Here is a 72,089-nt window from a genome sequence, read left to right as displayed (position 1 = left end):
CTTTAAGCCTTAGTCTTAAGAACTCTTATTGCAGTCTACTTTCTGATTGAGTTGGATTATCAGTAGTGTGGATCTGGTTGATCCCGTCCTCTCATGCATATGTATGAGTGCATGTGTTTTGTAATGGGTAGTGTTGTTCGATGTGTGCAGCCGCTGCCAGAGGTCCTACCAATTTGACTATGGGACATTTTGGAGGAAGGGCTCTGTGTGCACTGCCCAACATGATGTATGCGCCTGAAAGAATTGAGTGTGTGGTGTCTGGTTAGGGTCCACATTAGCCTTTGAATGTGTTGAGTGGTTGTTTTTTCTACGTGAATTATACTGTCATCTTTTGAAAGAACCTTTGTGCCATCTTACTGTTGACAACGTTCCTTTGCACACCACATTATTGCAAAAGGAATTCCTAGAAATGCTACCTTGACTATAAAGCTCTACCTAAATCGATTTCTATGTGTTCGACAGTGATTTTACGGGTTAAAAATCAAGAAAGGTTTTGCTAAATTATATATATTTTTTTAAATCTAAAAGCATTTTGATCCTGGTCTAAGCCAGTTGCATTTGGTCTCTGTATACTTTTTGATAAACTATGATTTTTCAAAGTGAAAACTCATCGTTTTATCTATTTTACTTTTTTTTTCGTTTCCACTTCATATATTGTTATTATTTTGTGGCAGCTCTTCATAATTCATGCGTTGAACGTATTTGGTTCATGTGTTGAATGCAATTGGTTTAAATGTATCAGTGTGTTGGCTTCGGGTATTTTCCAGTGATCTCTGGTGGGATTTTACACATCAGATTTATAAATCATTCTGAATACCAATCACATTAAGTATTCTATTCAGTGCTACCTAAGAGATGCCCTTGCATGCATATGCTTCTGAATTATTTATGTTTTCTGCATTCTGTAACTCATTTGAGCTACATGTTTCCCTTCTCTAAACCTTCATAGCTCATGGGAACTGAAGAATTCCATCAGTTTGAACTAGTATTGCTCTATTTACCTAAATGTGTGATCTCCTTCCCTAAATAAGGGCATTCTTTGAAAGGTGTCCAAGACCAACCTCACACCTGGTTAAAATCATTTAAATAGGTGTGTTTGATTAGCCCACCTTTAATCTCTAAAAACCTCGACAATCATTGACCCTGTCATCTACAACAATATTGCTAGCTCTGCTATGATCTTTCACTGACACATCAATACTGATTTTTTTTTTACTGTGTAAGTCACACAGCCCTGTTGCCATCTTCTTCCAAGAACCTTTATCTGAATGGGGGTCTCGAATATTAGAGGTCGACATGAATCATTGATACCCTCTCCCTGTTAAATCTTTTAGATGTTCAGTTCTGGATCGATGCACAAAATAATCAGGCGCTCTCATTGTCTTGTTTTCCGCACTTGTGCTGTGAGAAGCGCGCGGCAATTTGCTTCCATCGCATACTTTAAACACACAGCACGGCTACATTTGCATTTGGCCAATTATGTTAAATCATCATATAATTTGGACAAAGTAATAGTTTTGCAAGGAAATGATGAGGTACACGAAGCACGTAGCCGTTTTCTTTCCAGCTGCTTTCCAAAAATGAGCACGTCTTCCGCTATCTTTCATCGTGTTCTGCTATTATTGAAAGAACAAGTACTGGGAGAAAATGCCATTTTCAGAATTATCTTAATCTGTGGAGAAAAGCTAAATTTGCTAATGCAGTTCCGTGGTGAGAGCATGCCCTTTCAAGATTATCATTCTGTAAGGTCCACATGAGAATAATGAAACTTTTTGGTGAGGGATTAATTCCCTAAATAATCTTTCAAAATTAAGTTGTTGAATTGTACAGATGAATTTGACAATCTTGAGATACGCTAGCTGCTAACAGTGCATGTGTTATGTCACTGTAATAGTGAAACAATGTATACAACAGTTAAAATGTTGAAAGAAATAAAGGTGATTTATCTGCAGATGTCACGCTCCAAGAAGCACCATAAAAGCAATGTTTACCATAGTAAACCGTACAGGGACCAAAGGGACAAAATAAGACATGTACATATACCACGCTCAGACAAGTAATGACACAATAAAAGTCAATGTGAAGTCGCCTGCGTGGCATGTAGCGCTATATAAAACTCTTAAACAAATCAATAAATAAATGCATGCAAAAAGAAGGAAATCTGGTGTCACAAATTGGAAGTTTGCAAATGTGGGAGCTGAACCCCAAAAACCACCTGAACCCCAATATTCGGCATTTCCACATTCCTTCTGCCCTGTTTCTTGTTGCTGTAATTGGTCAGAAGCGCTTTGAGACCTGTCGATGAGTTGGCGCGATATAAAATCCAGATACAAAATACAAATACAAATATTCTTAGCACCCCAATTCTTACCCAATTAATTTGACTCAGAAGGTGAGAGACTACACTCATGGAAAATACATACAATTAAGCAAAGTAAAACAAAATAAACGAGGAACACTAATGGCTGAGTTCTAGATCAAAAATAAGGCAAACATAGAATTCTTATAGAAATTTTAGTAAATGCAGTACAGAGAAAAATGCATGAAAATGCCATGAAGGTTGTATTACAGAAATACTCATACTAACACGTCTTTAGTGGAACTTCCAGCAGAAGTCCTTAAATATGATACTTTGGATACATGATGGAAGCTTCCTTCTCAGCACACACTTCCTAACATAATAGTTCAATTGTAAATCATTAACGTAAGTAAGTTGGTGTTAAGCAAAAAGAATAGGAGAGATGGTTTGTAGCAGGACATTGATTAGGAGGAGGAAATGAGCAGGAACATCATGAACAGAACACATATAACTGCATCCATCTTAAAACAAATGACTTCTCATATGAACATGTGGCATAACTACTTCACAATTAATTAAATTTCTAAAAGACTCAGTAAATTTGTGCAACATCATTAATTCATCTATTACAACTCTATGCATTATTAAAACCTACAAACTTCACAAATAATTTTCACTCAACATTCCTCATCTGCACATTTAAAAAAAAATTGCTTCTATAGAAATATGGCATAACAAAGTGTAACAAAATAATCTGGAAAATAAATTACTCATATCAAATCCAGTACATCCTATAATTCCAAAAATGCGCACCACAAAGACACATAAGTGAAGCTATCTAACACCTTGGTATTTCCTGCCTTCCTTTAGAATAATTTAATGCAAGTGTCTCTACAATCCACTACCGATCCTTTGCGCCCACCTCCATCAGCAAAGTGATTCACATTTCATATCAATGCTCCATGTCTTTTCCCTTTACTTTCAATTCCCCCAGGATTCAGGCTGCCTTCATATAGAGCTAAATTAGATCCAGTGCTGAGGAAGTTTATAATTTTTTTAGGTGAATTTACAAGTATATGGTACAGGGCGTCCTCCAGTTCGGAATAACAAGAAATTACACAAATAAAATGTCCTTAATGCTTTATAATGAAAGCAACACACACTCTTATCCGAACCTTTTAATTCGGGCACTTCATTATTTTATTGTAGACATTTATTCTGTACAACTAGGGATTACACTTCATATGACCAGCTGGACCCTCTCCACAGTGGTCGCTCCCATCGCGCTGTGCCTCCTAACAGACGCTTTGCTCCCTGCTGCCAGATTACCCTGATTGAGCGCCTCGAAGTGCACGTAGCGCTTGGTGTAGCGCTTGGTATCGTTATTATAAATTATATGCCTGCTGCCTGCTTGCCCTATTAGAGCGTTTGTATCGCACCTGATCTCATTTGATTGCCTGCATAATTGGTGTGCATTAGCCTTGCATTGCGGGGAAGGTGAAAAGCGCCTGCACAGTATTTTGGTTATTTTAATTGTTGGTGTCCCTTGTCTCGCACTCCGGCTGTGCCCCAGTTTCGTTTCTGGTACGGGGCTGCCATTTTGTGGAGTGTCTGTTTACCTTCTGGGAGCCCGTGTCTCCTCCCAGCTCCCGCCTCCCAGCTGCCCCTCCCACGCTCTGCCCCCCTCCACTCTCCACTTAAGCTAGATGCCCATACGCGCAGCGTCCACGCGCTGCGGCCTCGCAGAAGGTGCGCCAAAGGTAAGCCCGTCTACGCCCGTCCGCGCCTTGACCGCGCCCAGCGCCAGACCCCCTGGCCCTCGTACCACCCACCCCTCCCGCATTACATACGACGCCACCACCCTCTTAGCCCTAAACCCCAGCCGTCTCCCCAACTGCGTCCAAGCCGCTCCTGGACACATCCATGGACCCTTCTCTTGCAACTCCTGCAAGTTCGACGGCACCAAGAACAACTCCTCATCCACGAACACAAAACAGTTATCTGACACCAACCACCTAAAATGCATCCTGCTCAACACCCGCTCGGTCCACAGGCACGCCATCGACCTCTGGAATCTACTAGACACCATCTCTCCGGACGTCGCTTTCCTAACAGAAACATGGATGAATGCCTCATCAGCCCCAGACATCACCATTGCCATCCCGGAAGGCTACAAGATCATCCGTAAGGACCGCACCGACCAAACAGGAGGAGGCATCGCTATCGTCCATAAGAATTCCATCCGCATCTCAACCAGCTCAGACGTCAACCTCGCTAGCGCCGAACACCTTCACTTCCAGATCCACACCGACCCCAAGACCACACTCAGAGGCACCCTCCTCTACCGGCCTCCAGGACCCCGTGCACAATTCAGTGACAACATCACTGACTTTATCACCCCACACGCCCTCCCCTCCGAGGAATACATTCTTTTGGGAGACCTCAACTTTCACCTGGAAAAGAACAATGACAGCAACGCCACCACCCTTCTGGACAATCTCGCCAACCTCGGACTCAAACAACTTGTCACTACCCCCACCCACATTGCAGGTCACACACTCGACCCTATCTTCACCTCCAGCAAACATGTCTCCTTCAGTCACACCACAGCTCTCCTTTGGACGGACCACAGCTGTGTTCACTTTTTCTACAATAAGACCACAACCCACAACCATCCTCAACCTACTCTGCGAAGAAACTGGAACAAAATCACCATCGACCAGATCTCCTCATCGCTTCTTCAAAACCCCCCTGCCCACTCCTCAAACCCCGACCAAGCAGCCATTAACCTCACCCAATGGCTATCCAACAGCGCCGACATCCTAGCACCGTTGAAAAAACGTCAAATCAAACTAGGCAGCAAAAACGCCTCCTGGTTCAACGATGATCTTAAGAAATCTAAGAAACTCTGTCGCTCCCTCGAGAAGGCCTGGAAAAAAGACCCAAACACCAGCATCAGGGACGCCTTCAAAAGCGCCACCCGCATACACCACCAACTAATCCGGTCTGCCAAGAAAGCCGCATTCAAAGACCGTCTAGATAACAACGCCCACAACAGCAAGGAATTATTCAACATCATCAAAGAATTTACCAACCCCTCAGCCAACTCCAACGACATCACCCCCTCTCAAGCCCTCTGCAACTCCCTAGCTTCATTCTTCCACAACAAAATCGCAGACATCCACAACAGCTTCGACAACCGACCCGGAGACCAACCCACCCAACCCTCTGCAGGACCTTCACCCCCCTTGAACATCCTTAATGACTGGAACCCAATCTCCACTGAGGACACCATCCGCCTGATGAACTCCATCCACTCAGGATCCCCCACAGACCCATGCCCTCACCACATCTTCAACAAAGCAGACTCCATCATAGCACCACACCTCCGAGACGTCATCAACTTCTCCCTCAACTCTGCCACCTTCCCGGAAAGCTGGAAACACGCCGAACTCAGCGCCCTTCTGAAAAAACCCACAGCTGACCCCACCGAACTCAAAAACTACCGCCCCATCTCGCTCCTTCCATTCCCGGCCAAAGTCATCGAGAAAGCTGTCAACAACCAGCTCGCCGCCTTCCTCGAAACCAACAAATCCCTCGACTCCTCACAGTCTGGCTTCCGAGCCAAACACAGCACAGAGACCGCCCTCATCGCAGCAATAGACGACATTCGAACTCTACTGGACAATGGAGACACAGTCGCCCTCATCCTCCTCGACCTCTCCGCAGCCTTCGACACAGTCTGTCATAGCACCCTATTACAGCGCCTCAGAAACATCGGAATCCAAGGAAAAGCACTGGAATGGATCACCTCGTTCCTCACCGGAAGAACCCAAAGAGTCCGCCTCCCACCATTCAAGTCAGAAGCCACTGAAGTCATCTGCGGCGTGCCACAAGGATCTTCACTCAGCCCCACCCTCTTCAACGTATACATGAGCCCCCTCGCGGCCATCGCACGCCAACACAACCTCAACATCATCTCCTACGCTGATGACACTCAACTGATCCTATCACTCACCAAAGACCCTAACACTGCCAAAACCAACCTACATGAAGAAATGAAAGAAGTAGCCGAGTGGATGAAGCACAGCCGTCTAAAACTGAACTCAGACAAAACAGAAGTCCTTATCCTAGGTACCTCCCCCTCCGCCTGGGATGACTCTTGGTGGCCAGAGGCCCTTGGAAAAGCACCCATTCCGATGGACCACGCACGGAACCTAGGCGTCATCTTGGACTCCTCACTCTCTATGAACAGACAAGTCAACGCCGTTTCATCATCTTGCTTCAATATTCTTCGCATGCTCAAAAAAACATTTCACTGGATCCCCACCGAAACTAGAAAAACAGTCACCCACGCACTGGTCACGAGCCGCCTGGACTACGGAAACGCCCTATACGCCGGTACCACCTCAAAACTCCAGAAAAAACTCCAACGCATCCAGAACGCTTCAGCAAGACTCATACTAGACATCCCGTGTAAAGACCACATCTCTGATCACCTGAAAAACCTCCACTGGCTCCCCGTTAATAAGAGGATTACTTTCCGCCTCCTAACCCACGCACACAAAGCCCTTTACGAACTTGGACCCGAATGCCTCAACACACGACTTTCCTTCTACACCCCCTCCCGCCAGCTACGATCCTCCAACCAAGCCTTTGCTACTGTACCTCGCATCAACAAAACCACCATGGGAGGAAGATCCTTCTCCTACCTGGCAGCTAAAACCTGGAACTCACTTCCCACTCACCTTCGCCTCACTCAGAACCACCTAGCATTCAGAAAGCAACTTAAAACTTGGATATTCGACAAGTAATTCCCCACCCTTCTTCAAGCGCCTTGAGACCCTCTGGGTATGTAGCGCGCTATATAAATCATTTGACTTGACTTGGCTTGACATGTGCAAGGTATCTAAAGCAGTGGACAAAGACCACCACTGCACACCCTTACCAAGGAAGAGCTATTGCAACAACATGGCGTACCCTGGAAAATGCTATGTGACTCTGAGATTTCAGGTTTGTAAGCCTCACCAACAATATATGAGGAAAATAACATACTCGGGGCAAGACTGTATTAACTTATTGCATATTCTTTCTTCCATATAGACAGAAATGTTCCCTAGCCAAGAATGCCACTAAATAGCCAGCAAGTCAGTAATGCTGCAGCATCGTACTACATTTATCATTCTACGAAGTTTGCTGTTCTGTTTTTAGAAATTGCACAATATTTAAGTTTAAACAAAAACAAAATGCACTGTTTTATCCCTCAGTCATGTGCCATGTAACAGTGATTGTTTGTAGTTAATCATTAAGAGCAAAAAACAAAGGGCCATATTGCAGCTAAAGTGGCGATAATGGGCTTCATAATATGCCCTTGTGAATTCCCATAGAAGCCCTGGTAACACCAGAACCTGGGCTTCTATGGGCTTCTTTGGGAATTCACAAGGGCATATTATCAAGCCAATTATTGCCGCTTTAGCTGCAGTTTCCTGCTGATAAAAGCGGCGATAATGTATCGCCCTTTCTTGATAATATGGCCCAAAATTCTAATAATTGATAAAAATAAAAAATAAATTAATTTGGGTACCAGATATGTTCAAATACCAGGTACGATGTATCAAAAGAGAACACTGACAGCAGGTGCCAGATTAAACTATAATTATTATAATAATTTCCAAAACATTTCTTTTTTTCTCCTCATTTTACCAAAGTATCAATCTATTGCAAATCATCTTAATAGGTCATTGAGCTGCATGTATCACCTCCTTTCCACAGAGTCTAACTACATGTTTTTATCACATCTAGTTTTCCCTTATTCAACTAGACAGCAAAGGCACTCTCTCTGCATAGGGCACAATATATCTCAATAATATTTTGTGTAAGGAAAAGACCCATGCACATTTTCAAATAGATTCTTCTCATTTCAGGTTACAGTAAGTTAACAAGTATGTCAGACAACGATTCCATTCACATATAAGATGAGTAGATATTACTTGCCAGGCTTACCACAATGGCACGTACCTGAACAAGTCACAAACATCCACCTGTTCTACAATTTTTCAGATATTCTCAAATGTTCCTATGTGAATCCATTATGACCCCGACAACCATGGAGAAGGGTGTGGCTCACCAGCACTGACACTTCCTGCCCCACTATTTGCCATTTACTTCATTTCAATGCCTCATCAGGGGTAGTAAGCGCTATATAGATGCAATTACATTTGCAATTATGTTTCTGGGATGCCATTTAATGCAAGTTCTATTATTGATGATGAGCTTGATCTCCTATAATTTACTGAATCTTGGCTAAGGGATACTCTGTCCCTGACTTTGCTCCCACTATCCCGGCATGCAATGGAATCATATTACAAGACCATGTTTTAGCTTCATTAAAATTAATTTTCACTCTAATATGGTAACTGAAATGTTGGCGGTCAATTTAGCAGACTCATCTAAAGCATTCACCTCCATGTTTGTTGACCCTTGAGGTTCTGCTGTTAACATTAAGAAATCCTTTAAGACAAATGTTAGAAACGGTGTCTTTGGTTGGCAGTAGTTTGCGCACTGTCCAAGCAGCATCCCTCACTCTAGTCTGGGCAAGTAGGCTACACTCTCAGAATAACCCGTGCTCACCCCCTAAGTAGCTTGGCAAGAGCAGTCAGGCTTATCTTAGAGCAATGTGTGAAGTATTTGTACGCACACACACACACAGTAACACAGTGAAAACACCACAAATGTACTTCACACCAGTTTAGAACAATAGTCAATATTTATGTATGTATGTATGTATGGCACACTTGTAAAGCGCAGCTGTCACCCAACGGGTATCCTGGCGCTGTGATCTTTCAAGGCCTGAACACAAAAAACATTACTTTAACAACCAACTACAGTGTCCTTGGGAAAAGGTGAGTTTTTAGTCCCTTTTTGAAAGAAGAAAGGTCTCCCAAGCTTGGAAGAGACTGTGGCAGCGCATTCCATAACCTGGATGCCGTGTAGCCTTAAAGAGCGGCCACCCATCCGTATCCTCCGGATCTTGGGAACTGCCACTAAATAAGCTAAACAAAATGGCTGATCAGGATTATTTCAAGGGAAATCAAGACACACACAGCCAATATGTACTGTGTGGCCAACAGTTATATATTACAAACGAATTTATTTTCATTTATATCAATTTTCATTAGTTCATCAAAAACATGACATCAAAGGAAATTTCTGTCAAAACAGTCAGTTCAAAAACGTACAGTTATGTGTACAATATATACAAATATACAAACATTTAAGGTAAATACTCAAGATTTCACAACACCAACAAAAAACTTCAAACAAATTACATTACAAACTGATTGCGACATGGACAACCTTTACACAAAGAACAATATTTACAAGTGGGAAGAAACCCGTCCTTTGACTAGAATACCAGTGGACAGGCGGATCTAAAGGTGGAATGGGCTTGCCTGCCTGTCTCACAGCACCTGTGATTTCCCTTGAAATAATCCTGATCAGCCATTTTGTTCTGTTTATCAATTGCTGAGATCCAGGCTGGTCAGTTGTAGGATCCAATACCTTCATTTGTATACAACTAAAAAAGCTGAGGCAGAGCGAAGAGATCTGGTAGGGGTGTACCAGGAGAACAACTCCTGCAAAGAAATCGGCCCCAGACCTTGAAGAGAACGAAAAACCAAGCACAGAGCTTTGAATTCAACACGCTGGGAAAATAGGCAGCCAATGGAGATCCTTGAGTGCAGCTGAAGAAGAATCAAGGTGACGGCGAGAGAGTGCCAATTTTGCAGCAAAATTCTGAACCCGCTGCAGTTTGCACAACAAGGTGGCGGGGGCCCCCAGAAGCAGTGCGTTGCAGTAATCAAGTCTGCTTAAGATGATGCTCCGCACCACTTCTGGTCTAGCATGGGTCGGGAGCAGTGGGAGGATCTTCCGCAAGGTGCACAACAGCACCATACAGGTGGACACTGTTTTATTTACAAAACCATCCAGTTGTAGATTGGGTTCCATCGTCACTCCCAGATTTCGAACAGAGTCAGCCGCCAATACCGTGCCCTGAAAGGATAGGGGCCAGAAGTCTTGCGGAAGAAGACGAGGGATACGATCTGCTGAGCAGTGGAGTACCTCGGTTTTAGAGCTGTTGAACTGTAAGGAATTATTACCCAGCCATTCCGCCGTGGTGACCATACAATGATGGAAGGTCTCCTGTGACACTGCTTTCTTACCTTCAAAGGAGAAGATAAGTTGTGTGTTGTCGGCGTAGTTGGTGACTGCAATGCCAAAAGATTTAATAAGCTTGATCAGGGGTCGGAGGTAGAGATTAAAAAGGATAGGACTGACGGCCGAGCCCTGGGGTACGCCCTGCTCAACCCTTTTGATGGTAGACTTAAAGGGAGGCAGGGCAACTACGTGATGTCTGTTGGCAAGGTACGAAACCAGCCAATCCAGGGCCAGGCCAGACACCACAGCCTCCTCCAGTCTCCTGATCAAGATGCCATGGCTGACCGTATCGAACGCTGCCAACATGTCGAGCAGCACTAAAAATGCGGCTCGACCTTGGTCGGCACGCGAACGAAGGTCATTCAAAACAGTCACCAAGGCTGATTCAGTTCCGTGGGCTGGTCTAAAACCAAACTGTGCCGCATCCAGACAATCATTAGTCTCCAAGAAACTGGACAGATGTTTTGTGACCATTTTTTCCAAGATTTTAATCGGAAATGGGAGCAATGATATAGGTCTGTAATTTGCTGGACACAGGGGGTCCAGCGATTCATTCTTCAGCAGCGGAGAAACTACCGCAAGCTTCCAGTTATCCGGGACCAGGGCAGAGCCAAGGGACTGACAGCAAATTGCGTGAAGAGGAGGAAAAAGCTCATCCCTGAACAGCTTCCAAAATTTGTGCGGAAGCACATCGAGGGGAGAGCCTGAGGCTACAGATCTTTAACAATTTTAAACAAGGCCTGGGCTTTATTTGAGTAACACAAGACCCAAACAACAAAAATTCAATGCACACAAATCCAAATATGATTTTTCAAAGATTAGCTGCAGTTATAGCGCTTAGAAAGACAAATAACATCTAGCTGGACGGCGTTGAATCTCAAAGTTCAAGGCCGGCTGCAATGAAGAGCGGGCCAGTTATGGAGTTGCACAGAACCCGTTTACACTACCTTCAAAACTATGACAAAACAAAGGCTTGTAAGGTGCCGGGGAGGTGAAGCATTGCTGGGGTAGGTGTAGCGTCTGTTCCTTACTGTTGGTGCAGGTCATTGGTGCATTGGTACTCTGGACATTGCAAGTCACACTTGAAGTTGATGTGTTGTTTTCTTCTTTTGACACAGAAATCTCATTCACAAGGGCCCAGGATCTGGATTTGGCACCACTTGGTAGAGTATCAAGTTACAGAGCACCACTTGGCAGAAAAGCCCAGATGCTGCAGGTGAAGTCCGTGATGGCTCTGCGACTTCCAACAGGAGGCAAACTCAACTCAAGCCCTTGGAGAAACTTTTAAAGGAGGTTGTAGAAAGCAAGGTCCAGTGTTTTCATTCTCGGAACAGAAGCAGCAGCAGCAGGCCAGCACAACAAAGCAAACAGCAAAGTGTCAGTCCCTCCTGACAACAACACAGCTCTTCTTCCCGGCAGAATGTCCTCAATCCCGAAGTGGTCCAAATATATGGTACTGTACTTATACCCATTTCATCCTTTAAAGTAGACAAATATCAAAGAAAGTTTCTGTGTAGTGCACAAGATCCTGGCATTTCTCCAGCCACACTACAGATGGGTAGAGACTGCTTTGTGAGGGGACAGGCACAAAGCAGTGCAAGTGTCAACTCCCCCCACCACTCTAGCTCAGGAAGACCCATCAGCCTGTTGATGGGCTATCAGGCTAAGCTGGGCACACCTCAGCTCTCTTTGTGTGAGACAGTCTAGAATGAATTCACAAAGCCTATCTGCCACTCAACTCAGACATGTATTCTAGGGACAGGCAGAAGGACAAAATGGTTAAGCAAGAAAAGGCCAACTTTCTAAAAGTGGCAATTTCAGACCTGCAAGTTAAAAGCCAACTTCACTAAAATGTGTTTTTAAATTGTGAGTCCAAAGACACCAAACTCCAATTTTCTATCAGCTCCCAATTGGAAGATACAAAATACTACAAGGTAGCTCCAAGGTTAACCTATGAGAGCGATAGGCCTTGCTTTTGTGACAAGTGAGTTTAGTATTTTCTTACTAACAGAACATGCAAAACTTAAAGCCACATGTCCTACCTTTTAAATACACTGCACCCTGCCCGTGGAGCTACCTAGGGTCTACCTCAGGGGTGTTTTACATGTACTAAAAGGGAAGGTTTGGGCTTGGCAATTAGGCATACTTGCCAGGTTGACATGGCAGTTAAAAACTGCACACAGAGGCTCTGCACTGGGAGGCCTGAAACACATTTGAAGGGCTACTTATGTGGGTGGCACAATCAGTGCTGCAGGCATACTAATAAGATTTGATTTATGGGCCCTAGGCGCACAGAGTGCACTGTACTACAGACTTATTAGTAAATAAATAGGCCAATCATGGAGAAGCAAAATACCATTACATTTTAGGCATAGAGCACATGCACTGAAAGTCAGCACGCATCAAAAACAGGAGGTCAGAGGTAAGAGGCAGGGGAAACCACGCCAAACCATGCCAGGTCTAACAACAGGGATCACTCATCGCATCTGTTGTTAGTGGATCCTACATATTTATCAGGGCACACGCTCAACCTTATATTTTCATCTACGAATATTCTACTGCTCTTCAAGCAGCCATTTCTCTTTCTTTGACTACGTCAGTCTAACTTTTCTGATCAAGAAGGATTAGGTCTAATCCTCCAACCCACAACTTACTGTGCAGCTACATAGCAGCTAATTTCACCATGGAATTAGCAAAATCAAGCTTTGATGATCCTCCTACTCACATGTTAAAATGATCCGAATACATTCAGTACTGGGCTCTGTCAGGGGTCAATGTCCTGGCATGACACTCTTTACTATCTCAATTTCAGGTTACTCATGTGCATCTGAACCATGGTATCTACAGGAGCCCACTGTACTGCAAATGATACAGAAGACGCCTGAGCCCTACCAGTGCAAATCTATAACAAGGAGATAACAAACACTCACTATCAACACATAGAGTAGCAATAAAAAGGCAGTACAGGATACCCAGACCCCCTACTGACAATATGGTATCTTCAAGGCTTCCAATCTTCTCAGAGATGTTTTTGCTATTGTGCAATATTTCATGGATCCTGAGTGTAATCAACACAACCCTGGCCTTCTCATATCCTGTCTGAGCAGCAGGGTCGGACTAGGACAAAAACTAGGCCCGGGCCCAAAAATAAAAGTGGCCACCATTAGTGAACCAAATAGTTTTAAAAAAGTGATAATATCAGGGAAATCAACTGGAAAAACCACCCCACCTGGCCATAAAACTGGCCCACAATTGGGAAACAAACCTGACCCACATACTGATCTGTCAGACCAGCCCTTTGGTCACTGACTGATAGCCCTATAGGTCAGTCTGACCCTGCCGAACAATTCTCTTAATTTATCTACCTCACAATTGACTTTGTTAGGTGATATTTACATGCTATTAATTGTACATCTTCTAATGCAGGGCTGGACTGGCCGTAACGGGCACCGGGCGTTTCCCCGGTGGGCCGCCAGGGTGGGTGGGGCCGGTTCTGGGCCCCTGGGGGGCCCCGGGGGGGGGGGGTGTTTTTGTTACCATGTGCCTGCAATATCGGCCCCAGGTAACAAAATCGGCCGAAAACCGGCTCTTGCAAACCCCCTCAGCTCCCCCAAGGGCGCCGGCCCAACAGTTTGCCAGGGCTGGTTTTGATCCCCAGTCCGGCCCTGTTCTCATGACATCAGTATGCCTTAGGAGTGGACTCCTACAGCGCTGCACCGTAAGCAACTTCAAGGAGCCTTTCTGTATATTTGGTCACCACTAGTCTGCTGGTATTTTAATCTAGATCTCCTCCTGACTCTTGGCTCATATCTCTGTTAAAAGCTAATAATTCCATAGCCAGCCACCATCTCGCCTATTAAACCTGTTCCTTCAAAGCTTTCATTGCCCTCATTGTCTTGTAGACAGCATTCAAGTGCAAAAAAGTGGAAAACATTTTGAACCCATCCTGTAAATCGAAGTAATCTACTGTGGAGTCTGTGTGTTGTAGCAGACAAGTAGTGTAAACTGTCTAACAAGGGTTCATTTGAAAGGCAACTGAACAACACGTTTAAATTAATCAGTAATCCCCATGTAGATTATTGCACTCCTGTCGTGAATGCAGAGTAGGATGGATAGGTGGATGGATGGACAGATTTTACCTTACCAGCTAATCAAATACTTTCCCATGCTACTAGGAGTGGAAATGTGCTTAATGAAAGTGATACATAAAATCATATCATAAGTAATTAATTTAATTAAGTGTTTAAGTCCGAGTTGGAGTTGTCGGCAGGTAGTAGTTTTCAATATTCAGTGAGTTCTGGCAGCCTACACTATGGCATCTGACCTAAACTGTAAGCTAATATTACAGTAGAGTAGTGGTGTACTATTCTTACTACCGTTGAGAAGCCATGTGGTCAGTGCTTAATTTAAGCTAGTGCTTTCCAGTGCTCAGCACCAGCTCTTAATTGGTTTCTGGTGCTCGGCACCGGAACCTAAATGCCAACACCATACTAAGAATAGTCCATCATATGGTGGTGCTGCTCATCTAATTTAGAGATAAGCAGAACAATGGTAGTTTAGGACAACAATATGCATTAAAATTACTAATACCTGCCTCCACAGCCGTTCCTTTAGGTTTGGGGACCTGAAATAATCTGAACTGTCGCAGTTACATGCGAGAGAGATGGTTAGTAGTTGTTTTGGCAGCATGAGAAGGGCAATGGGTGGTGCAAGCTGCAGTGGCCTCCTGTTCAGAGACCAGGCACTTAATATTTTACAAATTAAGCACTGCATGTGGTAACTATACTATAATAAGGAACATAAGAATGGCCTGGTGAATGGGTTTTGGAGTGGCCCAGACAGTGGCCCAGACAGAAAATGTCTGGTTTCGACCAGGACAGTGTCATCAGCAGTGCCAGGAAAGGCAATTGTGTCAGCAATAGTGGCTGGGTGGTGTGGCTAAAGGAGAATGTAATTGCATGATTGGGGAGGTAGAGAAGAGTATTTATTATATTTTGTTTTTCAGAACTTTGAGGCATGGCTAGTAATCTCTGTGGCAGTTGGGATAGAGTGAATAGGTGTTTTTTTAGGGGTGGTATTTCTAGGGGAAATAAGTGGTTGCTTGGTGTAGCTGATCTGTAAAATGATTGCAGGTGTGGTCGCAAGCCCTTTGGTCCTGATTGACAAAGGTTAATTTAGACTTTTGTGTAAGTTTACGATTGTTTGCTATTCACAAAGGGATTATGAGTAGTATATTTATGAGTACTCAGTCACCGCACATAAAAAGATGATTTTTTTTTATGTGTGGAGATTCCGAAGTGGTAAAGATACGACTCATAAATCCCTTTGTGAATAGCAAACAATCGTTAACTTACAGGAACGTGTAGGTTTTCCTTTGTGAATCAGGCCCTTTGTGTCTCAAAAATGACCAATACATCACAGCTATCTTCCAATAAATTTCTGATGTGGGATGGTTACTGTGATGGCCATTTTAAGTTTGGTAGAATTGTGTAACACTTCATTATCAGCATTCAGTACACTTGACACACAGCTTGAGTGTAAGTCAGAACTCAACAATTCTACAGTACCTGTGAGTGATCACTCTTCTAGTTGTGGGAATGGGTTTCTCAAAATTAGCTGGCTTCACTACGCTTCCCAGCATTTTGCTCTTAATAGACAATGCATAACAATAAACAGAAGCACAGTGAAGCTGATCTGCAAAGAGAGAATTGGAGTAATGTTCACAAGTTCCTTTCCACAATGTAACAATTGCACCATTAATGAGAACAGCCTCAGGTTCACTTCAGTGCTTATCACTAATGCACAGAAAATGTATATTCCGAAGTGTTTTCCACCATATATATATGAGGATGAAGACAGTCTAACAAAAATCCCTAGTTAGAAGAATCATGTATCACGCCATCCTGTCAGTTTTGCAATTTCTAGGACAAGTTAAACTCAAACTGGTCTTTTATTTACTTCAAGCAACCAATAAAAGGAATTATAAAGATGCCCTTAAATGGGTGTATGCAGGAATTGCTAGAACATATCCGCCCAGAGCCTCTATTAAGAAACTGATCTCTCCCTCTTAGAACAAGGATTCTCTCAACTGAACTCTTCTTCTGAGCGCAGTATCATCAATTTCATCAAATGCCTTTCTCTGCTGCATTTCTCCTCTTCTACAGCCGGGGTCCGGGAAGGTAACAGCAGTGGGGAAGTGTATGGTGGGATTCCGAGGGACGATGCAGAGGGAACATTTAAAAAATAATTAATTTTCCCAGGGCATCGTCCCTCAAAATCCTCCCTTACACAGCCTCACCGCCCCACTGCTGTTACCTGCACGGACCACGAATGCTCTTCTACCTGAGCTGCCCTATTATTTGCTTCCCAGACTTTGATTAACACACATTAAGAACGTGGGTTATTGATTCTGAACAATGTAGGTCCTTTGCAAGTCACAATTCTGCAATGCTCCCCCTACTGAGAACTAAGGGCCTAATTTATGAGAAATTACGCATCGCTGCGTGAAAGCAGCGATGCGTCACTTCTCAGTGCGCACTCCTTGCGACATTCCTGATGCGTCATATTTAATGTATGACGCATCATGTCACAAGGAGTTCCAGATACATCAGTATTTCTGACGTATCTGTAAGCGCAAAAGTGACACATTGCTGGAGTGTGTCACAAAAGTGACACAACTCCAGCAATGCGTCCTTTCACATGGGGCAAGCCCCATGTGAAAGGGCCTGCGTCAGTCTTACGCCTGCTGTGAGGCAGGCACAAGATTTTGACGCTACGGTGTCCTAAAAGTGACTCAGTGAAATCTCATAGATTTCACTGCGTCACTTCTACGACCCTTCCTTGCATCAATACGCCCCCCTTGCATACATTATACCTAGTGCAGGTATAATGTGGCACAGGGGTTTACAAAGTGACGCCTCTACCTAAATGCGTCACTTTGTAAATATGGCGCAACATACTCCACTGGTGCGTCACAAAAAGTGACGCACCGGCGGCGTAAAAGTGACGCACAGCCTCATAAATGAGGCCATAAGCATCATGTTGTAGCACTTGACTCTCGCATGGTAGTGAGGAAGAGCATTCCAAGGACTACTCGGGTGGGGGGGATGGGCGTGTTTTAGTGCCCCAGTCCACAGTCCAGTACATTATCATGCACACACAGCTCAATACCACATATTAGTTCACATATACACTCGTAGGTTCACATTAAGACAGATACTGGCTTTTAGCAGTGGCGTAACAAAACATGAGAGGCCCCCCTGCAAGATATGTCGAAGGGGTCCCTCATACTCACATCAGTAGGGGGTAAGGGGCCCCCTCCAGTATGGGTAAGCACGGGGCCCCCTGCAGCCTTTGTTATGACCCCGGCTTTTAGCTAAGATTAAAACCAGAGTGCAGTAACCCAAGCAACGTCTTTTTTTTAACCAGGGCTGCGATTAGTGCAAAATCGCAGTAAGTGCAACATGCAGTGCAAACATTCTTTCATGGCCACGACTAAGGCTAGTGCAAAGCCTCAGTAAGTACAAAGTGCAGTGCAGGCATAACATCCCAAAGTTCTAAGCAATTATTGAACCATGTCAAGGTATATAACTAAGGAAAGTTTGCAATGCAGTGCAGATGTTCTTACATCACCACACCGTACTGCTCTTGCAAAATCGCAGTAAGTGCAATGTGCAGGGCAAACATGACATTCCAAGGTTCTCAGCAGGTATTAGATCATGTCAAGATGTATATCTAAAGAAAGTTCGAAGAGGGCCACAGACTGGACTGCCATCCCGTTCCGTGAGCTCACTAGGTGCCTAAACTGGTTCAGGGATGAGAGGTCATAAGCCACTGTTAAAGTGCACCAGTAACCTTGAGAAGATTGAACATTAAAGGCTACATTCCCTCAGTATCCCTCCTACTAGAACTAAAAACAGCAATTTTTGCAAGCTACATAGATATATCGCACGTGTAGACATAAGTCACTGCCTCTTTGCAAGTTCTTATGCTTTGCTGCAGAAATATTGGCCTTAAATAAGAGCGCCGTTGGGACAGCAATGCTGGGCAACAGAGTAACAGGCCATCCAGAGGTTCCAAGATGTGTAGACGTAGTCTGCGCTGTTCTTGCTATCCTGCCGTTTTCGAGTGCGTTCTGTATTTCCATTTTGGGAGCATAAAGAATTTATTGAATGGAAAGTTCCTTAGGGCTTGCCTCCCCATAGCAGCTTTCAGAGAGAGCTGACAAACAGCGTCCTCGTGGGACCTGTAGAGGCCCAGAGCGTCCGGGATGTGCCTGGTTTTGTTCATATCTTTTTCTTTGGAAAGGCACTTTCCTTGCTTCTTTAATATGCGCTTCAGTGAGGCAATGTCAGAGCGCGGTCTTTTAATTTAGCTGTAACAAAGATTGTCAATACAGCCTTTCAGTGACTTTTAATAATACATGCACTGATTCACATCTAACTTTGTAATTGTCAACAATACATTCCCATGACCTTCAATAAGATATGTAATGATTCACTGTTAACTTTTGTCGATACAATATTTCCATTACCGTCAATAAGACATGTAATGACTCACTGTTACCTTTGTCAATGAAGGATTTTGATAGACTGTGCGTAAGTCTTTTTTTTAACTTTTATACATGTCTCAGAGCTGCCTTAGGACCCATCAGTAGGTGTCCTTGCACCCTGCAGCCTTTGGGCCGAAAAGTACCAACTCCAAGAGGGCTTGATAATAACATTTTTCCTGGGTCACCAATTCAACCCAAGGGTAGACTTAGGGTGCCACGGTAGAACATATTTGATAGCATTCTTCTTGGGGGTGTTGCAGCCCCCTTAAATCTTGTCAAGCTGTTGGTGGTGACCCTGCCCTCTCTGGGACACCACTTGAACACAAAATGCAATTCCTTCAAATCCCCAAAGGATTCTAGGGTGCTCCTTTTGTCTAGGGCATGAATGGTTGATGACCAGCTTTGCACCACAACAATGGCTTTTAACACTTTTTGGGGTCTGTGTGCCACTGCCCCTGCTGTGGGGCACCTGAAACTGCCTTCGAACAGGCCACATAGGTGGCCAAGCCTGCACGCCCATAGCTGGTTCCCTGTCCGGCCCTCAGATGTTGATGCGGGAGCCTGCGGTCATCCTTCTCCCACCCACACAGGACCAACAGCTGCTTTGGCCCACCACTGACCAGCTCACAGGCCTCTCCTCTTTATCCCTGCAGCTCCCTGTGCCAGTGAATGCTGCTGCTGAGGGCATGGCCTCTCGGGAGCGGACAGAGGTTGGAGCACAATGGCTCTTATGTCTTTTATTACTTGGCTGAATTACTGCTCCTTTGTGTGATGGCCCCTATTGTAATTCACGTAATTTTGCGATTCTGCATCACAGTTGTAACATGAAATTCCCCAAATTTCCCCATTAAACAGCTTTGCATAATTATCTGCATGTTGCTGAAAAATTTCTTCCGAAATGCACCCTTCACTATAAAAAATGTACAGCAAACAAATGTGAAAAACAGAACGTGAGCGACTTTTGTTTGTGGTGTTTTTGTTAAATGCATGCTTGTGACAAAACACTGACAGGAGGACGCTTTTTGCACCATCATGTAGTTCAAAATGACAGTCATGCATTTTGAGTTCCAATGCAGAATTTAACGTGATGATGCTGAATTTTCAGTTACACCAAGCAATTTACACACATTTTCCACACCTTAATGAACAAGGGACACCACTTGAGCCAACCTGGCCATTTTTTCCATTTAAGTCCCTCAGGAGTTGGGGCTCTTGGGGAAATTTCACAGTTAATGCATCAGGATCCAATGTGTATCCGGTATGGGGAGATTCCCACGAGGCACCACTCTGTCTATCCCATGTGGACATTTTGGATGATTTCTGGTCTTGTTTAGTCCTGAGGGCAACCTCTAACCAATAGGAGTGGTTTCTTTTGGCCTCTTGGCATCTAAATGTTTAAATCCTGAGGGAGCATGATGTATTTTTGCTCTCCAGGCCTGCACTCTTCAGATCCCATGGCATTCATGGCCACTTGAAGGATGCCTGTGATATAGCAGAAGAGAGGGGACATCCCTCTAATTTGGGTTATCCAGCTGCAGGCCCAGTCCTCAGAATTTACAGGGGAATCCTTCTCCTCCAGTGCCTCCCGGTAGGTCCATCCCTATACTCAGTGCTTGATTTGATCCAGTGGTTACTGGTGGGCTCATTGGCACTTATATTTGGGGTTTGGCACCCATTGTTCCTCATCAGATATTGACTGAGAGCTAGAAAGGGAAAACCCCACAAGTGGGAAAAAATGAGAAAGAGGGGAAAAAGTCACAAAGGGAGAAAGCAAGGACCGACAAGAGTGAGGTTAAGGGGCAGGGAGTGCCTGATAGTGGATTAAAGAGGCCTGGGGTGAATTTAAGACCACACAGCCTCAGAAATTGTACACCATTTATTGGCGCCGTTCAAAACAACATAGGGTGTACCCTGTTAATATTTGTGCAAGGGGCTGGGTTTACCATTAAACTATCAGACTCAAGAAAAGCCCCTTGGATATTAGTTCATTTGAAATACATTATTAGCATCAGCCACGGGCTTCTGGTCTGAGCTTTCAGCACTGGCCCTCATTCTTTTACAAATTGAGCAAATGGGGCACCACCACTTGCAGGGGCGGCTCTAGGCTCATGGTGGCCCTGGGCAGGGAGCGTAGGTAGGGGGCCCCGGAACAGGGGGTCCGGGCGGGGGGGAAGCGTGGAGGCGAGTGAAGAGGGGGGAAGTGGGGAGGTCAGGGTGTTTGAAAGTGGAACAGAGCCGGAGGCCGCCAAATCCCTGCCAGGGGCCACCAAAACCCTGCCATGGGCCACCACACAAATATGTATCCATCCTCAGAGGATTATTATATTAAGGATATATTTGGCGTGGTGGCCCCTGGGGTTTGGTGGCCCTGTGCAGGTGCACAGCTTGCACATGCCTAAGGCCGCCCCTGCCACTTGCTCTCAAGAGAGGAATCCACAGAGTCACAAACAGCCTAAGTCCAGGGTGCTACAGCGTGAACCACAGGCATCTGTTCCTCTTCAAGGTCCTGCGAAATCCATCTTTACTCTCTCCTTCTGCACCCGGTGCAGAGGTTTTTAGGTGGGGTGAAAAAGTCCAGAAAAAAGGGACCTCTGTACCATCCTGTGATCACACATCACCATTCCACCCTGTCCCAACCCTCCTGTGCACCATTGTAGGATACTTCAAGATAGCGACTAGAAGTCGTCTGTTAAAAAATCTCTCTGAGACCCTGAAACCATGCACCTAACTGTCACAGCTGCCTGGTTTAGGAAATTGCTAGGAAGCCATGCATTTTAATAAAGCATATACTGCCAGATTCATCAAAGACCTGTTTTGCGAGTCTTTAATAGCGATTCATAAGGAATCGCTATTAAGGACTTGCAAAACGGGATTCATGTAGGAATCGCAAAAAATATTGTGATTCCTACATCTTCCTTATTTGCGATTAGCAAATTGCTAATCGCAAATAAGGAATACTCCCCATTCATTCCTATGGGCCAAAGGCCAAAGGCCCATAGGAATGAATGGGGAGTATTCCTTATTTGCGATTAGCAATTAGCTAATCGCAAATAGGATAGCAATTTCAAGGGTGCCAGGGGTGTCCAAAGGCCACACTGTAGCACCCCTGAAATGCAAATTTACACAGGTGTTGCGGACACACATGTCCAAAGGACATGTGTGTGTGTAACATGCAACTTAGAAAAATGCTTTTAAAAGCATTTTTCTAAGTTTTCGCTATTTACCACGAGGTTTGACCTCGCGGTAAATAGCGGCCCAAAATTGCGATTTCGCAATTTTAAAATGGTTCATGAATTGCATTTAAGGAATCTCAAATAGAGATTCCTTAAATGCAATTCCTCGCAAATGTGCGAATTCTTAATTAGCAAATTTTGCATTTAGGATGATGAATCCCAAATGCAAAAATTACGCTCGCAAAGGGCCAGATTCTCAGAATCTGGACCTTTACGAGCGCAATTGAGCTTCATGAATCTGGCCGATAATTCCAACATATTACAATTTTTCAACGTCCTCAATGTACAAATAAGGAAATGAATGACTGAATAAAATAAAATGCTGTATTTTAGTTTAAGAACTCCTGCAACATACAATAATTATGATGACCTTATAAATCAAACAACACTCAAAGCATGCCACACCATACAATGACACTATGACACACAAGGTATACTCCATAACACCACAGCATCACGCCTAACAATGCCCTACAACATATAAGATATAACACTGAATGAAACTGTCAAAATAAGACACCTCAGGACACATCACTGCACAAACAACCTCATGCCTTTGAACAAATACCCCCAATCCATCGTAACAAAATTAAAAAGAGCCCTGCACTTCACCACCCTATCTCTTAGGTCATCACACCTTACCAACCACATAATTCTAGAAAGAGCTTACCACCATAGCTCCAAACAAGCCCTTTCTTGAACAATTATAAGTGGTTCATATTTATTTATAAATATATAAGTTATGGAATCTCAAATGATAACAATATTGGGTAGCATAATGAATATGTACAATTACAACTAATTAAAAATAAATAAAAATAAACCGTGTGTAAATGTGTTTGTATTTATATAGCGCCTTCTACCCAGAGGTCTCGTAGCGCTGTATTCATACCGCTGTGGAACCCTTCCTGGCTTTCCTGTGAGATGTCCACTCCTGGGCACCCCCAAGGTGAAGCCAGGTATCCAAGCACTGCTGGGGCCGCTGTGGAAATTAAGCAAGCTATTGCCCAGAGTCACAGAGTGGGACCCATGATTAGACTAGGCACCGAGGTGAGAATTATCAGGTCCAGGGAGATTGAGTCCAAAAGCTGTCAAAGCGGGAATTGAACCCATGGTCCCAGGCCAGACCTCTGCATCAGTGTCTGCCGCTCTAACCATTGAGCCACGCTTCTCCACAATGTGTGTACGTTGCACTACTGTCTGGAAATGTTAGTTTGTGCTCATGTTTTTAGAGGAGTAGTTAAGGAATATTTTTCAAAAAATGCATTATTTAAATACTGAAGTTAAAGTTGGTTGTTTTCTTATATTTAGATTCTAGGGAAAAAAGACAATCATGCGTGCACCTGCCTGATTTAAAAAGTAAAATAACCTTATAGGAATGTTACTAAATGAGGAACGTTGGCATTGGACTTTCTCATTCTATTAACAAGGGTCGTATTTTTTCTGCAATAGATGATCGTACAACTAAAGACAATATTAAATGTAATATTTTTTACTTCTACATCACTCTCCTACATATTCGGCTCTGATTGGGTTCATACCGCAATACTATGCTAGTCGGTATGCAATATTGCACCAACATTTCTGCATCACAGAGATTGTACTAATTCAATTTCTCATCCACATTTGGACTGGTTCAGTGATGCAAAATAGCATTATTTACACTGGTAAATTAGAGCATGTCTAGTTACGTCATAGGTCAGGCATTCAAATGATTCACAGCACCTTAGTAATCTATTTAGGATGGAAATCTTGGTATAAACCGGCATTGGTACAATCTATTTAATCTGGGAATGTTGCACCAGTAAAATCCATGGAAAAGTAAATTTGTTAGAAAACAAAAGGAAATTGAGTCTATATGGATACCACAGTATGTTAGGACGAGGTTGAATCCAGTGCACTCTTCACTCCCTCTTTCAGTTACCTTGGGAGATGAAATATGCTTTAAGATATCTCAGTCCTGATTAGAACTGTATGTAAAAGAGGAGGTCCAAGTAGAACAATTCATTATTGATTATCATGCAAACATGTGACAACAGTATATTGTAATCAAATTTCTGATTTTTGTGCCATTTGTTTCAATACATTTTCTTCTTTTTCACAGCAGAAATGTCGACAAGTAACCCCCTACAAAAGCTCACTATAAGCACTTCCTTCTTGTTATTAATAGGTTTAACCAAACACCTAAATGTCTGGGCTTCCACAAGGCAGCCATGCCTTTTGTAAAAACTTTATATGCGGCGGTTGGTCGTGAATTCTACCCAGCAAGACTACATTGTTTATTCCTCATAGTAATTTTATGGCAACTTACAATTATGACATTTGAAGATTAGAGCGTTGCTTATATTTTAGACTTCCCTAAAAATCTTATTAGAATCATATAAATATACTGATTCGTATAATGCTAAATTGCAGATGTCCTCACCTATAGAAGTACGTGATTAACTTTTAATTTAAGATGTTGTATGTTAACATAATTATATTTCAAATTAATGTTTTTGGTTTAAGAACTATCTATCAATTGATAACCATTTGATAGATAGTTCTTCAAACTGTCTGACAGTGGTGCACTCTAACCTTTTAACTATACGTACTTACATAATAAACTTCCTATGGACATATACAGTTTCCTTTATGAGAGCTTGCATTTACACTTTAATTCATCCCAGTTAGTAGGCAAATAAGAGCATTCCTGGTTGCGACTTCAGAATTCACAGAGAAAGATTCAACCCAAAACATTTCAAGTATCTCAGCTCCACTGGTCAGAAAAACGTTCTTATGTATTAAAAGTCTACTTAGTAGTGATTAAAGTATTTCTTTGAAATATGTCTCCATCAATATTTTAACTTTTTAATTTCTATGACTTGTGTTTCCTGTAGACTACCAGTCTGTTTCTTTTTACCATTCCTTTATACTTTATTTTGCTTCTTCAGGTGAATTTTTCCCAAATCGCACAAAAAGTTACGTTTTTCCATGCAACATTTTATTTGCCTTATTATCTGATAATACCAAGTTTTTTTTTTTCTGAGACAGCTAACTTTAACCAACAGCAACACCTCCATCCAATGATAAAAAGACTGAAAAAGAAAAAAACTCTGCATGCAGGACATAGGGTACATTGAAGGCACAAGAAATAGTATCTGTTGGATACATTACCCTCAATGTCATTGCAATTCGTTGAAATTCAGCACATTCATTAACTTTCCCATGTTCTGTTAGCCCACAATAAAAGTGTCAGCCTAACGTGGAACCACTCAGTTGGCAGCCTTTTTATGTGCCCCAGGGTACAACCATTCACGTTGTGTTGGCTACATTGATCATTTAGCGAAACCAAGCTGTTGATATCGCTTTGCCATTTCCATGGAAGAATGAATTATTCCCCGATTCATTGATTTATTTGTGAATTGACTATAGATAGACTTCTAAGATGGCTTCTCTGTTGCCATTTCAGGGGCAGTAAAGATTTTTTTATTTAGTCCTTTGGGAAGGCCTACTGCTTTAAACTGGGTATTTGTCTCAAAGGCTGTCTTGTGTGATTGCCATGTTCAAGAGAGCAATTGTTTAAATTCTAGTTAGAAACCATAAGCCAATCCCCGAAAGAGTGATGAAACCTGCACACAGAGTTTGAAGAATCAATACAGTGAAGCAATAGCCAGAATGATATTGACTGTAAGAAGTGACGAGCAACCATTCTATGTTGAGCACCAATATCCACACCACCAATAATTGTTGCTCTGCAGAGATACATAAACGCAATGCAAGAAGTTTAAAACTTAGTCTTTTTTGTCGTAGATCTTACATAGTATGCAGACTTGGTAAGGGAATGGAGAAGAACATGCCTGCGCTGACTGTTCTCCAGGTCACATACTTGTAAGAATGCAGCAAAGGCAACAGATTACTTCAATTCAGCATTGTCTGTATGAACTTTGTTAAAGAATGAACGTGCTGGAAAACTAAAGTACTATTCACATGATCTATACCTTTAATCACACCGAGCATGCAAAGCACACAAACCAGACCGTACTTCATCCATCTGTCTGTACATACATTCTTTCATAAATACATCCATATTTTTACACATCCTCCCACCAATATATCCATGTATCCACCTATCCATCCAATCCCCCATCTATCTTTTCACCCTAACCCGTCTGTCCGTTGTCATCCTTCCATACATTTACCCTTAAATCTATCACTACTTTCGCTCGTCCATCCATCCTTTCACTATTCCTGCCATCTATGTTTTCACCCTTCCATCCTGCCTTTTCTTCCTGGTTTCATTCCTTTCACTCTTCCTTACTCCTCCTGTGCTTTGTTTCCACTCTTTGGTAATCTTTAAAGGGCCCACTGGGCTTCCTTAGCTGATCTTTGGTAGGAAGTGTAATTTCCTGGACTGCTCCTACCTTTGGATTTGTTGTGTGCAGAATATGCCTTCTGCATACATGATACATGGTACCATAAGAATGTCAACATTTACACAATGTCCATTGTACCTAAACAGAAACTCTACTAAATGTATACACGAGCATTTATTAAATGTTAAACTGGAATATCTATTGTCTCTTATAATTCTAACATTTGATAAGGATATTAATAATGCAATTGGGTTAAGAATGGATTATTTCTAGGCTTTTCTTTCGATAGGAACCAATAATTGTGGATTTTAAAATGTAAACAAAAGGTACACACATGTTACAGCAGTAACAGGCTAACTCAGTTGCTTATTCAGTAGGGTTGGGATGCATTATTCTCACCACAGAAACACAATATATCAGTACTAACCCACACAACACTAAAACACGTACTATGCTCCTTGACAACCAATATTACAACACACAATGTACTTTGCATAAGGCAACACACGCCCAACTGACAACAGGAAAAAGGTCCATCCCCTGCACCGCATATTTTCCCGCATGCTTGTATGCCAGCATATTGTATAAAGAATATCGTCTATCATTATTATAGTGTGTCCTAATTATCTATAATGTCTACAAATATATTGTCCCACTAGATTTCGATTTTCTATTATTAACTTCAGAGTCAATATCTTTTAAACGATATTTAGGGCTTGATATTTATGTCAGGTGGTATTCTGACAATGATATTCTGACACCACATCCAAAGAGCTCAAAAACCACCTGGCACATTCTCTATCCACGCAGCACATTCCCAATTGAACCCAACAATAACCAAAATCTTCAATAAACCCATCAAACAATTCGTAACGCAATCCGGTAAAACACTGCACCATAAACAAAATACCACAAACACACCCAGATGTCACGAAACACTACACCAAACAATGCACCACACCATACAAGCCATAATACTGAAGCAAACCAAATACAGACACATGCTGCAATTAACACAACGTCACACAGCACATCTCACATAGTCAACAAGCACCCAAAAGCACCCCAATTAATTACAATGAACAGCCAAGAACCCTGCAACCTACCACCAATGCCTTCATACCTCAGGGGTGTTCTTTCCATTGGTGCAGCAGGTGCAGAGGCATCTTGGATCAGAAATTTGAGGGGCCCACTAAATGCTAATCATTGCTGTATTTCACAATTCAACCAGCATCCAGAGGGCCCACTTCCTCCCTTGCACTGGTGTCCATGACACACTGGTTGCGCCACTGCATTGCCTCATCAACAATATACCGTGAAGCCCCGGTAGACAACATTGCCTTATTGAACACAACAACATTTACCATTCAATAAGATACCTCTCTTGTTTTAGGTCATCCAAGTGGGTACCTTTGCCCTCATTCTCAAAGAACAAATGGTTGTGGAATATAGTGGTGCCTGGTTGCCAATCCAATGTACATGCCCTTGGACTTTGACTTCCAGCTCAGTTTCTGCCTCTGTTGTGGTGCAAATGGTAATTACCCAATTATGTAGTTTAGTTTTGCACAAGTTTGCGCAAATTATGTCTATGCTATTATCAACCGGCTCGTACTTGCGCTAAACTCTCCATATGTCAACATTGTCATTTGAATAATTTTCTAAACTTTTTTACACCGTTCCTTTGTTCATCAAATAGTTGCTCTCAACTCTAGAATGAACCCTTAAATGTCCCAGGTGGCGCTTAGTTTCCAACTTTAGTATAGTGAAAGAGCATGCAGATATTATTATGGGGAGTTTAAGGGTATCGTTAATACTTTTCACGTGCATCAGGCTAGCAATCGTTAACAGTATATTTAGAAAATATGGAAATGTTTATTATCACTATGTTCTCTACTGAAACTATAACAACACAGAAGTAGAATTAGCAAGAACTTTAGGATCTAAGAGTACAATTGTGTAAAAAAAAGAAAAATATATAGACAAGTGCACAAAAGTTGCATGTAAATGCACATTTAAATAAAGGGGTAAGTATTTTGCAAAGATGATGTAACCCATTGAAATGGATCTGTGCCATACAACATCCACCTTCCCTGGGTCAGAAACCGAGTTTGCACTCAGATGCACTGATCTTCTGAAAATGGCTCATAAAATTCCTACAACAATTAAGAATATGGGGATTTGTAATTTGTACAATCTATGGCATTAGAAAATCCCAACAGGTGTTTGCCACCACATTCGGGCATGAGGGGGGAAAATGAAAAAAAAAACTTTATGTGGTAAGCTTGTGCCTGCTGGATTTCCTGATATTAGGCAAACCATTTATGAACGGCAGTGTAAATTCTCGAATCATTTGAGGTGACAGGAACCCCCAGCAGTCACAATGAAGCTGTCTTTGAATGGTTTTAAGGTTAAGTATCTCCTAAGAAGATAGGTGGAGAGGTGTGGCGCAGCGGTCAGGGCAGCTGACTTGGAGCACAGGGTTCATGGTTCCATCCCGGCTCCGGTGGCAGCACAGCTCAGCACCATGTGACTCTGGGCAATAGCTCACTTAGTTTCCACGATGGCATCCAGCGCCTTGAGACCTGGAAAGGTGAGTAGTTCGTGTTTTACATTTACATATGCCAGAAGAGGGTTTGGTGGCCGGAATACAACAAGAATCTCTCTCTCATATATAGCCAATGAAAAGGTCTTCCCAAAAGAGAGATCCCCACATTATAATGTAAAATTTAAAGGGTTAATTTCTGACGAAGTGAATGTGGGCATTACAAATCATATGAATTTGCTAGTTGAGTTACATTTCTTCTCAGGCTTGCTTTTCATGTGCATCGTGGTATTGGTAGGCATGACTTGCACAACCCACGTAAGCCTGGGGCTTGCAACTGAAAAATGTACATGATAGTAATTCTCCAAGACATGCATCTAATGATTATTTGAAACTTTGATATAGTGGTAAACAAAAGCCTTACATTGCCTTCAGAACACGATTAAATGTTTAGTGACCCGGTTCGGCCTGCCAATGATAGTCGGGTGAGGCCGTTGCTCATAGAATCATCCTGGTAGTATCCATTTAGTGTCTGCCTCCAAGGCCTTCTGTTTGGGAAGGGCACAGGCTGGATCCACATGGCATAATTAGTCTGCGGTGGGTGGTACATTGATTTTATAGAATGATTAGTATAACCCAGTCAATACAAAGAATGTGACTTTATCGCACAACATTTTCCTACAAGGTGCAGTATGTCAGGCTTAAACATATGTCAAACATTTCCTGAACTCTCTGTGAGATCAGGGCCGGCGCTAGGCATGGGCAGCATGGGAAGCTGCCCAGGGCCTCGCACTCAGCCCACCAGCATGGGGTCACGCACTGTTGAGGTGTCGCCTTGCAATTAAGGTCCTTCGGAGGGGCCCCTCTCCCCGGGACTCTCATGGATGGTGTCTGGAGGCATAGGGGAGGGAGAAGCTCCCTTCAATTGCAAGGAGACCCATTCACAGACACGGTGGGAGGCCCATTATCCAGCATTTTTTGCGCCCCCACAGTTTTAACTTTTAGCCCACAAGCAATTCTCACACCTATCAACTGAAGGTGTGAGAAATGCTTGTGGGCTGAAAGTTAAAACTGTGGGGGGAGGGGGGGCGCCAAAATGCGGGACAATGGGCCTCCCACAGTGTCTGTGAATGGTCTCCTTGCAAGGGGCCACTTATCTACATTAGAGGGGCCTCGCACATTCCATTTTAGCCCAGGGCCTCGCAAATCCTAGACCCGGCCCTGTGTATGATTGCAAGTTTAAAGTACAAAGCCATAGCACAGAGGTCAGTACTCTTTGTCTCCTTCCTTTTATCTCTTCCCTCTGAACCTATTCTGTCTGATCAACTGCTCGCCCTCAAATGGTTGGTCAGCTCATAGTGGAGAAATATTATCTGGAATTCATTGATTCTTTTGTGTGTGAGAATCTCTGCTTTAGCCGTAGCCTTTTTTCCATTGGCTTTTACTCCTTGGTTACCAGGAGCAACTGAAAGGCTTTCAAGGCTGGATGTATGTGTGTGGACCTATGTTTAGCCAGTACAGGATGTTACAGAAGTCTAATATCAGAGGATTAACGATCTAGTCAGCTTCACTGGTGGTTAAAATGGAGCTCTGTGGAGTGGATGCAGACTCACCGGAAGTACAGAGGCAGCAGGAGCTAAGTTACACATCTGTTAACCACTGATGATGTTGAAACGTTGAACCCTCATCCTGCTCCTAACCCCTACAAAGCCCTCTATTTGTTGATGTGGACTTGGCAAAGAAGAGGAGTGGAAAATACAAAAAGTAAATAGGGATTGTACAGCCATTTCCTTCTCACTTCCTGTTGTTTTATGGGACCATTGGCGATAAGAGAAGAGCGAGGGTGTCAGATGTCTGACACTTTTTTAGTTATTCAACATACCTTGTGGTATCACCTAGGCGTCATTGCCCTTCAAGAGGTAGGGTGATATTTCTTCTTCTGCCCAACAATAATAGAAATGGAACCTATGCATACTGCACACCACATGAGGTACAGAAGAGTTCAGCTACTTACACCTCTTTCCTCTGAGGGTTTGAGACGTTGTACTATTCAGTACCTTCACAGAACATCTCTCAATAACCAGGAGAATCAGACATTGCATCAGGATGTGCACATTTATTTTTTGCATGTTTAAAGTATTTGTTAATCTGAAAATCTTCATTTACCTAACCACATTTTGTGCATTACAAAAATGTACAGATTCTCATTAAAACAAAATTATTTTGAATGTTACAAATTCGTCTGAAATATATAGCAGCAAACATCATGTTGCCAATGAAGAGAAACTTAGCAAGGCATGAAAAGTGGCGAATTATAAAGAGGAAATGTTTTCTGCATTCTCTTTAGTTCCATTTCCAGAGCAGTTGCTTGGAGGTGGCGAGGCTGCAAGGCCAGGAGGTCACGCTCCTTTATCACTTATTGATTGGAAGATAATTCAGAGTTGGCCAGCTCGATGCAGAAGCAATCAGTCAAAGGGCTGCTTTAGCAATAACCCTAACAACATGCAATGCATTGTAATACAACTGTCTTAAGACTGCTTCCAAACAGGATAAACTTTTAGAAGAATATTCTTTCTGTTGTTCCCACTCTGCCTGTAGCACTGATGATGGAGCCACAGAAAGGAACCAACTCATCTTGAGACATGGTTTTGTTTTCACAAGGAACAGGTTGGATCTGCTGCTCAGAACCCCTTTATTGCACTGTGATTGTCTGGAGGTATACCTAGTCCTTTGGTACACTTTATTTCTCTCTTTCAAATAACCAATGTACCCCTGCTACCTTATACGCTCCAGAAATTGCTTTCTTTCATTTCTTAGGGCAAAAATGATTCCATTCTCTGAGGTCCACTTGGTTCACTCCGACATTGAACAAAAAAAACAAAAAATTGGTTTGTTGACCTTAAAGGAGAACAATTTTGCCAACCACAATATATAGGATGGCAAAGGGATAGAAAAAAAAGATATCAGGTCTGCTTGTGATAGTCAAATGCTGTTTAAAACGGGAAACGTCCTGAACAACGCGGGCAGAGCCACACTTACCATTCCAATACAAGTGCAACCATGCTTCCCTTAACGATGCATATTACTTAACCACGCATATGCATGGTTCAGATGCATGGCTGAGATGAGCCGGACCATGAACAGGAAGGATCGAGAGAGAATGCGGAGGGATAAGTACGGATGTGGCTGGGCTTTGGGGTTGGGTGGTAGTTTTTAATGGTTTGGGTGGTAGTTTTTAATGGTTGGGGTAGTTTTTAGGGCTCAGGGTTAAGGGTGAGGGTTGTTTTCAGGTCTGGTGCAGGGTTGTTTTCAGGGCTGGGGATGGGGTTGTTTTTAGGGCAGGGGTGGGCTTCCTTTTAGGGCTCTGGAGGGTGAGGGTAGATTTTAGAGCTTGGGGGGTCCAGGGTAGTTTTTAGGACTTGGGGGTTGTGGTAGTTTTAAGGGGTGAGGGCACTTTTAAGGACTCAGGCAAGGTACTACCCATGGTTTTGGAGTAGAGGTCATTTTTAGGGCTCAGGGGGGAATCAGAGACATTTTTAGGGATGGGGGTCAGGTTAATTTTTAGGGCTCTGGGTGGGATTGGGGTACTTTTTAGGACACAGGGGTGTCAGGGTAGTTGTTAGGGCTAAAGGCAGGTGGCATTGGGTGAAATCTTTACTACACATATCTATACCAGTCATGCCTTTACCACGAAATTGCTTGGTAAAGGCATGCTTGGTCGAGGAATGTGTTGTTCAGACACATTCATGGTTTAGACAGCATAGTAGAGGCGTGCATGGTTTAGTCATGTGTGCCTCTGATGCTGATGATTACTCAACCAATGACAGGATGTCTTACCTTACTTGTGCTCGTCTGTATGGTCTTTTTTTTCTTTTTTCTTTCTTCCTGTTTTTTGGTATGTAAAATCTGTATATTGTGTACTTATTTTATGTGGCCCTCATTGAGAGCCAAAAACATAATAACATTTTTTACGTTACGTTACGTGTGCCTCTGTCATACAACCATTGAGAACATTGAATTATCGTGATGTGTCCACGCACTTTTCTGAGGTTGTGGTGGGCTCATTTAAAGAGATGATAAGTGGTATTGCTATGTTTAATTGTGTCATTAGTAGATAAAGACAGGACTTTTCATCAGTTACGGATAGTTATCATCTTTTTACCACTGACCACAGTACAACAGATAATGTTATGTTTGTACAGAGGATAGTATGGCTGTGTGATGCCTGATCAACACTTGACAAACACTAAAGAAAAGGCATGATGAAGGATGCAGAAATTAATTTTTATGCTGAGTATCTCAAATACTAGTAATCCGATTCAGGGCCAAAGTGCCATCCCCATTTGATTTTGAAGGCCCCGTCTGAGTAAAAAAAACATATACCAGCTAGGCAATGTGAAAATATTATTTATAGCAACCACTCAAGCTTGTTTAAAACATCTTTGAAAAAAATTTCAGCTTGACATTCCATTAAGACTTGTTCAGGTCTGTCAAATAAACATGATTCTCTCAAACTAAGTTTACCAAAAAGGATTAACTCTGTAGTCACTAACAACGATTGCATATGAAGCAAACCATCTGACTGTTTTAATATTCAGGGTCAGGGTACATGAGGTTAAAAATTCTAATTAGGAAGTGTATGTTATTAGCCCACAAATAAACTAAGATGCCTTGAAGTCTGATCATATCTTGATGTTAAAGTCCAGCTAGCTTGTGTGTAAAAAGAAATACTTCTCCTCCTGCAACTCCCCCAAAAAATCAGCATGCCAGAAAATGCGTTGCCCCATTGTGTGAAAAGGAGATTGTTGAGAAGAGCAGTGTGCTCCCTAATGTTGCTACGGGTTCACAATTAGGTTTGTTTGTTTGAAAGCTGAGTTCCAACATGGTAAAACGTAACAGCATGCAGCATGAAAACAAACCCCAGTCTATGGTTAAACAATAAGAAGAAACTCTCATCTGGAGTCTGACTTACTTCCCCCTGCAGTGACAATGTGAAAAGGATGCATTGAAATGTTGGAGTTTTTGTGTTCATTCACATGCCAATTAAAGTCTTCTTGCTTTCCTGCTAATGAGATGTGAATGCAAGAGAGGCGCATTCTCAGACGTAGAGCGCTATTTATCATTGAAAATGGGACTATGGGAACCTGACTTGACGAGCTGGACAACAAGGCCTTCTCATGCATGGAGGAAACGGTTCTAGGGATAACTAGGCAATGCCATTCGCTGGGTTATTAAATAACAATATTTAGGAATGTTTAACTCTTCAATGGGACTGGTGCCCAAGACACCTCCGGTTACCATAACAGAGAGGTTCACTAACATGTTGCACCAAATGGTATGCCCGGTCAACTAGTCGCCCAACCCATGAGCCCAGTGCTCCAGGGGAATGAAAACGAAAGCTGCTTGCCCATGCACCAACCAACCAGCACCAGGTAGGCAAGCTGATCTTCGTCTAACCCGGTACAGAAAGCGGTGCATAAGGACAATACATGGGTGTAGGAACTGAGATCAATATTTTTTTGTGACAGTGCAGTTTTTCTGAAAGCATATCTGATAATGGGGAAACAACCTTTACAACGCAACCATTACATCGCACTACGCTTACAACGCAGGCATTACATCGCAACATCCTTTACAACACATGACACTACAATTCAGGCATTACAACGCATACCATTACAACGCATGACACTACATCGCATGTCACTACAACACAGTCATTAAAACGCATACCATTACAACGCATGCCATTGGAGTTAGAATAGTAATTTTTAACCTCTACACTCTCCAACATTTACCCTACTGTTGCACCCGTGGAGTTAGAATAGTAATTTTTACCCCTACACTATGCAACACTTACCCTACTGTTGCACCCGTGGAGTTAGAATAGTAATTTTTACCCCTACACTATGCAACACTTACACTACTGTTGCACCCCCTGGAGTTATAATAGTAATTTTTACCCCTACACTATCCAACACATACCATACTGGTGCACCCCCTGGAGTTAGAATAGTAATTTTTACCCCTATACTATCCGATACTTACCTTAAACGCAATGTAATGGTATACGTTGTAATGGCATGCGTTGTAAACATAGTATGCGATGCAATGGAATGCCTTGTAAAGGTAGTTTTTTAAAATGTGATGTAGTGTCATGCAATGTAATGGAATGCGTTGTAGTGGATGTTGCGATCTAAAAACTGCATTGTAAGTCCATGCGTTGTAAATGTATGTGTTGTAACGTCATACATTCCTGATAATATGTTTCTTCAATGAGAAGAAAATGGTGTCTTCTCTTGGCAGCAGTCAAATTGGCCACATCCAAACATATTAATAAAAAATAAGAGCTTTCTTCATCAAATGTGGTAATTGGCCATTTCGGTCCATAGCTGGTCACAGAAACATATGATGTAGTGAGAGAGTCAAAATCCTGAACAACTTCTCACTAAAAAAACTCCCCTTGTCTCCATACAACATTGCATCTATTAAAGTGCTGTTCTTTTTGTGAAATGTATTTTGCATCATAATATGGTACTGCTTTTTTTCTTAGAGTACTTAGTGCAAGTGGAGAGGAAATCTTTAATAAAAATAATTTTCTTTCAAATTATCCTTTCTTACCTGTTGTTATAGTAACTGAATCATATGAAGAGCAATATGAAATGTTGGGTAAAATTCAAAAAACTCTATGAGGGAGTCGGCATAATACACATTTTTGAAGACTGAAAATAATGTAATGGTTTAATTCTAACAAAGAGAAGGACTGTGCTATTTCTGTGAAATGAACCGACTTCGGAGTCTTTAGCCTTGACGGCAGGAAGGAGGAGTATTTCCTCCATCACAATGAACTGATCCAGCTGGCAGCCATCTTCAGAGCTCTTTTGTTCTTGGTTGTTTTTGCCCCCGAGCTCACATTCTAAAAACAAAGGAAATCGTGCTTGGACCTGTGAATTTCCCACTTAGGCAAGGATAGCACAGGGCCGGCTTCAGAGTGGTGCAAATGTGTAGCTTCAGTTAAACCAAAATCACCTTTTCTCTTGTTTCGACTTAGAGAACTTGGAGGGTAAAGCCGCTGGGGGGAGGTCCCAGAATTCTAAAGACAAATTACTTTAGTGGATTAAGACGTATGAAGGACATATTACACACAGAACTCCATACATCAGGGAACCTCATTCTGAATGGTGGGTCCTTAGGAAAAGATGGGTAGCCATGGTGAGGGACACCCAAGGGTGCTTCAATGTGTGGGTACACATAGGACTTGGGGCACCTCAAACAACACAGTAGAGGAAGCTTCCAGAGCTTGCTGTATTATGCCAAATATGGCCTCCAGAACTGGACGCAATACACAACCGGTGACCCACAGAATAAGACAGGACAGTCCAGACGAGGGCCCCAAAACTGGAAGCAACCATCCTGGGGTGGCCTTCAGAACTGCACTTTATTCCAGATAATGAGGTGTTTCAAGTGACAAGCACAGTGTGAGGGGTAGGATCCGCTTTATTTCCAAGGACGCTGATTCACCAAATTGCCTGAGGTAGCAGAAGGGATATCAGATGCCCTTTATCCCCCAGTCACATGACAGGAAGTGATGTCATATGACCTCTGACCTGCTATCACTCTCACCTCAGCTGTTTTGTTTCTCAAATGCCTGCTGTTTTTTTTACTACCTCTCACTCCCCGTCTTTCTCACCTGTTGCTGTCTCTTTTTTGACTCTCCTATCGTCTCCTCTGTGTCTACTGTGTCTTCCTCACTGACCTCCTTATATCGTGCATGTTTGACTTTCTCACCTGTTCTAACTCTTTCTCACCTGTCCCCCACCTTTCTTACTCCTTTGCCTCTCACTTTCTCACCTGTCTAAATATCGCCTCCATACCTCTCACTTTCCCCGCAACACCTCTCCCTCAGCTGTTTTTTCTAACCTTCCTTCGTGTCTCTTTTTAAACTATATAACGGTTGTGTCCCACTCACCTCTGTCACTTTATCCCGACATTCTCATTTGCCTACCTTCTATCATCTGTCACTTTCTCACCTATAAGCATCTGTGCTTCTTAATTGCCTTTCTAATCTGCCTCTTTATTATGCCTTTGTCTCACACCTGTCTTCTCTTCTCTCAGAGCTATCTCTCTTATCATTGTCAGTTATCTCTCTAAAGGGCATATTTATGATCCCTTGTGTCACATTTACAATGCTGTTGTGTCACTATTTGTAATGCTGTGGCGGAGTAAATAATGTGCCACATTGCTCCATATTTACGAAGTGACACAGCTAGGCAGGTGAGTCACTTTGTAAAACCCGGCGCTACATTATACCTGCACCAGGTATAATATATTCAGGGTCGGCGTTCCCCCACATTGAAGCCTCGTAGAAGTGGCGCATTGAAATCTATACGCTTACAGTGCGCCACTTCTACGACTCCACTGCGTCAAATCACTTATCTCTTCCTTATAGCAGGTGTATGGGTGACGCAGTGCTATAATCATAGGCCTTCCCCCTACATTGCTGGAGGTGCATCACGCTTCCGACACAACTCCATCAATGCGTCAGTTTTGCGCCAACAATGACTTCAATTATACTGATGTATCTGTCATTCCTTGCGACATGATGCATCATACAGTAAATATGATGTATCGATGGTATGCAAGGAGGGCACACTGAGAAGTGTTGCATCTCTGCTTTGTCGCAGCGATGCGTCACTTCTCATAAATAAGACCCTCAATGTGTCCCGCACTCTCCCTTGCCTTTTCTATGAAGACTCTTTCTCACTAGGGTCTCACTTCTCTAACCTGTTTCCCCACTCTCTGTCAACTGCCTCTTTATTACTTCTGTCACCTGTCCATCTCGAGCTGTATCAAGTTTTTTCAGCCTCTAGCTACCTCTCAGTTATCTCTCGGCAGCTGTCTTATTACTTTTTTCATTTCTGTCTACCTTGCTGTCTTTCTTAGCTACCTCTTCCTCATCTGTGTCCATCTTCAGCACTCTCTCAAACTGTCACTTGTCTTCCCCTCTCTCTGCTGCTCAGCAGTCTCTTTGCCACCTGTCGATAACCTATAATTCTCACCTGTCACATCTCCTTAATGTCGCTTTTTATCTCTCTCCCCTCCTGTCTCCTGTTTTTTTTGCCCCCTTTTAAATTCTTAAAAGCAGCAGGGGCAGCAGAAGGCATGGATCATTTTACTTAAACATGAAACAATTCCACTTAAAACATTAAATATGTTTTAAAAAATGTATCACTTTCCTCTGAGGCCCAAGATTGCGAGCAAAGTGATTGGGATCGAAGGAGGCAAGCCTGGGGTCACAGTTGTGACCCCTGTCTACTCCTAAGTGATTTTTAAATACACAAAAACCTGGGAGTCTACCAAGAAACAAGTGTGTTGCGAAGACCATATACAATATGTAGTCAACAATGTACTAGTGAAGTAACAGAAGGGTCTATTTTATAAAGTATAATGATCCAACGCATGTAACCACCAGCAACAATAGGTGAGACCCAAGATCCAGAGATGGATTTCCATCAAAATCTTGTTGGTGATCTTATTTTCTCATCTGGTCATCCTCAGGGCTGGGCCGGTGTGTCTCTAGATGAGTGAGACTACTTCCAGGACCGCCTGACAGGACTGGGGTCAAGCCCACAGCAGCTAGTTGACCATGCGTGGGGATCACCAAATGGAAAAAAGTGCAGTGCAAAGAGTGGTAGTGTAAGAAAAAGTGAAGTTAAAAAGGAATAGAGAGCTCACAGTAAGGAAACTTTAATGGCTGTAAGCCTCTTTCAATTAAAAACCAGAACAGCGCAAAACCGCAGTATAAACAAATGACTGCTTAGGGGCCGACATGTTTCTGCCAAATCAGGGGTTTATTCCCTTGGCTTTCCTCGGGGCCTCTGTTCTAAAAAACTTTTGCTACTGCAAGTGCAAACCACACCCAAACCAATAATTCAAAAACAGTGACAAAGTCAAAGGATATACATTTCTATTCCTTCATGTCAGCTGGTGTGTCAATCACCCTACTTGACAGGGGAAATTACCTCACTCCACCTGGACCAGGCTCAGAGTAAGGAAGGCCACGCTCTCTCCGTCGTTGCCCCGAGCTATGTCTGAGGCTGGGGGAGGCCCATCTTATTTTTCTTCTTGTTGGGTCTCCATCTGCACCATTGTGCTGTGTGTGCAAATGGTTTCTGAGTTGAGAAGAGACAACCTTTAGGTATGACAATGTTCAGAATTGCAATGCAAGTTATTCTAAAATAAAAATGTGTACATATGCTGCCAACAGGCTATCTCTTTTTTAGAAAATTGTAGACTGTGAAGATGCCCCTTACTTCACATCCCAGTCAGAGCTACAAGCTTTGCTAATTTGTACTTAGGATAAAGGAAAAGCTGGTAGTATGCAATTTACTTGGAAAACAAAAAGGAGAGTAAGGAGTTGCGTCCGTAGTCGTCGGACGGGAAATACTCCTGATTCCCTGGTCAAGGTTCGGAAGAACAAATGGAGGAGTACTACCCGATGAGGGTAACAGAAGGCTTTTGTCTAAACTCAGGAAACATTATTCCTTTGTTAGGAAACCCCTCACTCACCACCTAGTGGTGACTTGCTTCATCATCGGGGCCCACCCAAGTGGCCTAGCGTCACTTGGGTGTGCTTCAACACCTGCGATTGCAGTGGAGCAGGTAGTGAAGTGTGGGGTGCGAACAAAAAAAGGTGTGAATGTTAAAATTGTCCTGGTTAATGCTTTTATACTATGTTTAATAAAAAAGTAACTGGACAAAATTAAAAATATAGGTGAGATAGTAGTAGGGAAGTTACGACCTACTTATCTCTGTTTATGTGTTGGACCAACACATAAACAGAGATAAGTAGGTCGTAACTTCCCTACTACTATCTCACCTATATTTTTAATTTTGTCCAGTTACTTTTTTATTAAACATAGTATAAAAGCATTAACCAGGACAATTTTAACATTCACACCTTTTTTTGTTCGCACCCCACACTTCACTACCTGCTCCACTGCAATCGCAGGTGTTGAAGCACACCCAAGTGACGCTAGGCCACTTGGGTGGGCCCCGATGATGAAGCAAGTCACCACTAGGTGGTGAGTGAGGGGTTTCCTAACAAAGTATGCAATTTACTTCAGAATAAAGAAAGAGCGGCGATGAGAGCATTAAGCCTGGCCGTGAAAGTCCGCTCTGCTCGCGGAGTTTGAGGAGTTTTTCCCACTCTGTGCATCACAGAGTTTTTATCACTCGCACTTGTCAGTGGGAAGTTGGCGAACAAGAAAAATCTTACTCCAGACCACATCCCAGCGAGATTTCTCTACGTAAGCAATCGCGGATGGCTGCTCCCACTCACTTTGAGAAACCTTCTGTTCACGTTCAGGAAGCTACTTGAGTCGAAGAAAGAAGCAACACCCTTTTTGCTGAGCATGGTGCTGTTTGTGCTGATTTTCAGTGCTCGGCAACCACATACTACTAAAAGTCAGCGTAAATGGCACGACCTAACGCACTCTGTCGATTGTGGAACTCTGTGTAGCGCAAATGAGTTTTCTGGTCACTTCGCAGGGTTCTGCATAGTGGAACTCTGCAAACTTTGCCAACTCCTAGAGAGCTTTCAAATACATGGGAACTAATGGGCAAAGTATAACTGGTCACCATCAATCAATCAAAAATAGCTTTATTCTATTGTTAAATAGCAATGATAAAAGCATAAAAGCACACAATTATAAAATACATAAACAATTACATGTAAAAGTTCATAGTAAAAAACATTACATGTAGTCCCATTAAATATTGCAGAATTACAATCTTAAAAATATAACCATCATTACTGTGCAAGAAAAGCATTCAAGTAAACATAAATTTCCTGCGATAAAACACTTTTTCAAAAAGGCTGTGATTCTTAGAAGACTATTTTCATTATCTAATAATTGTAATGACAGTAGAGCAGGGCGACATTGGCGAAATCCAGATTGTTTTAGAATAGGGACCAAAAACAGCCGCCTGTCAATAGAGAAAAATTTACAGAATAAAATGACATGAATCGTAGTTTGGGCGGAAATGCTATCACAAGGGCAGGGCCGGAGATCATGTGTCCAATCATTCATTACGGGAAAAGTGACTAGTCTATGAAAGATCCCTAGCCTAAAACGGGTTAATAAGAACCTGTCATAGGCACCGGGCACAAAGGATAAGTAGGGTTGAATATTAAAAGTAATTAAAATCAGTTGATTGTGCAGGACAGTGGGCTTTGAAATCTCAGATGTAATTCTCAGGGTATCCAGCAGCATTAAACACTCTTTCCTCTGATCATTTCTGGTTACTGCCTTAATAGAAGACGGATTTAGAAAATACTGTAAATGTCCCAAATCCTTAAAGAAATCATGAACGTTTCTAAGCCAGGGAATCCTCATTACTCCTTCCAGTTTCATAATATCTAAAGGGATATCTCTGTTCAGTTTTGTTTCATCTTTCGTCCATAGCCTGTGCCACAATAGCACATGCTCTGACCTGATTAAATCAGAGATAAACGGGAGGCCTAATTCAGCATGGCAAATACATCCTGAGGTGTATTTGCAACTTGGAACAGCTAAAATGTATTTTAAAAAAAGTTTTCAACTGTCTGTATATGGGTGAAGTCGGCAAACCCCCAAACCGCACTCCCATAAAGAACTGCAGAAACATACTTTGCCTTATATATTTTAATTTATTCCTCAGGAGGTCTTTTGCCCAGTTTCCTCGCGAAGATAGTAAGGGCAGAAGTGGTGCGTAAAAGAGCCAAGTTTTTTGCTGCTACAATTTGTACCCAGGAACCATTCTGGGAAAAAAGGATACCCAGGTAAGAGAATTTTTTAGTAGCCTCAATCTTCTGTCCTGCAATAAAAATATCTTTGTTTATCTTAAAACCTCTGCCACAGTGCATAATAAAGGTTTTTGAAGAGTTGACCCTTAAACCCAGATCTTTCATAAAGAAACTATCTACGACTTGCTGTAGCCCCACCTGTGTACGTGACATCAGGACAGCGTCGTCTGCGTAAATGTAAATGTAAATGTATGAAGCTTACATAGCGCATGACTTACCCTGGGGCATCTCCGCGCTTGCTTAGGGAACCTAGTCCTGGTATTCCCCTGTGAGATAACCCTGGCAGGGTATCCACAAGGTGAAAGCCAGGCATCCCACCGCGAGGGGCGGATGTGGAGATTAAGCAAGCTATTGCCCAGAGTCGCAGAGTGTGAACTCGTGAGTCGAGAAGGCACCGGAGCGAGAATTAACGAGTCTGTGGAATTATTGAGCCCAAGACCCGCCGAGGCGGGGAATTGAACCCTGGTCCAGGGCCGAACTCAAGCTCCAGGTCTGCCGCCTCTAACCCCTGAGCCACACTTCTCTGGCTGGGATTGGGCGGCCATCTACTTGAGGAAAATCCTGGTTGTCTTTACACATGGTTTCCTCAAGCCCATTTATATACAGGTTAAAAAGGAATGGAGCCAGGACACAACCCTGCTTGACTCCACTCAAAATCGGGAATGCGGCAGAGCACTCGCCCTTCAAGCCGTAGTGCACGCGTGCCTTAGCGTCACTATAAAAACGTTTAAGAAAATAAATAATATTCATATCAACCCCTAGATCTCCCAGCAATTTCCATAATTTCGAGTGGACCACACAGTCAAAAGCAGCTGAGAGGTCCACAATGGCTAAAAACAGGTTCCCTTTCTTGACCCTCGTGTATTTCCCCACCAACAGCGAGAGATTCAGACCCTGTTCTACTGTCCCCAAACCAGCTTGAAAGCCATATTACAAATCAGATTGGATCAAATTTTCATCAGTCCAGTGCAATAGGTGCTCTAATATGACCTGGCCTGCTACCTTTGTGATGGAATCCAATAGAGAAATCGGTCTGTAACTACCCGGTCATTCCTGTCCCATTTTTTGAAGATAGGCACAATGGTAGACTCTACCCAAGTGGGTAGGAAACCAGTGTTACAACTTGCGTTAAGCACCTGCACAAGAAGAGGCCCCCACAGAGGTATCATTGACTTAAATATGTCCATGGGGACCCCGTCTGGTCCAGGAGCCTTACCGCCCTGGCTGGCATGTAAGGCCCTCTCAACTTATTCCAAGGTAAACACCAGGGGGCATATTAACAAGATGTGCGTTAATAAAAGCACATCGCACATTTCCATATCGCCGACTATCGCCGGATTTAATCGCAGTGATAGCGCATAATTATCAATGCGCAACACGTAGGCGAAATTAAATCCGTCGATAGTCGGCAATAGGGAACATTAGCGCATGAAAACAAGCGTTGTTTTCACGCGCTAATGTGTGCCTTGATAATATGGATTCAGCTTTATGATCCACACCCCTATGTTATCAATGCCTAACACCTGATCAAAGCAGGCGTTGGGAGACCTGCGATAAACGAGTTCATTCCCAGGTCTTCTTCTCCCAACGCCTGCCTTGAATTTAGGGTGTTAACACCTCGAACCACATTTTACATGTGGTTGGATGTGGGAACGCCCACCCTGCATCCCATTCGCGTTATCTATCGCCCCCAGCGCGGGGCGATATATGATGTCAAGAATAAACTCAGGTTAGAGACGTCTTGGGAATAGTGCAATAAAAAAAATGCATTAGCGACTTTAAAAAGTCACTTACGCATTTATCGCGGGCATGGTAATATGCCCCTAAATCTTTGGAGTGAGGAGAATCATTTATATCTCAATCCTCTACTGGGAGTTTGTCTCCTCCATATACCTGAGTAAAGTGCTTTATCCATTGATTCTCTATGATAGCTATCTCAATAGTAGGGCCAGTATCTTTTGATAAAAATAACTAGTCACAAAAACAGGTCACAAGTAGAGACCAGTATTTTTGCTACCAGTATGAAATGTTGCAATACAGCCAATGTACTCATATGTCAGTATATAAAATTCCAAAGTAGAGTTGGTCGCAATCACACATAATAAATATTCCTTAGGTACATTGCAAATTGCAAGTCATTTCAAATCAGGGCCAGCTTTAGGGCAGTGCGACCGGTGTGGCCTCACTGGGCACTGGCCTGTGGACGGGGTCCTGACCTCAGGGGGGGGGGCTGTGTGTTTAGAAATAACATAATAACTAACGTAATTACGTAGTTTGCGGCACGTTAGCAGGAGCAGTAGCTTTCCACCGAAGCTTCGGGGCTTGGGATCACAATTCTGTGAATATCCCTGCTTATTCCCCAGATTGCATCATTTCGCTCGATAGCCCTGCTTTGATAAAGCCCACCGCTACGCAATCAAACTGCCCATTTTAAGATTATCTACTTTATCTAAGGCTAAGCAGAAGAAAAAAAACACGACCTGAATCCTGCGGGCGACACCGATGCCTTTCCATTGCTGACTCGTGGAGGAAGCGGAGCTGGCGCTTTTCCGATGCAGATCCAGTACTCTTCTGCCCTGACAGCTGGTCGTCCTGGGCCTTTTCTGTCCTTTGTTCCTCAGCTCCGGAGTCTGCACCTGGCCCGAGATCACAAGACTGCGGTGGTGCTTTTTGGTCCCGGTGAGGAGATGACCTTCCCCTGCTGCAGTTGACATGGGCTCGGCTTGGTCCCTGGTGCTCCCCTCAGGACCTTGGCGGCGGGCTCCCAGGGGCTTTGAGACCTCCCCTTCTTTGCTCGTCGTCCCGAACTCCCTGGACTTCAGCGGGAGATTTGCGGATCGGCAGAGGCTTGCGGAGCTCGGCGTACCGGAGATACGCCGGTGGTGAGGAAGTGCTGGGATGGTGCCAGTTACTGGTGTTGCCGGAACTTAAAAACCAACAACGCAAGGCGCTCTCACAGCGGACCCTCTGAAGATTGTTATCCTTCATCGAGGTGAACGGCAAGCGAAACCCACGGGGGGAGAACCCAAAATGGCGGCGATGCCTGGAATACACTGAAAACTAGAAAACTCCAGCCGACTGCAGATTAAGACTACACTACTCCCCTACGGCACCCAGGACCTGTCTCAGCCCAATAAGGTGGGTGCTGGCGACTAAAACCATAACCAACCACCTACTGCAGAAACATCAATCCTTTTGTTACCACAGATTTATAGTGCGGTATGCCTGACCTTGAAATGGTCTCCTTGCAGCTCGCTAGTTTGTCCCTCGCATACGCGCTCCACTGACGGCAATATTTCTAGCAGTGGGGGTATATACTAGACATACCCATTGCCAACACCCTGCAAACACCTGATAACACCTGAGAATGCCCTCGGCGGTGGTGATTAAGAGAATGTGATTGATTGCACGTGCCTGACCTTAAAATGGCAGATATCATGGACATTAGAACAGCGAAGCAGGGCGAGACAATATAAGGAGACAAACAATTCCAGCATGTCCCTCGAGTGAATGCTATCTCACCATTGTTGCCATTGCCACTTTAGGTCTGCTTATAACAGCACTCAAACGCAGTTTCTATCTTGGAATGAGGCTAGAGAGCACCTGTGACCTCAGCAGCATTGGTAATAATAATATGCCATAATAGTGTGATGCTATACTGTGACCTATCCTGTTCTCCAACGTGCATTTGCTTCCAAGAACTCTGCAGGAGGCCACAGCGATCTCGGGGGAAACACCGGAAATCGGGGCAGTGATCCGGAGCTGCCTCTGAACCCCCCTCCCCCACTTACTGGGATGAACCTGATCAGCCTGAGGATTAAATAAAAATGAACTTTGCCTGACCACGCGATGGCTGCCACAGTCGACCTCATCACGATGTACTGCGAATCCTGGTCAATCATGAAACTGGTCATCGATCTGAACTGGATCTTAGCCATCGTCCAACCTGGATCCTGCACTCCATTCAGAACATTTACCCGGTGAACTATCACCTACCTAGACGGACTTCTTGACCTTTTCTTCCCCCTCTCTCTTACCCCTTCGCTCTCCCCTCTCTGCTCCTACTCTTTCCAGCTTCTGTCCTCTGCCATCACCTGCCCCTTGTCCCCACCCTCTTTCTGAGTGAACCTCTTCCCTCGACACTTGAGACTGAACTATTTTGTCTGATGCCCGATGGAGATACCTTGTTTAGCTATAGGGGAGATGGGCCATGTATTCCCTCCTTGGTCATTACCTACCTGTCGGTCTTTAGACAGACTTCCTTTTGTCTCTACGGCTGTCTCTTCCCTTATCCTTTATTTCTCACCTTCCCTACCCTCACTACTTCTCTCCTCTCCGAATCATTGCTGATTTTCTGTTTTAATGTTTAACTGTCAATCTTTTTCTGTTATATTGTTGAACCTCATTGTTTCCACTTCCTTTCGTCTCTCCTGTCCTCTCCTCCCTCTATTTTATGTCTCTCCTTCTCACCTCTCTCAATGTACTGAAACTGAACTATTTTGTCTGGTGCCTGATGGAGCTACCTGGTTTAGCTATAGGGGAGATGGACCGTGGATTCCCTCCTTGGTCGTCACCTACCCAGTCAGTCTTTAGACAGACTTCTTTTCGTCTCTCCTTATTGTCTCTTCCTTTATCCTCACTTTCTCACTTTCTCACCTCCCCTACCCCCCACTACTTTTCTCTCTCCTTTCTCTCCTCTCCTAATGTATTGCTGATTGCTTTATGTAATGTTTAATTGTTGTTCTTTTTCTATGATATTGCTGAACCACATTGTTCCACTTCCTCTCGCCTCTCCTGTGCTCTCCTCCCGCATCCTTCCTCTATTTTATGTCTCTCCTTCTCTCCTCTCTCAATGTTTTGAGACTGAACTATTTTGCCTGATGCCCGATGGAGCTACCTGTTTTAGCTATAGGGGAGATGGGCCGTGGATTCCCTCCTTGGTCGTCACCTACCCAGTCGGTTTTTAGACAGACTTTTTTTCGTCACTCCTTCTTTTCTCTTACCTTATCATCACTCTCTCACCTCCCCTACCCCCACTACTTTTCTCTGTCCTTTCTCTCCCATCCTAATTGTATTGCTTATTTTTTGATGTACTGTGTAATTTGTTGAACTTGTTCTGTTACATTGTTGATTCTCATGTAAAGCGCTCTGATACCTTCGGGTCTAGCCAGCGCTATATAAAACTCTTTAAATAAATAAATGATTGGAGAGATGAGGGGCAGTTTTGCCAGGTGGAAGTGAGAGAATCCGAGGAGGCGGTCATGGGTTGTGGGGGCTACAAAAATGATTGTCGCACCAGGTGCCGCGCTAATGCCGGCCCGTCTCCAAATGGCGCGAATTACAGGTATTGAGCCCCGCAAAGGTCAGCAAACCACCATGCCTGTGAATGCCTTTAAATAAAGAAACCTATTTTTTTAAAGCACCCCAAATTCCTTAAATTAACCTTTTAAATGTAATTTGAGTGTCTGTGAGCGAAAAATCGGGCTCGTTAGTACATCGGGCTCTAAGACACAGGCAGAAGCTACGAGTTTGCACATTACTTCAGAACTGAGACACAGGCAGCAGCTGCAACAATGCGTTTTTTTCCAGAATGTGCAAGCATATCAATAACTCAAAAATAAAGAAACAGGCTGCCGGTTCCGTGTGTGCTTTAAATTGGGTTCATGACTAGGAGGGGGAAAAACCGGGTATACCACTTTTTTTCAGAATTATGACAGCAAAAAAATTAGTTTCAACATCCTTTCAGAAATAGGATGCAGCAGAAAATGTGATAATACAGAACTAAGACAACGCCTCTTCGTTAAGAATGAAGACAAGGGAGGGCGTGTGCATTCCTAACCCCGCTCGGGTTTTGAGTTTAGCGATTTCAAGCAAACGCTCATAATGACATCACTATTCATAGACAAGGCCGCTTTAAAATCGTGTTTTAGCAACAGGCAACTCTCAGCAATGCTCAGTAATAACAGACGCATTCCATCTGGAGCCCGCCACTTACCATAAGCACTAAATAAAGCATCAACGCAGATGCCACTGACCCTGATGGTGTGAAAAAAGATATAGTAATACTCTGTTGTAAACACACTGATGTGGCCCCAGGAAGCCCTATAGCGAGGGATTTCGTCACAGATCGAAAGATAAGCAGATGCTGTGGATGTTGGATCTCCTGGGACGGAGGAGGTGGGTGGCTTTCTTTTTGAGGCAGGAACATCTGCCGTGATTCCGTCACAATGGCAGGGTGTACAGCTGCTGTGATGCGATGTCTGGTCCATCTGCCCCCTCGCCATCCCTTGCCACATCTGCCCAGGAGATACTTCCGGTCTAAGACAGATCACTGCTTCATAATTCACAGAGTGCCTCACAGTCAACCCAGAGAGAAACCATAAGAACAGGGCTTCCGACAGTTACTGCCCCCGCCTCCCGCTAAGAATGACGTCATAGCGTGTGCGCCGCAGTCGCTGGCCCGTCCCTGTGAGCACTGCATGGGCTTTATGGGAAATACACTTCACAAAAAGAATGTACACGCATAAGGGCATTAGAACACGAAGATAAGGAATACGTTATGCGTCGAGTGCAGGCACCGTATAAAGTGAAATAAAATAAAAAATAAAATATATATATATATACCATATATATTGTACCATGAACACAAAAGGGCTAGGGCCTTAGCTACCCAGACAGAGGGGTCCCTTTCTTCCATATTTCTGCAAACCAAGGATCTCTACAGATTTGAGAAGGCTTTCGATCCCAAATATCCCATACTTACCAGAAAGTTATTTCTCCAGTGGAGATACGGTACATTGCCTTTTCGGTCCTTTTCAAGCACCTGGTCACAAGTCCCTTCCACCAAGCACTGTCCTCTTTGCGTTGATAAAGAGGAAAATGATTTGCATGTGATCTTTTTCTGCCCAGCCTACAAGGCAGCCAGAAAGCATTGGCTGCTTCCCTTGATTAAGAATTTGGGTGGCAGGGAATATACACCTATGTATAGGATTTTAAAATCCGATGTTTCCGGCCCAACTGTTTTTGCACTTTCCAAATTCTTTGCGAATGTCTGGTACACGCGTAATCGTCTTTTAAAAAATGCTGGGTAGACTGTAGAATCGCTTCAATTCTTAATAACTGTTTTTATTTGTCTGTGCTGATCTTAAAATCAGGTATTGATGTTTTATCAAATTTGACAAAATTCATGTGATTTTATTGTATGTGTATCTTTTATGACCAAATGGTCGAAATAAAGATTGGAAAATGAAATGAAAAAATGAAATATATATATATATATATATATATATATATATATATATATATAATATATATATATATATATATATATATATATATATATATATATATATATATATATATATAACTGTTGATGTAGCGTGCACCGCCGCACATTATATATCTGCTTAGGCCCTTAAAATAGAGGTCGCTAGATTGTAAATCCACGCCACTGGTGAGAAACCACAAAAGGGTGCACACGGCTGAGTGTGCAGCGCCAGGGCTGCCAGGCCTGCGGGACCAGTAACCCCCCAGAAGGCCTCAGAAGGAAAGGTTAAGATACCAATCTGTGAGGTCACGTGGACACTGATACCATGGCGACATGAATTTCCGATTACATGGGAGATCCTCTTTAAATGAATGTCTATGTTTGTCGATGCTGTCTTCGAAACACATTGAAAAGTCACATTTCTGAGCATGCATAGCTCTTAATGCTCAGGGGATTGAAGAGGCGAAACTGAAAAGATGGTCACTGGATAAAAACGTTTGAGATAATAGTAAATGTATGGTGATTTCAATATTTTGTAGTTTAATGCAATGTGTTTTGGTCTGAAAGTGTGTGATGCAGCAGCCAGAAACAAGGAATCTCCTGAGACGCAGCTTTAAGTGATCAAAAGGGTACAGGAAGACTCACAGACGCCAGCTGGTAACATAGGAGAGTGCTTGCTGCCGTGTTTAACTTTAATAACCAGATATACTCTCTATACAGTGCTTTACAACCAATAGGGCATTCTTGGTGCTATATTTAATAACCATAGATAAGTTGACTCAAAAAACAACAGACCAAACATTGCTACAATCCCAGTGGTTTTACATCCGACGTTTACATTTAGGCCTGGGTGGAATTTCAATTACACTGACTAATTTTAGTAATTCCACGCTAATATTTGAGGCGTAATTATCAATAACAATGTGATTATGTCTACTCACGTATTTAAGGGTAATTTGGGAGAAAAATATTCTGTTGTGAGTTCGCGAGCGGCTGCTATTTAGGTTCTGTTGCATTTAGCACAATTTCTTAGAGCAAAATGCATTCTTGCCTTCATTTTGGACATGAAGAGGTATTTTTGAGCTAGGAAAATAAATCTAAATGTAGAATTACTCTTCTTGCTTGCTTCCACGAAATTTCACCCAACCTTATGCTATTTTGATGAGCAGAAGTGTGCTTGGCCTGACTGCCGTGATTAGCACTGGACACTCTTTTTATTATTATTAAGTATATTTTGTTGAATTTGGTAGTGTCACTTCTTTCTCCTGTTGACTTCAATCCTGTTGGCTGTGAATGTTGTGTACTCTGTATGGGCATCTTGCACTGATACGTGCCCAGGTGCAAACTGTGATGTGCGCACAGCATATGTGATAGGCCTTCAGAAGCCTCCCTGCCCCCACCGACATCAGCCCCCCCACACCAGACACGTTTCTTGCCTTCTCCAGGGTGGAACGAGGGCGTAGCTTGGTAAGTGAGACTGAGAGGTGGTGCAAGTTTCAGATCTTCCAACAATCCTGCTGGGATACTTTGTTAAAATACATTGCACGACACTCAAGGTGCACGAAAGGCACTAAGAGGCAGTGAAAGGGGAGAGGAAAGCGGATAGGTGGGGGCACTAGGGGAGAGGAAACACAATATTTTGTAAAATAGCCAACATTTTTGTGGAATTTCAGAACAGAGAGTGTCTGTGCATTTTTATCTGCATATGTAAAAATTCCTGGTGAAATCTGACGAGCACCTCACCATACCCGCCTGAAAGCACCTTTACCCAACTGTTTATCAAAAATACATTTATGAGGGAGTGTGACACCCCAAACACTCCGCCCACAACCCCCCTCCCCTCCGCACGAAGCTACGCCCCTGGCCTGGGGTAGGTTTTTTTCAACCACGAGAATATACCTCACTCTTAAGACATGCCAGGCCAGGATAATATTATGTGTTGCTAAAGTCGCATCCTTATCTTTGAGTTATATACTTACCTGCAGATCATGAATCAGAGCCACAGAAATGCTTACTCAGCCTTTCATCCTTTTGAGATGTGAAAATGTGGTATCATTAAACAGAGCGACAGTAACACCTGTTATTTATAGCACTTAGAAACAGGAGAGGTGATGTACGAAGCGCTGCCCTGTGGCTTTTCTGTCTTCGGACCCTAGTGACTTACCATTGCATCATGCCCGGTGTATCTAAATGTGTAACAGGGATACATATTTGCACACATTTAAATCAAATGTCAGCTCATTGTGCAGATCTGTGTCCTACAGGGATACAGACAGTGGCATGTAAACAGAATACTCGTGATGATAATTCCTTGTTTGATCCGCTGTGCATTTATTCTAAATGTAATAATCTTGCGTTCTTAAGAGGGTTAAAAACACTCTCGGATCGTAAAAGGAATTTCCTGACGGAAAGAGCGATCCGTCTGCACTTAGCAACCAGCTCTGCTCGGGAAGCCCCTGCGCGACTCCCAAATGTCAGCGCCATAAAATCTGTGTCTCTGCTCACGGCGTGGACGGGTGGGCACAGCCCCCTCACGCCCCCTTTAATTCTTCGCCTGTCACTTCCTCCGTCGCTGAGGCTGAACGAACTGCCGGGGTGACAAAGGGGGCGCGCACGGTAACAGGGGGCGGCATTGCTGGGATCACAGCCCTAACCGAGGGGGAGGGGCGGCGCCCGCTGCTGGCAGAGCCGCTGGCACCTCGCAGCGAGAGGGTCTGGGAGACAGGCCAGCGTAAGAGGGGACTGACTGGTGTGTAAATGTGGGAGGGGGGGGGCACTAGGGGGAGGGGCGGGTCCCACTGCCGGCAGAGTCGGTGGTACCTCGCAGCGAGAGGGTCGGGGAGACATGCAGGTGTAAGAGGGGACTGACTGGTGTGTGTGTGTGTGGGGGGGGGGGGGGCATTAGGTGGAGGGGAGGGCTCCCACTGTCTGCAGTGTCGCAGGTTGGTACCTTGCAGCGGGAGGGTCGGGGAGACTGGTGTGTGTGTGTGTGGGGGGGGGGGGCATTAGGTGGAGGTGGAGGGTCGGGCTCCTACTGCCGGCAGAGTCGCTGGTACCTCGCATCGAGAGGGGTCAGGAAGACAGGCCAGCGCACGAGGGCACTGACTGCTGAGTAGGGAGGAGTAAACTAAAGACACTCTGGGGCATATTTACAGCAGAATGGAGAAGAGTGCTGTTAAACAAGCATTGCTAACGCCACGATTCTCCATTCTGAAAGTGCAGGGATGTGCCAAATTCACAAGAATGCGGAACACCCCTGCGTTTCCCCTAGCGTAGAGTTCAGCTACATAGCGTCACCTCAGGCGCGGTGTCTGTATTTGGGGGAAGATTGTTTATGTGCAGGAAGGTCCCCCTTCCTGAATATAATGCAGTTTTGTAGCGTACATGTGGGTTACTTAATGCAGCACACTTAGAAGCTCCAAAACAGCATTTTTTATGTTTATGTGCAGGACCTTCCTGCACATAAACAATCATATGCAATTTGCTGCTTCTATGTGTGCTGCCCATGTGAGCAGCACACATGGAAACAGTAAAAACGAGGAGAAAAATAGCATTTCTCCTCGTTTTGCCTGTGTAAAACCAGGTTTTTCCTGGTCTTAATTCTGGCGCTGCCTCCTATTTACTCCACCCTTGTAAATAGGGGCAGTGTCAAAATCAATGGATGCTGCAGTGGAACAACCACCGCAACACGTATTGCCCTCCCCTTTCATTCTAAATGCAGTGTGAAAGGGTGCCTTATTTACAAGGCAGCGGTAATCCACTTAATGTGGCTTAACGCTGCCTTGTAAATAGGGCAAGGCCCCTAACGTCATCATAGCATTACTGAAAGTGACGTTGGGGTGGCGATAGGAGCTTGTAACACATTGTGGTGGCATTGGGGGTTTGTAAATATGCCCCTCGGTGTGGGGGGCATGTGATTCAGGCTCCTTTCCAAAAGAGTAAACGTCGCACAGGTGACTCAGCAGCCCCTGGGGTCAGGAAGTCATGCTTGTGCGAGAGGGGACTAGTGAGGACGGAGGAGTGAAGGGCAGAGCAAAGGACGGATAATTTACAGGGACAGGTACTCAAATGGTTATGCACACACCCTGTGCACACACAGTTACTTCAAACATATAATATGTCCATTAGTACATTCTCTCCGACAAATAAGGTAAAGCTGACGTCTTGTTGTTGGTAATTCTCTTTTTAATACTTGATCTACACAGCGCCAGCTGACACGTGTTTCGTCAAAGTATGTTACACTCCGACTCTTCAGGGCTTCCTGCTATTCTAGGCGAGTAGTGTATTTCCACTAGACCGGTGATACTTCCAACCCGGTTAGGGTATCTGTAGATTACTCTGTAGGGCGTGTAGAATGAGATTCATTCACTGTAGAGCTGTTCATGCGTGAAAAATGTATCAGGCCGTAATATAAGATGGGGCAGACCAGGACTCTCTTTTCTGTTGCAGATTCTGCTCAGTGTTGAAACGCTGTCCCTTTTGTCCTCGTTTTATAATCTTTGGAATTCCTTTGGAACGACCTTTGTCCCTGCCGGTCTGCCCTGCCATGAATCCGGCGTCTCTCGTAATGGTGGATGGCTTGCAGCGAGATGGTAGTTGGGTGGTTAGATTTCCCTGAACAGTCCCGGGTTTTCAGGAGACTATCCCAGCGTTCCTTTTCTTTTGTGTTTTTTTAATACATGTCTGGGTTTTTGGGAGAAAGAAAGGTCGTCAGTCTGCAAAGCATAATTGAAATTATACTCTCCTCTTAGCAGGCGTCTCTAAAGACTGAAGGGATTTAAGTTATTTGTTTCTTTGACACTGCACAGGAGGTCAGCTGCATGCTCCTAGCAGAGGGAAGACAGAGTGGGGAAGGAGGGCTCAGGTTGGAGGTCATGACATGGCTAATGGTAAATAAATGATGTGGTGGGGTGGTGGTGGTGTATATATATATATATATATATATATATATATATATATATATATATATATATATATATATATATATATATATATATATATATATATATATATATATATATATATATATAATTGAGCACAAAAGGGTCCTTCCTGAATCACTCCCTCAGTCAGGTGGCGCAAAAAAAAGTCGGCAGAGCCCCCACGCCGGCAAGTATTAACTCCAAAGAACAAAGAAAAATTCCAATGCGCACTCAGAGATGAAGAGGATTTCACCAGTTTATTCCAAACTTATTGCTACGCATTTCGACACCCGGCGGTGTCTTGATCACACAATACTTTTCGTGAAGAACAAACGTGCATAAATAAAGTTTCAACATACACAGTGTAAACATAAACAAGCTAAATAATATCGTTACAATGTATCTGTAAATGAAACCGCTATCTTGGAAGGGTAAACATGAAGGGGAATTAGCTGCTGAAAGCATGCTATATACACATTTCATGGATATGTAAAGCAATTGCTTGTGTTATTTTCATGCCTGGCGAAACATTCAAACGTTAAATTTATTAGATTGTGTAAAATCCAGGATACTAGGTATGATTAAAGTTCATCAGCACCTTACTGCGGTGCCTGATACATACCATGTGGAGCGGAGTCAAAAAGATCTCACAGTCCATTACAAGAATACAACTCATCATTGCAAGTGTAATACTTCATTTAGAACCCCAGATGATTGTGCGCTGATTTAGCTTTATTACAAGTTTAAACACAATGAGGGTACCCCAGATGCTGATGCGCTAGCTATGTATGCAGCCGAGTAATGTTGAAAATCTTTCTTGAACCAATTTACTCTACATGCCCTTGTATTTACTTAGTTTGTCAAGAAAATAATTATGCTCTCGGACTAGTGCCCGTATATTACCAAAACTACATTGTAGTACTTCCTAGGCGATGGCTAAAGTCAACAGAAACATATCTAACGTGACAAGACCCAATATTCCAAAAAAATAAAAACCAAAAGTGATGAATCATATTGGGTCTTGTCACGTTAGATATGTTTCTGTTGACTTTAGCCATCGCATAGGAAGTACTACAATGTAGTTTTGGTAATATGCCACTTTGTCACAAGGATGTTGTCATCAGTGATGTCATTTGAGATGTCATCAGTGATGTCATGAGTGATGTCACTGACCATGTCATGAGTGATGTAATATTTGACGTCATCAGCAGTGCATTGCACGCGCAAGTTATAGTGAGTCCAACTAACTATAACGTGGGAATTTCAATGGTTTTATGCGAGCAAAAATTTCCACCTAACTATAACTGGTGTGAAACCTATGTTTTTTTCAGTGAATTTAATGGGTTTTTTAAATGCTAATTCCTAACTATAACCGGTGTGAAACCGATGGTTTTTTCTGGGAAAAAATAAATAAATATATATATATAAAATTTCTATGGCAAAATGAAACCCCTCATTTTGTTCCTTTTCAAATTAAATGTATTAAGTGTTACCACTTTATTCCAATCAAGATGACTTCAGGTGTGCCATACTTTTGTCATAAGTAAGACTGTTAGCGTTCTAATTGTTCTTTAGAACACTCTGGGTCATTCTGTCATTGGGCTATAGTTGGGCTACATCTGGCTGATATTTGGGCTACATTTGGGCTCTTTTGTCTCTAGTGGCCATCTTGGGAGACTGCATATCAGAATTTTTTTAATGAAATATAAGAGGATTTGAGAAGTCACTCAAAATGTGCCCTAATGTTTCTTTCTTCAGCACTAATCACAATTTCTATGGCAAAATGAACCCCCTCATTTTGTTCCTTTTCAAATTAAATGTATTAAGTGTTACCACTTTATTCCAATCAAGATGACTTCAGGTGTGCCATACTTTTGTCATAAGTAAGACTGTTAGCGTTCTAGTTGTTCTTTAGAACACTCTGGGTCATTCTGTCATTGGGCTATAGTTGGGCTACATCTGGCTGATATTTGGGCTACATTTGGGCTCTTTTGTCTCTGGTGGCCATCTTGGGAAACTGCATATCAGAATTTTTTTAATGAAATATAAGAGGATTTGAGAAGTCACTCAAAATTTGCCCTCATTTTTCTTTCTTCAGCACTAATCATAATTTCTATGGCAAAATGAACCCCCTCATTTTGTTCTTTGCAAATTAAATGTTTTAAGTGTTAACACTTTATTCCAATCAAGATGACTTCAGGTGTGCCATACTTTTGTCATGAGTAAGACTGATAGCGCTCTAGTTGTTCTTTAGAACACTCTGGGACATTCTGTCATTGGGCTATAGTTGGGCTACATCTGGGTGATATTTGGGCTACATTTGTTTTTTTGTCTCTGGTGGCCATCTTTGGGCTACATTGGGCTACATTTGGGCTCTAACATATATATAGCCCAAAGTAGCCCAATATATATTTTTTTCAAAGGTAATTTTCTTAAAAACCACTGGAGCATATATCTTGAGACATAGCAAAGGCACATCGGGGTACCAGTCCCTACAATTTTGCCAAGTTTGGTGGAAATCCATTCAGCCGTTCAGGCTAAAAGTGAGGTCGACCGCCCTATGGAAATTAACATGGGGAAAACACGTTTTGGGACCCCCCTTTTATCTCGGCCCCCGCTTGATGAATCCGACCCAAACTTTCAAGGAAGGACCGGAGCTCCGCGAGGCAAATTTGAGGAAATTTGTCAGGCAGATTCGTCAACCGGCGCCAAAGTTATTCCAAATAGAATTTTGAGATTTTGCATTGAAAAAAATCCTAACTATAACTACCTACTGGCGACCGCCAGTAGGAAATATATATATATATATATATATATATATATATATATATATATATATATATATATATATATATATATATATATATATATATATATATATATATATATATATATATATATATATATATATATATATATATATATATATATATATATATATATATATATATATATATATATATCACACATTCACAAGGCTATGAAAAATCTGTGGGACAGGCCAGACATAAAAGCAACACAAAACGCTTTAGACCTACTTTTATGTCTGACCTATCCCAGTTTTTGCTGCTCCGAATCTGGTCACCCTATCAAATGGTCATGGTACCTACACCTCTTTGGTCAGGGAGAGTTCCCACCCGTCTCGCAAGTATGGGATGCTCCTAATTGGCGCCTTCCCGTATTACTGGGTAAAAAACAGCAGTGTTTAGTGGCTAAAGGTATACACCAAGCCAGACAACTGCGGCGGAATAGACTAGACACAAAGCACAGGCGTCCAAAAGCAAGAAATGCTATGAAAAAAAGAGTGAAGACCTAATGGCAACACTTCCAGGGCAAGGCTAACTGCAGGGAAGACAACAGCAGGGGTCAGAGAGGAGACACAAAGCAGATGATCAAAAGCAACAGGGGCTTTGGAAGAGAAGGGTGAAGGCCCCTAATAACAACAGGAGAGCATCTTCAAGGGCAAAGGGCAACTGCAGGGAAGACAACCGCAGGGTACAGAGGGTTGAAACAAAGTGCAGACCTTCCAAAGCAAGAGGTGCTGCGGAACAGAAGAATGAAGGCACCTAACAGCAACAAGAGAGCTCTTCCAGGGCAAAGGGCAACTGTAGGTAAGAAAGACAACAGCATTGTCTGGGAGTAGACACCAATGTCTGACGTTCAAAAGCAAAACGTGATGCAGAAGAGAAGAGGAAGATGACTAATGGCAACAGAAGAAACACTTCAACACCAAAGGGCAACTGCAGGCCAAAAACAGCAAGGGCCAGAGAGCAGGCCCCAAGCATAGTCCTTCAAAGCAATAAGTGCTGTGGAATGGAAGTTGGAAGTACTCATAGGGCAGCGGTGGAAGGGCCGACATCCATCATACACAGACCTCCAAAGCAAGAAGTACAGAGACTTCAAAAAGCAAGAAATGTTGTGGGAGTGAAATTGGAAGCAACCCAGGAGAATCAGTGGGAGCTTTTCACAGGCAAGGCCAGGGCAGACATTAAGCAAAGAACAGAGCAAGAAGAAGGAAAAGTGAAGACCCCCCCGCCCCTCCAGGAGAAGCATGGAGAATATGTTTAGGTCAATGAGCAACACCACAACCAGAAAACAGTAATGGTTGTATAGCCGATCCCATACACAGACTGCCAAGATCTAGAAGTGCCGCTGAAGCTACGACGACAGGCACCAAGGGGCATCAGTGAAAGAAAGTGGCAGAATTCATGCACCCACGCTAAATAGAAAGAATGCTGTGGAGATGGTGCAGCAGTGGAAGCACTTCTGGGCCAAAGGGCAATGCCACATCCCAGCACAACAAGAGTCATGGAGCAGACATCAAGCACAGACCTCCAATTACTGATCTAAGAGAGTTAGAAGCGCTGATGGGGACTAGAAAGAACCCAGAGGCAGTAGTAGCACCACATTGGGGCACAGGGTGACGCCAGGGCTAGAATTCAGCAGTGGTTAGGAAACATACATCGATCACAGACCTCCAAGGCCGAGAAGTGCTGAGGAAGGTGTTAGTGAAAGCACCCAGGGAGAGCACCGTTAGCACATCTGGGCCACGGGTGATGTAACAGGCAGAAAACATTCAAGGGTCAGAGAAAAGATGCCAAGCACAGTTCTCCCACAGCAAGAAAGGCGTGCTGAGGGGCAAGAACAATTGTGGGTGGGAAGTGCTTGAGAAAGGTAGATTTCCTCTCAGTCCTGTCAGAGTAAATGGCTGAAATTACAACCTTGAAATCTAAAACATTCAGTTCAAATAGCCGGAAGACATGCAGAGGGCTCCCCGGACAGGGCGCACCGAGGGATGCGGGATGGGCTGAGAGTGGTCCCCATCTCTCACTGATGAGCACTGCTTTAAATGAGCTGGTACTCACTGGTACAGAGTACTGGCACTTCTTAGTTTTATTACTCTGAGTACCGGCACTTTTTACTGCCGAACAAAGTACTGGTACTTATGAAGCCCTGGTGCTGGTGCTGGCTGCCTGTCTCTGACAACCAAGGCACTTCTGTAGACCTAAGCCGAGTCCCTGCTGAACTATTCAGCTTGGGCTCATCTGCATACCGTCTGGGTGTTCACCATCATGCTGTGTTGCAAACACAGAAATCGAGGCAACCCGGTGACAGCACTTTCAGAAAGCTGTTGGTGGTAACCAGATTCAAATGCCTTTAATCCCACCTGATTCTTTTGTGTAAGTGCCTGCTATTGTTTGTCTGCTTGCATGAGTGTTTGCCTGTGATTGTTTTTGTGTGAGAGAAATACGATAGACAGGGGGAGAGAATACACACACTCTTTGAAGGCCTATTAAAGGACATTTGTGGAATGCTTGTGTATGCACATCTGCTCGTTTCTTTATGTGTCGCTCGAGAATATATGGAATTGTGTCAAGCAACAGCAATTAACAGGAGTGATGTTGCAAATATTACAAAACAAGGAAATGTGAAAATATCACCACGTTTGGCTTTCGTTGTGTAATGAATGCACACACCTTCTTTGTTTATTGAAAGACATTTCTAATGTGTTTTGGTATGTGCTGCAAGTAGTATATAAGTCAAGAAGCATGTCTTTCCCTAAGCCCCGCCCCAAGCCCCGCCCACTCGCCACATTTAAATGAGTACCTGCATTCCCCCCCATCCCCCCCCATTTAAAGCACTGCTGCTGAGAGATCAGAGGCCGAGATGGGGCCAGGACTCTTGAGACAGTCAGCTAAGCAAAGACCTCCTTCATGAAGTGCTGAGGGCTTCCTAGGCAACTAGAAATGCATATGACATGTCGGGGAGGCTTTTCTGAAAACCCAGACTGCACGAAATGAACTGCGGTGCAAACAAAGCACATTCACAATGAAGTGCTTGTCACAGGCTCTTCTTCTGTCCTCCTCCCAAGTGCATCGGTGCATATCCCGGTTTTAGCTACAGGAGTTTTGGGATTAAATATTGTAATGAGGAAAGGAATGACTCTTGTGAGACAGCACGGCCAGGCCAGTGCAGACAGTCCCAGTGATGCAGGGAGTCTGGCACAAAGGATGGCTTTGACTTCCGGTAGCAAAGGGGCCTTCCTGTGGCTGATCATTTATGTAATACACAACTACGCAAAGAAAGAGGGAAAGTTTGGCCTAAAGAGCGTTCACTTTTGGAGTGACCATGCCGTGTAGATGCATGCAGGGCACATGTCCTAAAATCATAAGTGGGGGGACTAACCTAGTTAATCAGTATGCAAGTGACATCACTGCACGTGACATCACAGGAAGTGGCATCATAAGAAGTGACAGCAGATCTTAAGCCCTTACATATATGTTTAACAGGTCTATTGTGAGTACTATGGAGCACATTTGAAGTATACACACAAACCCTCCTGATTTAGGCAAAAGATTCACACTTTTGTAAGCTACACATAAAACAATGTGGCCTTTTGTAGGTGTAAACTTCCTCCACCCATAGTGCTTTAAAAGAAAAAATAGTGATATTTAACTTATTACAATGCCTCCTCAGGGGTAGTAAGCACTATATAAATGCTATTTATTTTGTGTAAATACTGGGAAAGTCCTACACATCTGACATTCTTACAGTGCATGCATATCTCCTAAACAGAGCCTGAACAAAGTGAAAAGCTGTCTCTCTGAAGTGTGCATGAAGTGCTCACAAGGTGTGAGCCTGTCTTTCCCCTCTGCTGCTTTTGCTTCTAGGTGTGAGGCTCCTGACTGCTCCCAGCCTGGAGACTCCAACAAAAGGAGGCCTGATGTCCTCTCAGATGAGGCCTTTGTTATGGGTCCAGCAGGAGTCTGCAATAAGAAAGCCCTGTCCCCCCCTGCACATTGTTGTGGATCAAAAGCAGAAAACAATGTGCAGGCACTGCTGAAAGTCTCCTGGTGTTTGAAAATTCCACCAGGACGAATTCAGCATATTTTCCAGTGGGGCCCAACTTCTTGGCAGGGTGGATGGAGTCCACCCTGTGAAAATAGTGGGTGGACACCTTCCACCCGCAAGTACCCCCGACTCGTGCTCTGGATACATGTATTGCCCTCATGGGGCACGAGCTGCACGCAGGGCGTGGGCATTTATTTATTGCACTCATGGGGGCACGATCTGCATGCAAGCCGCCTCTGCCATACGCGGAAGGCGGTGCCTGGTGCAATAAAATGCTAATATGTTTGTGACCGCATTCAAGTCCTGACGTTAATCAGTGGTGTCCTGGGGTGGCAGCTGCAAGACCCAGGAAGAGACAGTAGAAAAAAAAACTCTGGAGCCCTGCCAACTTTCTGTAGTTTTTTGCTCTTTCGCACTCAGCTAACAGAGGCGTAGCTACCAATAATGCAGCAGGTGTAGTGGCACCAGGGCACATAGGTTGAGGATCCCCCACTATACCCCAAAGCTCTATGCTTTTTTTTTTACTACCAAACCGGTAAATATGGGGACCCTTTTTTTTCTTGCGTTATAGGCCAGTCACTTCCTGTAAATACACGTGCTATGCGAGGACAAGGTTCGTCCTTCCAATGACATTTGGAGGTCAGTGGGTGCATTATGTCACTTCCGCTACCTCTGACAATACTGGTGTCAAACTCGTGAGCTATGCTCTTTACAGCTGCAGCTGGGCGCAGACAACAGGTCACTTGTCTGGGGCGCGGCGTTTTAAAATCCTCACCTCCGACGGGACGTGTGCGGTACATCGCTCGCGCGCACACGGTCAGCACGTGGCACGCACGCACCGCTTAGTAGTAAAAAGAAGACACAAGACCTCCGATCTAAAAAAAAAAAACACGAACGAGGGAAGCTCCACCTCTCACCCTCCGCTTCCGCTACGCAAACCCGCAGCCTTGTGCCACTATTCAACAAAACACAGGCAGCGAAGGTGGCATCCTGCGGCCATTTACCTCTGGTGGCGGAACAGGGTTGACCACTTCGCCTCCTAGCTGCCTCCTGCTTGCCACTGATGGGGCGGCTGAGGACAGAAATGAAAACTATGGGAAAACGCGGCTTTCAGCGCCCTGGCTAGTGGCTACTCTCTTCCTGAACCTGCATGCACGACCTTCACTCAGCCCCCGGGGCGGCCAGGCCAGTGCCAGGGCTGCAAAAGGGCATGGCACAAGTCACTCCTAAAAAGCATATGAGGGCTGCCACGGGCTCATAACACGTCACATTTCTTTATCCGCTCCATCCCCTCTAAACGTGTGTCTTTCCATCCCATAATGACAAGCCCGCTGTAACAATGAATGAAAGCCGCCTTAAGACTTCCTTCATGTCCAGGTAACTGCTGTAGAGTTGAGCAACGCAGCTTGCCAGTGTCACCTCCACAGCAAAGGGCGCACAGGAGCGTGCAGCCAGTGCCAACATGCCCACGCTACCAGCACTCCCAGGACAACCTTTCACGCGTGCAACTAACGTCACCTCGCAGTGCGCTGGGAGCTGTCCAGCCCGCCGAGTGCTGACCCGGCTTCCACTTACAGGAACGCCTGTCATTTTTCTGCATAATCAAACGTGAAATTATGCCACCACTCGGTGCTCTCGTGACTTGTGATCACATCCAGTTTCACAAGTACCAGAGGCGCTAGCTTAAGAAACTTGGCACATGCTTTCCGGTGTACTTCGCAAGTACCTCGCACGTGCAGAAGCCGGTGCTGAGGCGTGCCATGTAATAACGCTGTCCCATCGCCGCCAGAGCCATGTCTGCACCGATGTGAGGTTTAATCCATCTGAACACATTTTCGTTGTAAACTTCTAAACTAGTGTGTGGAATCGAGAAATGTCAAGCGCGTGCCCGTGGCTCTACAGCCGTGCCCCCAAATGAACCCATGGCATTAACATGTGGAAATCGGCGGCACACCGCTCCTTACCTCCTCATTCAGCAGACATGGGAGTCAGGCGGCGACAGCGCAGCTGTGGGGACCCGTGCACATGTGGCCATCCATATCACACCTGATCCCACGCCAGGGCGCACGGGGGTCCACACACCCCGAAGACTTCTCCTCCAAGCAGCTCTCCTGACCCAGTACACAAGAGTTAGGTCAGGCCGCCGAGCAAACCCTGCGCCAAGTTCCGTCACTCCGCTCGCCTGGCCGCCTCTGCCATCACCTGGCACCTGGGCGTCTCGAAGAGCCGGTCCATGCTAGCCCAGAGAGTACAGCCTTCCCCACATCCACGGGATCTTCAGAGTGCATCCAAAGTGACGTGAAAGGACCCTAAGACACTTCTCTGGCGCTCGGGGTCCAGGACAGAGCCTCCCCCTCCTGCTGAGAGAGGTCCCCAGTGGACACGGGCATCAGTCCCCGGAGCCCTCCAGCGTGGCATCCACTCACTTCCCGCCACTTGGGTACACCATCGACCAGACCGCCGGATTGAGGTCCGGGTGTAAATGGAAGGGCTCCTTACGACTCACAGCGCCCAGACCCCTCCACGGCGGGGATCAGTGGGGTGCACAGCGGCTGGCGCCCGCGCTGCTCCAGATCCACTCGCGGTGTCGGCAGGACGCACTCCAAGAGAGCAGGATAACCTCTACTCTCACCGCACGGCGAGCTCCCAGGACTCCTCTGCACCATCAGGCTGACACTACTCCCGGCGCATGGTCCCCGGTGCCCCCCGACCCCACCCTCTCAGCCTGAAGTTCAGGTGAAGAAACACATTCCAGGGGCTCCCAGTCCACAGATCCGCTCTGAGCGGCGCTTCCCATTCACAAGGCAAATGCCATTCCTTACACCTGCCTAGAAGGCTGGGCAAAGGCAGCGCGGTAGAGCCACCTAGCGGCCACGGGCAAAAGTGACACAACGGAATAGGAAGGCATCTTAAGCCGCTTGTCCGCCGCAGCACACACTGACAGAAGTATCAATGCAGGACACCCGCAAAATATGGGGTGTTTGAAGAGCACGTGGCAGCCCCAATGCACACACACTTCAATAATTGGCGGGATAAAGAAAGAAGCAGCCACATACTCACAGCAGTATACGGTAGAGCTTGGAGGTACAACCCGAATACGAATACGAATACGACAAAGTCCATTGAAGGGGGACTTCACCCCAAAATGAAGGTGGTTTACAGGCAGCATTAGCGGTCCATATTGGAATTTTGAAAAGGCGCACGCAAGTTGTGTGGCCTTTTAAGTAATATCGCTTTGTGCACCCGTGTCATGGAAATAACTTGTGCAATGCACTTGACCATACTGATTGCCGCTGTGGGATTTTGTCCCTGCCGTTATCTCACGGTGAGGTAGGGCAAGACACTTGCGCTACCCGCGCTATTGTGGGATTCTCTATCTTGCCGAATTTCTGAAATACATAACACACATGTTCAGGCGACCTAGGCAAGAGAATTCTTTCAAATAAATATGTACATTGATTATTGCACCCTAGCTAGAAATAGTCATACCAAGCCGTCCTGATGGAAGAGACTGGTCGAAAAGTAAAATCGTTTCGTTTGAGCTAATACTTTATTAGGCTCAAAGATGATCAGCAAACAATACTCTCGAGCGACTGTTGGCCAGGATAAAATGCGTACAGATGATGGAGCGTACTGGGTGGGACGGCGCAGAGTTGTGAGCAGAAGGACCTCGCGGTAACTTGGACTTCTGCCGAAGTACAGGTTAGACACGTCGGTCAATTAGGGAACCCGACATTGCCACGTATACCCACGTTTCCTAGCCATAACCCACTGCATATTAATGATCCTTTTTAGTTTGAAACCGACTTGCGTATGGCGCCAAGAAGCCATCTGGTTTGTCGCGCTACATACGGACTCACGCAGTTACAAACTTCAGCGTCCAGCTGTTCGGACGTCTTTTCGCGAAGAGGCTTGTTGCCCCCCCCCCCCTCCTTCTCCCCCTCACTGTCCCGCAGTAACACACGCACTGTACAGTGGCGTCTGGGGGCAGCACCTCAGCTTGGGCTGTGACCTGTACAATATCTCTGCAGGCTGCAGCTTCCTCGGGGACGAGAGAGTCTCTGGACTGGGTGAGGTGATATAAGGCAATGGGGTGTGGGGGTGTGGGGGGGGGGGGGGGCTTCATATTTGCAGGACCATTGACGCTTCAGGAACCGTTCTCCTCAAGAAGTGTGCACAGAGAGCTGGCGGTAGCACCCCGTCGGACACAACCTATTCCGGAAAGGCTTGTTCTCCGTATAAGTGAGGTTAAATCAAATCTGGTGACACGAGTTAGCGCGCAGTTGACGGGTTCATTCGCGGGGCTGCGCGGCTAACAGCAGCTCCCCACGGCCGCCCAACCCTGACGTCAAGCGCCAGGCGAGGGTCACGTCAACGCTCCACACTTCATGGACCACTCCACAGTTCAGAGCTTCGATACCTTAACGTTTTCTAGATTTATATTTATGTGACAAATAACACTACTGTTCATTGGTATGTATACAGTTGGAAAGATTTTTAATACATGGTTTAGAAGCGTGTTAATGAATGTGATTTGGTCTGCCACGTTTTAAGGACCCCGTCATCATATTTTATGGGGCACTGTTTCTGTCTCTGCTCTTAGTCCTGGTGCAGGAGTAGAAACAGAGACAGCCCCCAAGCACATCTTCCCCCACTCCACAGGAACTATAGACAACTAAAGTAACATGTTGTCTTGATCAACTTGTACACAAAAGGCGTATTCAAATCAAACTTCTAATACACTAGGTAGTTTAGAGCTTTCAAGGTTTTCCCGCTCTGTTTCCTCGGGTTAGCTCAGTTTATGAATAGCTTTTGTTAAATGTTGCACATTATGTTAGAATAATCTATGGAAGACAATATCACTGAAAAGCAGAATAGAAAATGGGACAGTGCTAACATATAATACCATTGACGTGATCTATTTTGATTTGCTGAAATAATTGAGGCATGGAATGATGCCTAACTGGATCTGGGCTTTATCTACTTTTCCATGCAAGAATTGTGTACAAGAACACCTTGATTTGCTTGGGGGTGAGCCAGAAGTGTTTTTTTTAGTTTTCCTAGATGCTAATAGTGATGCTGTCTGACCTTTTCTGCTATTGCTGCTCATTTGAGACTTAAAATAAATTCAGATTTTGCTTTTTTTCCATATTAACTTTGAATTTGAGACTGAGAGAGAAAGACTCTGTAAAGGTTATGAGCTCAGAATGGGAGAAAGTCTCTAACTTTCCATAAATAGACTTGCTACCAAACCGTTGGATAAGAGCAGAAGTTCTTACATTACGAATAGGTATTAATCCGATATTTACAAATAGTGCAATAAAAACTGCACTAATGCATCCTGATGGTAAATGTGTGTGTAAATTAGGAATGAAATGTGATATTTTGCAAATATTGCTAAATAGATATATATGTTTTTAAATTTACGTAAACAGTTTCCCCGCCCGATATTTTTAAAATATGAGGTTGAGGTTCGCACTAAAGCACAGGAGCTTCTAGTTGACATGGAAAATCTTGACATTGCGATAGCTATCAGGAAATATATGCAGGGGGTATATACGTTCCTGATCTGTCTGGAGACCCAAAATAGCCAATAGCCCTATAATCCAAATGAATTTTGGTTTTAAATTGTATAAAGGTTGTTTTTAGGATAATTTTTACTGTTAAGAATATGAATTTGTGTTGTGATTTTAAATGATAAAGGATGAACTGTGGTTTATAGATCAAATGGTCTAAATAAACATTTTTGACTTGACATATTAACTTTGAATTTGAGCCTTTATGGTATAAATTCGGTATTATCTGATTTTTAAGATTTTTGCAACAAACCCTTTGAATTTTCCTTGATCTAGAACTCAGTTATTGGGTGGTCGTAGGTACTTATTTTTGATTCTCTGTTAAACTGATGCTAAGGTGGGGTGGACCTTTATGCAAGATCAACCTGGAGTGTGACCTCTTCAGGTAATTGGTGATGTTCTAAAAATTTAGGGTTACATGATTATTAGGGTATGGGGTTCCACTTCAACACAATTATGCACATTCTTTATTTCAGTGAACTACATGTGTCTTTTAAGATCCATTTGCATGAATTTTAAATTAGATAACGAGTGACTGCCCAAGATAAAGCTGCACGTGATTTATTTGTATAAACATGCACACACTAAATTCCTCTACTGCAAGATTATGGGTGTCCTATTTCTCAATGTTCATGTTAGTATTGAGCCATGATCCGCTATGATGTGCAGAACATAACAAGTGCCAATGAAATTATGAGGTATTGCGCCCGGGGCACTTTCCACATAATTATTGATTAACCGCCGCTTCTCACAAAATCCAACCAATGCCGTATATTTACATTATCTTGTCACATAATTGAATTAATCTCTCACCTTAATTTGGTCCTCCATGCTCGCATAATTCAAGTGGCCGTGAATGCAAAGCACCCCCTTGTAATGGAAACTTAAATCGCTTCGCATAAAAGGTCATTAGTATGAGGTATAGATAGCATGACACCCACAAATAGCATGGAACACAGAGAAATGCTTAGTTGACAGATGCTCTATCCTGAAAAATATCAGTTAAAAGCACTGGAAGGGAGAGAAGCTGTCAGAGTTGGACACAACACAAAAAGAAGACCTGCAAAGTGCCCTAAAAGCAGAACCATATTACACCGAACAACCAAAGCAGAGGAGTCTGCACCTTTGAGGGCATTGAGATGGGCTTGCTCCCTGAACCACATGTTGTGAAAATAGTGCCATGTATACTTGTCTGTTTATAACTGGACCAGGAGAATCTCACGTCCAAAGGAGCAAATAAGAGTACATTTTAGTGACCCTCGCAGAAACAGCCCTTATTCCCTTTCTCCAGAACAACCTTGGTGTATCAAGACACACTCATCACTGTACTGTGTTAAAACTAGGTCAAGCAACTCTTCATAGAAAAACAAAGCACATCAGAATAACAGACAGTGGGTTGTAGAAGGGCAGCCTTTAACGACCTGTTGTGTTTGTCACAAAAGGTGTGCAAGTGACCATATACACAATGAGAGTGAAGCTCAAGTTGTCTATAATGTTACTGCAAATACTGAGGTGGAAAGCACAGAGCTGTTAAAACCTGTCCATTTGTAATGCCGTGGGTGTATGCACCCTGCCCACATCATGTCTCCCTTCTCACTGAAATGTCCCTCACAGATCAGCTGTGCCGGGGGAGAGGAGATGATTTGTGGGGGAAATCTCAAATGTAACCCAAAGAGCTGCCTTTCCTCCTTAACACCTGTCAGGCCGGGTTCTCCGGAGCGTAAAGTTACAAGGTCTAATACCCCATTGACAAGATGGAAGCTAATGGCTCCTGGTCGCCAGCACTCAAGGGGCCATGAGCACAACAGAAAGTGCATCTCAATTAAGCGTCCTTGACTCTTTGGCTGGACATGGGTGACCAATCCAAGGCCTAACTCAAGAGATGGATGTGGGGAGGGAATCTGTGCACAGTGCAGCACAGTTACCGTAGTAACAAAGTATAAATGTCCAGACAAGCTTTGTGAAAAAAGGCCATTTTAATACTGTCTACTATATACAATACACTTGCTGAACACAGGTGGGTTCACCCTCTCACACGGAGCAGCAGTCCTGCCTCAGTTCACTATTGGAGCTGGTATTTCATATATTCACAATTCAGTTATTTTGCAAATAAGTTTACTTACATTTCAATTGATTTAGCTGTCAGGATGACCCCCAGTCAGTACGTGAAGTCCCTCGTACATGTTTCATGACCTTTGCCACCCACCTGAGAAGAGTATGACTATTGGGGTTGCTTACCTGCTGGGTGTATATTACTGCAGGGAGCTGACAACTGAAGCATGATGTTTCCCAGATGCTCAGACAAGCATTCTGTTCACCTCATGCTTAGCAGGAGCCATTGTTAACATTGCGCAGGGATGGGTTAAACGCTCCAGAAATTCATTATGGTAGCTACAATTCTGTTTGTAGACAATCCACTTATTTAGCAGTTTAGTTTACTCACATGCCTGTTATTCTATTAGTCTGGGCGAAAAAAAGGTGAGGAAAATAGGGACAGTTTCCAAAAATGAGTGCAAGTGGGCCGCAACTGCAACCACCTCAAATTAAGCACTGCTCTTAGGAATCACTGGTTCACCCTTAGTAGCTTTGCTCAAGCAGGAATGCCTTTACAGAGAAAATGACATATGCTAAGCGAACTGCAAAGCTGAAAGAACATTGCAGTTGAGAAATAAAAAAAGCAAAACTGATGTGTTTCCAGAATGAAGGAGGAGGAGTGAGGAGGGTGCAAGGAGCAGGGTGGAAAGGTGCATGGAAAGAAGGAAGGTGCAGGGAAAGAAGCAAGCGACAGGGGATCATCGGTTGGGCAGCTTCGGAGGCTCACGACTCACTCAGGGTGCCCAGAGTGCAGGGAATCCAACCCAGGCATTGGCAGCAGCCCTTCCAGCCCATGCAGTGCTGCACTGGTGTACTGCAGCACCGACGCCATCGCTCAGACACCACACCCATGCAACGGAATCCTTTTTTCTCCATGAAAGCATAGCAGAGGTGCGCTTAAGGCTGAGTTTGTTGTCTGCAACTTTTCAGGAGTGGAGCAGTGCAGTGTGCCAGCAGGAACAAGCTACAGACTTCCTGTGCTGCATGGAGGCCGCATGCATTAGGCCAGTGCGGATTGCGCTCCGCGGGAAGTTCTGAACTTCCGCCAGTTGTAGTTCCACTCTCAGTGACACTGAGCAGTTTCCCTTTGTCAGCGATATTCACAGCTTCAGCAGCAACCATGCGAGAAGAGGACAGGATTTGGTCAATTCCTTCTCTTACTAACCCCCAATCAACAAGTGGTCTCCACTGGGGATACAACTAAATGCTCTATCCCTGAATAGTAGTATTCAAGCATTCAACGGAAGAACAAAATCCGACAGACAGGGGAAGTACAACTTTTATAGGATAGAAAGCACCAGTCTACTTGGCTACATCCTTGTAGATGTTAAATCATGGCCATTTCCAGTGGACATGGCTGTGGTGCATAGGAACCACAGCGGCCACAATGCACTCGAGACAGACCTGGAGGTTCCGACTACCCAAACCCAGTTACCTCTTCCTCAGCTACTGGATGGTAGGCACAGCATACACATAGTAAACATAGCATTCATTGGCACACAGTGGCAAGGTTAGAGAAGGCATTGAGATCTATATATAATAAGGTGGGACCTTCACTGGAGGAACTTTGTAGCCCTAATGTAGTGTAAAACTAGGAGTCATTTCTACGAGAGGTTGGAGATGTACGTAGTTCCCTTTTTAATAGCTTAAACATTGATTTTTCCAGAGAAGCTAGTGGCCAAGGGTGAAGGAGTGGTGTGCCATCCTGGTTCAACAAACAATGTTGTCTGTCTGGATGTGGTCTGATTAACTCCATCACGAGTAAGAAGAGAGATCCAAGAAAAAAGAGCTGCATTTTAAACTACACTTTTAATGAGAAAAAGGGATTGGGATAGCCAAAAATTGGGACTCCGTCTAGCAGCGGTGAGGGAAAATAATCAAAACCTTTCTGGAATTGAATTGCCACTGGTAATGTTACCGCCGAAGCCTGGATAGTACACTTTACTTATCTATATAAAAAAAGGTCTGGTGAGGGTGTACCATCTGAAATCTTAGTAACGCCCTTGCATATTAAATCAGAGAGGGACCTAGGAGGATTCTCCCCAATATCATGTATGGAAGTTGAAGAGGCCATTAGGAAGATAGTACACCATAAAGCCCCTGATATTGAAAAGATTTTTGGAGATATTTTTCATCAGAAATTGATATATGAAAAACTTACTTTACAGTGGTATTAAATGACATTTTAAATGGCCTAAGTATCCCTAAAACCTGGACAGGGTCTGAGGTTCTTCCAATATATAACAAGGGTTGTCCCCTGGGCCCTGCTAACTATTGGCCAATTATCCTAAAGATACTACACAATTTTTTTTTGTAAAATCATACTTAGCAGGCTCAAGCATTGGCTTGATGAGAATGACATACTTTGCCCTCTTCAAGCGGGCTTTCAATCCAATACTTCCACCACTGACCAGGTATTCAGACAGCAGATGATATTCTGGAAGACGATCAGTATAGAGACGGGAAGGCTATATGCCATTTTTGCTGACCTCCAAGCAGCGTTCAACCTTGTCCTAGAACTGTATTGTGGAAAAGTTTAGCTGCTTATTTGTGTGGTATAATTGAGAGATTACACCAGAACAACTATGCACAAGGTAAATGCAGCACGCTTGGTGAAGTAACTGAACCCTTTTCTGTCAAGCAAGGTGTAAGATAAGGCTGTGCATTGGCTCCCATCTTTTTTACTCTTTTTGTAAATGATGTAGTTGTTTTTTTAATTACTTGCGACAATAATGCCCCTAGACTAGCGGGCTTGAGGGTCCCGGCTCTTATGTTTGCCGATGATACTCTTTGATTGTCAAAGTCACCTACGGGACTTCAGAGAATACTTGACCATTTTAGCAGGTTCTGTGTAAAGAGGGGTTTCAAAATTAACATGAACAAAACCAAATATATGGTTTTTAATCCATTTATTACCACATGCTCAAACCCCACCCTAGATGGTGTTCCCCTTGAATAAGGATATCCAAAAAGATTAGTCCGTGATGCATATAAAAGAGCCAGGTTCTTCGACAGACAACATCTCTTGATACCCAGAATCAAAGAACCAAATCCCAAACTAGTCTTTGTGACAAGACACTCTACAATGAATGCCAAACTCCAACAAATAATTTATAATAATTGGCACATTCTTAACGCTACGAAAGCAAAGGAAAACCAGCTGCCCAAACCTGTTTTTGCATACAGAAAAAATAAAAATCTCAAAGATCTAGTTGTTCGGTCCAGAATGGAACCAATAAACAACCTCCCCACCCAACGTTCTCTCACTGGCATGACCCCGGTAATAGGCAATTTCAAATGCCTTTCTTGCACTGCTTGTAACTCTGCTATTGAG

The sequence above is a fragment of the Lissotriton vulgaris genome, chromosome 4_1 (genome assembly GCF_964263255.1).
Source record: "Lissotriton vulgaris chromosome 4_1, aLisVul1.2, whole genome shotgun sequence".
In the NCBI taxonomy this organism is placed as follows: domain Eukaryota; kingdom Metazoa; phylum Chordata; class Amphibia; order Caudata; family Salamandridae; genus Lissotriton; species Lissotriton vulgaris.
Note: the sequence above shows the minus strand (reverse complement) of the source record.